Genomic DNA, 72,089 nt, shown 5'->3' on the forward strand with positions numbered 1-72,089 from the left:
ATTTTTTAAATAAAACTAAAAACATGATCTAAGAGGTATTTTTATTAAAAATGATATAACTATTATTAAGGCCATTAGGAAGTCCAAACAAAACTAAAAATAAAATAATACCAACAAAAAACTTTCATAATAAGTACCTACACATATGACTAAGTGCCTTAATAGTAGATACACCATATGTTAATTACCACATTTATACTATTTTAGAAAAATATCAAAGAAAAATATTTATAAATATCGGCACGCGTGTCGTTTAAATATTCTTTTGATGTTTTGATATTCAGCCAAGTTCAGCCGTTGAAGATGAGGGTGACTAAGTGTCATCACTCACAGCCACGTGCCATGAAACAATATTTTTCTGCAGTCAGCATTTTTAACTGAACTGAATAAGGGGCACAAGTGCAAAGGGGCATAAGGGCAAAGTTCCTATGTGCGATAAGTTTTCCAGCGTTAATTCCCCAATTTGCTTAGAACCGAATTGGGGCACAAAATTATCTTAGACAATATTGAAACATTCTATTTAGGTATTCTATTGGTCTATTCATGTATTGAAATAAAGTTAGATGAATGTCAAATGCAATTGAACGTTTATGATATTGTCAATTGTAAGTATTTAAAGTTTCCAAAATTACAATTGTTCGATTGTTGCTTGCAAAAGCTTGCATGGAAAGTGCTTAAGTACGCTTCAGCCTGTAACATCCCACAGCTGGGCATAGACATTGTTCACCACGTTTTTTTATATCACTAGGTCGGCAAACAAGCGTACGACTCACCTGATGGTAAGCGATTACCGTAGCTTATAGCAACCTGCAACACCAAAGCATCGCAAGCACGTTGTCGACCCAATCCTATCCTATACTTTTTTTTTACTTGGGGAAAATCCATCATGAATGCCTTGGATATACCTTGGACCCCACATGTCTGAGGGGTGGCCTCGCTCACGACAAGGCCACCCCTCAGACATGTGGGGTCTTGTCGTCCGGCCGGCCGAAGTCCCCCGACTATCGGCCGGTGACCCGAAATCCTATCCTATACTACCCCAGTCAGGCTGCTCCATATTTTGAGCAGGGGATTCCTGCTGTGCCCTACCTAAGTTAAATGTAGGAGAAAGATCAGAGCTTAATCTACTACACTGCTCCAATGAGGGTTAGTGGATATATTCCCTACTATGAGTAAGGATCGCTATCAGATGTACATAGTACCGACCGGGTACGACGGCTTAACGTGCTCTCCGAGGCACGGTGTGGAGGCCCACAACGACTGCACAAACATCCAGACCATGGCAAACATCTGTATGGCCAATACAAATGTTTGCCATGTGCTTAAGTACATACGATATATATTACGTGGCCAGATTCGTACATTCAGAATTTTCAGAATCAATTATGCAGATACAAACGCTTGTCCGATCTATGTTAAGTATTTTTACATATTTCCGTTTACCTATTCAGATCAGAATCAAATTAGGACAAGTCTTGCCAAAATTAATTGTATTCTAAAATATACCAAAACAAGATACTTAACCTCAAACCCGTAGTGTAAATATGTACTAGTATTTTAGCTCTCGTACTACAAAACATAACATTTTCATTCTAATGTTAACCGTTCTAAAACTTTCCATTTTGTTTTAGCGATTCAAACTATACTAATATTTAATCTATACAAAGACCCTAAACGTTACTGAGATGTATGAAAATAAACAGTTTAAAATTAATTTGGAGTACTGTCTAAATATCCAAAAATAAGATTTAAAAATAACGGAAAAATTAATATGTTTTGTTTGGTATATTTAAGATTCTTGTATAAAGAATGCTTCAAAACATTGAGTACATCAGATGGTAAAGATGTAGTTTAAAATTAGCAAACTCGTTTGAAGATATAAACATTATGGAAATTATTGTTGAAGTAAAGCCGCTAGCGTAGCTGAATGGTAATTGGCTGCTCGTATACGTCTAATCCACTGATCCACTTTGGTTGCTAGTCTAAGTAATGTTAGTATCAGATCAGAGCTTAATCCACCACGCTGCTCCTATGCGAGTTGGCGGATATATTTCCGACTATTAGTAACGATCGCTATCAGGTGTAGGTACATGATAACAACCGGGACCGAGGGCTTAAAGTGCTCTCCGAGGCAGGGTGGGGAGACAAACAAGGACTGCACATTCCCTCTTAGTTCCTTTACTCTTTATTTATAAAACCAACAAATTATTTGTGGCTATCTCAAGCCATCAGATAGTTTGCTTCACCTTTAAAAATAATTAAATTTTAATTTGTAAAATAAAGATACGAAGGTGCTTTTGTAGCTTATTTGAATAAAGCTATTTTTGATTTTGATTTTGAACACAGTACAAGCTATCGATACCTTGAAAAAATATTTGGCCAGAAATCGAACAATACCGGGAAGAGTGAATAATATTTAGATGAACCTAAGCAATAAAGGTGCACTAACACCGAAGCGGCTCGAATAAAAATAAATTAAACGCGAATGAATGCATTCGTACGAGTCGAAAATAACAAGTCTGCGTCTGTCAGCGATTGTAGTGAATTTACACTAAATCGAACGATAGAAAATAAACGTTCGAATTCTTACAGCCGAACAAACAAACACGGCGAGCATCAATCTGCCAGGGTTGCCCACGCGCATGCGTAACCGTTCAACTGTTTCTAATTTAAACCGCTTGTTTACTTTTTAAGATAATATATGTAGTTCGGTCGAACTAATTCTGGCTTTACGAGCTTAAAATAATTCACGTACGCCGCGTGCGCGTTACTGACGCGCAGGAACGCCTTTCGTCCTTTGACCATATTTGGTAGTCGCACATCATCATCATCATCATCATATCAGCCTATCACAGTCTACTGCTGTAGTCACACATGCAGCTCTATTAATTGATTTAATTTAGATAACTCTTTTGAAGTTACGATTATTTATTTATTTATTAGTTCATACATACAAGTTTACAGAGTTGTGCTCCAGGCACAACTAAGTCATACAAAAAAATGTATAAAATTTGTCAAAAAAAAAAATAATTATAGGTAAAATGAAATATACAATGTTATCGAAATTTAATACTTAAAATATAGAATTATTAGAATAATAATAAGAGGTACAAATTGGAATAAAATTTGTAAATTTAATGTATATATGTATATAAAATAATAAAGACATACGTAGGCTCATAATTATCTCTGCCGCTTTTATTTTTTTACTTTTATTTAATTATCAAACATTTGGGAGTTTTGGGTTCCAGTATTGCATGAAGGTAGCAATACAAAGACTAAAACTTCATTTTAATATTGACTTGAATTCGCCTGTAAAGGTAAGCTGTAAAACAAGGAAGACAAAACTAATTTTTTAGACAAATCGTTATAAATGCAAATAATAACGTAGGTACTTATATAATCTATACAAATAAATAAAATTGGAGTGTCTGTTTTTAATATTAAAATAACCGCTTTTTACTAAGTGCATATGGATGTATACACGGTACATTTTTTTTTTATGTCACTTGGTCGGCAAACAAGCGTACGGCTTACCTGATGGTAAGCGATTACCGTAGCTTATAGACGCCTGCAACACCAGAAGCATCGCAAGCGCGTTGCCGACTCAATCCCCAATCCCCCCAGGAGTTCTGGTCACCTTACTCACCAACAGGAACACAATACTGCTTGAAAACAGTATTATTTTGCTGTGATCTTCTGTAAGGTCGAGGTACTACCCCAGTCGGGCTGCTCCATATTTTGAGCAGGAAATTCCTGCTGTGCCCTACCTCAGTTAACTGTGCCCTACCTCAGTTAAATACATACATACGTACATATACCAAAATAATATTTTTTTACCATTTTTGCCTCTCTGTCTGGCTGTTTGTTCCGGCTAATCTCTGAGCAGATAGCCGATGTAATAAGGAGAACTTAGGCTACTTTTATTTTAAAAATTTATTTATTTTAAAACTCTATGAACTGAACTGAATAATAACTTTTTTGTTAAATTCCACGCGGACGAAGTCGCTGGCACAGCTAGTCTAATTTGCAATAAAATTGTTCATTGTTGATTAATGAAATAAAATTAAACTACACATATTATGACGAAAATTTTGTTAAACAAAAAAAGCGAGTTACCTACCTACAATATACTTTTATGCGTAAAATAATAACACAATTATTTATATTGACTTTTACAAATGAATTTACGAAGCATGACGAAACGGTAATGACGTTGTCATCGTCACCGTGTCTAAAGATAACACGGATGAACTAACGAGTCACGAATTCCGCTCACAGCTATAAACCGGCATTGACTCGTGTATTGTAAACACGACAGATTCACGAGCACGTGAGAAACTCCATTGAAGGCGGGATCGGACACGTTCAAATTTATATACATATGATACCGTTAAACTGAATCATATCAGGACATACTTGTATTTATACAACTATGTCGGCAAGCAAACGTACGGCTCATTTGATGGTAAGTGGTTGCCGTAGTTTATAGACGTCTGCAACACCAGAAATATTGCAAGCACGTTGCCAACCTTATATTCCTGACCCTCAGGAGCTCTGGTCACCTTACTCACCACAGGAACAAAACACTGCATGAATTCAAAGCAAGCGGTGAGCTTTTGTAAGGTCAAGGTACTTTTCCAGTGGGTTTGCTCCAGATTTTGAGCGGGATATTTCCTGCTGTGCTCTTTCTCAGTTTTCACGCTTTTTTAGACTTTGACTGTCCTTCTTTTCAAAGAAAAATAGCCCTAAGCGTAGTCAAAAGTTTAAAATTACGCCCATTTCTAGACCCATCTTCTACATGAGAAAGAGGCATAGGCCCCAATGCCTAGCAGTGGAGATGCTATAGGCTGAATCGAGCCCAGTATGGTCAGTATCATTTAACCTAAATAACCAATCTCTAAAAGTAAAAGAACATTGATAGATAATTATCAACTCCTGACTCGTAGTTTTATAACAGCAGTAAAATACAATCACGATCACGATTCAGCCTGTAACATCCCATTGCTGGGCATAGGCCTCTCCCTCCATGTAGGAGAAGGATTGGAGCCTAATCTACCACGCTGCTCCACTGCGGATTGGCAGGTATCTTCCCTACTATGAGTAACGGTCTTGGTTGTTATAATAAATATCTGATAGCGATCGACGGCTTAAGGTGCTCTCTGAGGCACGATGGAGAGACCTATAAAATTAGACAACTAAACCAGAAAGAAATATTTGTACAAATACAAACATCCATCCCGAGCGGGAATCGAACCCGCAAACCGCCGGTGTTTTAAGCGACTATACGCACCACTACGCCAGAGCGGTTGTTACAGTTAGTAAAAAACAACGTAAACAAAACATTTTCAATTTTCTTCAGTCTATCTAATATTACCGGCTGAACTAATTTACCAGGACAGTTTATTGATTGGGAGCGTTCAATGAATTCGCGGCACTGACCGCGTGGGTAGTAAAATAAAAATATTCCTTAAAAATATTTTGAAGAAAACTTTTGTTATTGTTTACTCTAACTATTTTTTTAACTTCAGTTTACAATAATAATCAAGTTTAAAAATATAAAAACTTTTTGAAGCTAACGAAACAAGTCTTGCTTACTTTTAATTTGAGTCGCCCGAATAATAAGTGACATCGGCTGTTTCAAATGATAATAGGGGAAGTCCCGTAAAATCAAAAATCTTCACTGACCGTGTAAGATTAAAAACTTTATGGGAAAAAACCACAATAATTGTTGAAACGTGATTTATTTTGACAAAACATTAATATCATTATATATTTACACTTAGAAAATAAGGAACTGTAATGGACAGTAGCCAAATTATAAGTTTACGCAAACGTATTTCGAGCTTTACACTTCCCAGTTTTACATTAAGGGCCCGTTGCACTCTTTGCTGATAAGTTTATCTCGCACATAATTTACAGTGTTTTAACAGTAGGATATTAAACCGCCTCTTAAGGACTACTTCGTTTTGTCTAATAAGCTAAAATTTTTAGATACACTGGTTATGAATAGAAATATTCCACAGATGACATGAGTTAAATTTTATTTAATATATATCGTTATACGTCAATAGCGTTATCAACAAGTAATGAAACAGGCCTGTAATGTAAGTGTTGTTGATTTCCATATTTATTAAATTTATTCAGACTAAACTAATTTTAATTTAATTGGCAAAGACCTATGAGACAAAAATGGTCCCTTACATATTTAAAGAAAAAATATGCAATATATATTGATTTTCAGTCCAAATATTAGAACATTTTTTTAATAATTTAAAAATAACAATAAAAAAATATGAAATGTTGAGGCTGTCATAAATTATGTTTAGATGTAACTGTTGGGTCTTATTTCATGCAACCGAAAGATACTTATATATAGCCTATTATATATATACTGTATCCCGCGGTTTGACGCGCGGTAATTTAATGAAAAATTAGACTAAAGGGCCGGTTTCGCCAGTTGTGGATAATGCTATTTGACGGATGACAGTATCTAACAGACAAAAGTTTTTAATATATTATTCTTTTTTACCATCGAATTCTACTATACTTATGAGTATTTCTATTGTGGCAATCGCAAAACTAAAAGATATATTTTTATAAATTCAAACAGGACAAGCAGGTCCTAATGTCCTCTTCAAGTCTATTCGTAACTTATGTGCAGGTTAAACTATATTCACCACCTGTGAAACCGGCCCATAATAGCTTACAGTATTATGGAAAGTTCCAAACGGAAACTTCTATAAATATTGAGACTGGTTTTTAGGCCTATAGGCTGAAATTTGTTTCATACTTTGCAAAACATGTGTATCCATCAAGCATATGGCGAGAATGACATTTTACTATCAAAACAAAAATAATAATTTATGTAAATCTTTCGTGAATGGTGTGCAATAGAGTATATTCTATTCTATCAAAGCACGGTACTGGTATCGAAATAGAAATTAGTAACTTAAAGAGTTTTTAATTTTAGTATTATGCGAATTATTTGTTCATACAAAACGAGTCTTATAATTTTCTAGCTATCAAGTAATACATTATATATTACAAGTTTTTTAATACTACAGAAAAAAATGCTTAAATAAAAATAATATTTTAAAAATTATTCTAATTGATTATGCAGCATTACTATATACATACAAATCTACAAATATATAACTGTCAACGGTGGTTGTTCGTGTTTATATGTATATATTTATATATATGTACATTATTTACATGTTTTTTTCTGGTCAAAAGATTAAAGCTAGGTCCTATATGGGGTCGTCCATAGAATACGTTCGCATAAAAGGGGGTAAGGAGGGTCTTTACTTAGTAAGAGATATGACAAGGTGATTTTTTATATATAACTTCAAAATAAAAATGATCAATATGTATGCCACGTCAATATGTATTCTACGTCACTGAAAGTGTCACTCAGCGTGACCACTTTGGAGGGATCTAAAGTGGTAAAATTTCGCGTGACGTATTTTCAGGACGATCCCTATTCAGAAAACGGTTCGTAAGCAAAACGAATCGTTTTCTGAACATAGCAATCAAGCATAGCACCTCTTACTAGTCTTTAGTGATACCACAATATCTTTAGGTCTTGTTCTTGTATTAAACATAAAAATAATTAGTCAATTTGAAAACAACACGTCCTAAGTAGAACGGTTTAAACGAATTATTTTTTACCCGACTTCGAAAAGGGGAAGGTTCCCGTTTCGTCAGTATTTTTATATGTTACCTCAAATTTTTACCGGTTATGCAGACTGGTGATTCTTTTTTTTAATCAAAAGGTGCTTGTCGTGAGGTGTCATTTAAATTTAACCGAGATCTGACAAGTCCTCTTTGAGTTATCACTGCTTTGATGTAAATCGAAGTTAATTATTTATAATATAGGAAGTTCGAACGTGTCGTTTTTGAAATTGAACAGCTCGTAAACAAAACGGATATTTTTAATCCGTATGATTTATTTTTGTGTTATTGAGGAAATTCTAAACAATTTTTAAAATCGACCATTTCAGCGGGGATCGAACCTCCGTTATCCGTGCATCTCCGTTAGATCGAAATTTTTGATATGATGATTTTATATTCGGTCTAGGCGTTCGATCTAGCGGTTACATCGTTCCATAGCTTAATTGGCTAAAGCACCGACACGGTAAGTCGGAGATGCAGGTTCGATCCCCGCTGGAACGGTCGATATTTGATATGATATAAAAAATTGTTCGGATATTTTTAAATAATAACCCTTCCTTGGCAGTCGGGTAAAAATAGTGATTTTAACGATATTTTTACCAAATTATAAATAAATATAATATCAAGGTTAAAACTAATTATTTTTTTATTACGTTCGTATCGTGATAATGCAACTAATTATACATATACACTGGTCTATTATTAAAAAAAAGTCTTTATGGTTTACCCTAAGTTAAACATACTTATAGATTATTTACAAATAATAACAGTTATAAACTCGATATTTATATAATTATAAGAAAGTCTTGCACATTTCCAAAGTATTAATAAGTATTTGGCCTCAACAATAAGTAACGCTATCACAGTTACAGGTACAGACGCGTCGAGTGTCATTAAGAGCGCTGTGTGTGTATATAGACATGTTTGTGTGTGTGTACAGGCGAGTACACAATGTCTTATGTATTAAACATACAAATATGTCGGAATGAGGTAGATCTCTCTCGCTCATCGTCTCAGAGTACTTGGTCTACTGTGGGCTTCAGTGGTCAATGTTGACACAAGTAAACACAATTTATGATACCACCAATTTATCATGAAACAGGATTTACTTAACAGAAATATAATGCAGCACGATAGTAGATTTTGATGGTAAGCGATTACCGTAGCTTATAGACGCCTGCAACACCAGAAGCATCGCAAGCGCGTTGCCGACACAATCCCCAATCCCCCCAGGAGCTCTGGTCACCTTACTCACCAACAGGAACACAATACTGCTTGAAAACAGTATTATTTAGCTGTGATCTCCTGTAAGGTCGAGGTACTACCCCAGTCGGGCTACTCCATATTTTGAGCAGGAAATTCCTGCTGTGCCCTAACTCAGTTAAAATTAATTTGTTTGTACAAATTAATTATTAAGAGTCTAGGTTAAGCTACTAGCAGGCTACAACAAGTGCATCGTGCCAAGCCAGAGCCAAGACTGCCTTAGCCGAGGTAGCACCGTTCGTTTTATACTCGTTCGAATAACTCGAGTAACATAAGTGAGGGTAGGTGACTATCGAACGATGTGCTAGGTGGCGTGATCGGTGCATCTGTTGTTTATAAATTCCTTACTAATTGCGTACAAAAGTAAGCAATAAGAATTGGCCAGTTTTTTTTATAGAGCATATCTACAGCTGTTTAACCCACCACTTTGACCGTATTTCATAATAAGAGAAAGGTATAAAGTTTATTTGATTTATACAATAAAGTATATATTTTGACTGTTTGGTCTAATAGCTAATATGATTTCAAGAAAAAAAAAATAGCTTTACAATAAAAATGCAAAAATAAATTTAGCTATGTAATATAATACATGTGAAATAATCTAGCATAAAAAAAAAAATCTGCCAGATTTTACGTCATCAAATATAATATTTGTTCTCATAAATTTCAAAAAATACGAAATTTCTGAAATTAAATATACAATTCGTTTTTATTCACTGCAATAATAACAGAACGAAAATAGAACACACACAGCAAAGCTGCTCATATACAAGGAGACACACACACAGCGCCTTGGTGACTCAGTATCCACAGACACCACCAAAGCACTTATCAGTGATTCGAAATAAAACTAACAATTCACTAAATGGTCCTATTCCACTGGCCGGTAGCCAGTTTTTTTCCAATACATTTTTCATATAGCTGATATATTGTAAAACGCTGATAACCGTTCAAAGAAACCGTTTTCTAAGCCATCCCCTTGTATTTCTACCCTCGGTTCCCTCAAAACTTCTCGTTCTAAGTTCCTAATATCGCTGAGAGATACAACGTTGGTCACTATAGGTCCACTGTACTCTTTTCCTTTATCTATTTGAGTGAAAACTTGCATCTTACCATCTGTATTTTCTCTGCTATAGTTCCTGTCTTCAGTTTCACCGATCTGTGGTATTTTTATTGATCTTAAATTTTCCAATTCCCTTTCATCGGTTCTGTCAAATTTATGAGATATGTTCGAAAATTCCTTCTCATTGGTATAAACTTCTTTAAATTTATACGGATCCTGTCGTGTGTCGAAGATTTCCTCATCGAACTGTTCATCAATTTTGTTCTGTACTGTGACGTTTGGGGCTTTCTTTGGCGATTTTTTGGATTGTTTTGCCGGTTTTTTGTCCAATAAACTTTTTAGCATCGGTAGCCTATTTTCTGACTTTATCTGCTCGCTGCTAGGTGATTCAGGTTCCTTTTTCTCTTCATTTGTTTTAGTGATTGTCTGTTTCTTTTCTTTTGTATCTTTTGTCTTTTTCTGGTCGTCGGCTTTGACGCGTACTTTTTCATGGATGTGCATGTGACGTTGTAAATCGTATGAAACGCGAAAACCTTTATCGCACTGAGGACATTTGTATGGTTTGCTCCCTGAAATATTAATATTTATTTATTAACAATGTGATTGCATGTCAAGGAGACCATCAGATTATGGGCAAGAGGATAGCCAAATGGCCTAATAGATTGAAACTGAGGGCCACAAATAAGCTTTTTAAATTTGAAGAGATCCTGATAATACAAGATAAAGAACATGTGTTTCTAATGATTAATTTCCAAACATTTTTCTAACCAGAAGAGTCCAATTGTGGGACATTTATAGACTATTACAAGCCCAGATTTTTAAACCTAGTAACCACCAATTATGGGAATTTACCTGAGAGATATGAATAAAATGTAACTATTGTTTGCAATTTTATAATAATACTAACATTTACTGATTATATATTTACACGGGTTCTTTACTTGTGGCGAGGAATTAACGAAAATAGTAAACTGAGATTTTCACAGACTACAGCACAGTTTATAATAGAAACTAAAGATCATACCACTATATTTAGAAAAATTATTTATCCTAAGTAGGAATAAATCTAGTACGAGGAAAACCTGTATTAAAAGTCTGGAAACGTACAACTCAGACAAACATTCCCAGACAATGATAACCTGTATTAGCTTATGATTATGAATTATTAGCACAAAAACTAAAATAATTATAGATAATATAGTATCGTACCGGTGTGTGTCCGCATATGAATAAGTCTGTAGGAAGACGCTCGGAATGCCTTGTTACAGTACTCGCATTTATAATTCTTTTCGCCAGTATGTATCCGTCTGTGTACGCTGAGGGAGTAACGTCTCGCGAACTCCTTACCACAGAAGTCGCATTTGAACTGTTTCTGGAATAGAAAATAAATGATTTTCAAAGTTTTGTGATTGAGAATCTATCTAAGAATCTTGAAGTCTTGGTTTTTTTCATACAAAAAATACAAGATTACCCATCCATGTGTCATAAAATAAACTTAATTTTACTCGTACAATAAAATAACAAATATATAAGTTTTATCATTTGTACTAAAACCGCAGATCTATTCGTTGAAATTAAACAATTTGCAATTATCATGCAATAGCCGCACGATCTATCGCCCCATGTCAAGTACCAAAGATATCGATTTCTCATTGACTGCCAATTATTGAATGAACTTCAAAATAATAAAAACTAAATTTATTGGACTTAACTAGTATTAAAAGTTTCATCCATAACATTAACAGAACTTGACTTGTGTATTGGTTAGAGCAATAATGGCACAATTCTTGCTATTTCTTACCTTGTCAGAGTGCAATGAAGCTTTATGATATTTGAGGTCGCTCCACTGACGAAACTGTCTTCCGCATTCGTCGCATTTACAAGGTCTGTAGTCGCTGTGGACCCGTTTGTGTATCTATACAAATGAAATATAACAATCTTTAGATAATTCGTCTACATTTATATTAGCCGTTTTGGTGTAGTGGTCCATGTAATTTCCTACACCGCCGGAGGTCGTGTGGGTTCGTTACTCGCTCGGGGCAGATATGTGTATTTGTACAAATATTTGTTTCATGTTTGAGTGTCTGTCGTTGTGGGTCTCTCCGTCGTGTTTCGTGGGGCAAGTAAAGCTTGCGGTCCCGGTTGTTATCATATAAGAGAGATTCAAATCAAAATTCACATAATTGCGAATATATGTAGATACACATAGATGGCACATTTTAAACTATGTAGCTACGTTGCCGAGTGGCTTGCAATTAAATTTTTTTTGGGATTCTACTCCTGAAGAATCGATATTCATATAAAAACCTCGGTATGAAAAAATATGAGGAAAATCTACTGAACGAATTACCTCGTTACGTTACTCGTAACGCCATCTATCGGAACCCAATAACGTTATTTGATTCGTTTATTTACTATTTGATATGGTATTTATATTTTTCTTAGACTAGTAAGCCTTTTTTGTGCCTATTTACGGCCGAACCCAATATTCAATCTAAAGATAGAGATAGGTAGTTATCATCGACTGCTAATAACTAACTATCTATCCTTTCTAGTTGTCCCAATAATTCGCATAGGGGACTACTATCTCCAGTTAGCTGTAGATAGACCGGCTACCTGAGCTCTCCCTTACATTCCAGTATACGCAGCGTCACAGACGGCCTCAGTTATGTTACACAGATGTTTTGTAGTATTTAAATTTGTCATACAAATTTTATTCATATTAAAGTAATCTTGTTTTATAAAAATATGGACAAATTAATTTTTACACAGACTTTTTAATTTATAATAAATGATATTATTTTAATATGGAATGCACGGTAAATCTAGTAACGGAACGTTTTAAACACGACACGAAAAGACGCTACGAGGCCATTACGCTTTATTGAATCGTCGTTTCGTTTGAATTTGTATAATTTTTTTACAAATCATAATTCAAATTATACAAATCATTGCAAATTATACAATGATTCCCCAAATTGTTTGTTTTATTCACAAGATGAGTAAAGTAAGTATTATTCCAGAAGAAACTTATTATTTTTATTCAATTAATTGTTGCAAAAGAGCAATATCACTTGAACTGCTACTTGAACTTGAGTCTGCCATTATTTTTCACTCGAAATCAATTTTATTTTAAACAAAGAAAATACTTTTGCAATTAATAAATCTTAGCTATCCCCCGAAAACTATAGATCGGATATTGTTGTTACTAAAGATAACCAACGTTACTGACAGATAGAACTATTATTATTGGGACGCTTAAACTGTCATTTTCATACGAACTGTTATCTCTGGTAAGCTATCGTCCCTCTCGTCGATAGACAGCTTTGAAGGATAAGATTGCCTATCGTCGACAAGTTTATTGGGTCAGTAAAATGAATGATAGATAGATATTTCTGTCTCTAGTAGGACATAACCAGAGATAGACTGAATATTGGGTTCGGCCGATAGACAGTCGATCTGAAGGAGTAAACTCCAGTCGTGCGTTGAAGCTGTCACACACTTGCTTTAAGTCATATGAGAGATATACATATTGGTATCGATTACAATATCAATAATCGCTGTCGGGTCGCTGGCCGTTACATTGGCGGTTCGATCCTCGCTCACGACAGACATTTGTATTGGCCATATAGATGTCAGTCGTGACCTAGCGGTTTGTGCTTGTGTATTGTGTGTTTCTGGACCACACAGGAAAAGATCCTACTCGGGGTCGTTAAGTGTGAAGGGTTTGTTTGTTTGTTTGTTAATAATACTGTGCAGTCACCTTAAGCGCGTGTACGGTGTAGAAACTCTTCCCGCACTCGCGACACGCTTGCTGCTTATCTCCGTGCATTAGAGTATGATACGCCAGGCTATTCTTATGGGCGAATTCGCGCCCACACTGGGCACACGGGAACGTTTTACCACCCTTCTTTTTTTCCTTGCCCACAGTCACAATCTCTGGCTGTGTTTCGCCCCCTTTGGGAGTATCGCTTTGGGTCTCTGAGACCCGCTCGGAGAAGTTGTCGGGGCGATTTTCCGTTTCGAATATCGGTTGGAGGTCGTCTGTGTGAAATAACATAATTTATTAGGTTTTGGTCAAGGACGGGGCAAATAACTTTTGACCGGAGTACAGTACTGGGTTTAAATTACTAGCTTAGTGCAAAAGTCTTGAGAAAATTTTTATTTTTATCAAATGATCAAGTAATGTTCTATAGTAATGGAGGTTAAAACGTTAAATTGGGATTATCTCGAGTGTCCGCGTCGTGGGTATCTTTTGGGTTGTGAAAAGTTTAAATGTTAATAAGAAATAAAGGTATATATGATGTATTCAGAGATCAGGAAAGCGTGTACAAGTTTTCAAAAATGTAAAAAATCAAAGAAATAGGTAGGTACTCAAGCGCGTCAGATATAAAAAAGAAATGTTAAGTGAACCCTTGAGTAGATTTGGACGTGACCAAAAGACCGATTGTCATAACCGATTTTTAAAAATTCAAAAAAAAAGTTGTGTCAAACTTAACGTCAAAAAAAAAAAAAAATTTTTTTTTTCTTTCATTTTCAAAAAGCTTAATATGTTTTCTAGCATTTCTTCTCTTTCATACTAATTACAATAAAGATCTTTTTTCCACATATGGGTCAGTACGGCAAGAACGTCAAGAAGCGTCTGTAAAGCATAATGATCTGAAACGCTTTAGTTTTTATAACAATCGATTTCTTATCAGCACATTATTTCGATTCACAAGGTGCAAGGCCCCGTTATTTTATTCTGACGCACTCGAGTAACTCCCGAAATTCTCATTAGGGCTCCCCAACCAAAATAACCGGTTAAAGTTAATCTTACCCTTGTCCGGACACCGCTGCACAACCGTGGGCGCGGACGCGAGCGACACGGGCTCCGTCGCCTGAATACCAACGCTGTTAAGCGTCGGCGTGACCTCCTGGCTAGAGGGCGGGGTCGCGTGCGACTCGTGAGGCGACATATGCGACACGTGCGACTCGTGAGGTGACACGTGCGCCTCGTGAGGTGACACGTGCGACTCATGAGGCGACACGTGCGGTGACACGTGCGGCGACACGTGCGGCACGTGCCCCGGCGGCGCGCAGGCGGGGCAGTAGCCGGCGCCGCCGCACGCGCACAGCGGGGGGGCGGGGCCTGCGCCGGCGCCGCTGCGCAGGTACCTGTGGGTATGATAACATTAACTTATAGTCGCCCACTGGGGGAAATTCGACCGTAATTCATTTCAACTATATATATATATATACTAGCTGACCTGGCGAACTTCGTATCACCTTATTTTTTTCTGAAATATAATAATAACTTAATATATCAAAATAAAATATAGCCTATCTTTTAAGTTGGATCAAACTGCACACGGTGTGCAAATTTGACTAAAATCGGTTAAGTAGTTTAGGAGTCCATTGAGGACAAACATTGTGACACGAGATTTATATATATTAAGATATATATATGTATTTTTTTTTCCTTTTTTTTATGTCACTAGGTCGACAAACAAGCGTACGGCTCACCTGATGGTAAGCGATTACCGTAGCTTATAGACACCTGCAACACCAGAAGCATCGCAAGCGCGTTGCCGACCCAATCCCCAATCCCCCCAGGAGCTCTGGTCCCCTTACTCACCAACAGGAACACAATACTGCTTGAAAACAGTATTATTTTGCTGTGATCTTCTGTAAGGTCGAGGTACTACCCCAGTCGAGCTGCTTCATATTATGAGCAGGAATTCCCTGCTGTGCCCTACCTCAGTTAAATATAATATGTTTGAACAATAAACAAAAGTGTAAATATCTCCTCTGCCCCTAGGTTGCCTGGAAGAAATCGCTTTTCAGCGATAAGGTCACCCTTTGTATCTGATGATACTCTGTTTAAGTCCATAATATGTATTATTTCTGGTTAGGTGTACGATAAAGCGTATTGTTATGTTGTTATGTTATGTGTTGTATCAAATACATGGGAGTGTGTGCAATGATTTTTTTTATTGATTTAATGTATTTTTTATGCATTATTAAAAATAAAATTAGTATTCTGCACTCCTCTATATAAACTATAAGTGTGCGAAATTTCATACTCCTTTATTTGTGTAAAAGGGGTCCAAAAAAATGATACATATAAAGAACTGTATGTGCTTTATATAACAACTTATTCGGTCACGGTTTTTATTTGGTCGCGAGAGCTTGATTGCTGTAAAGTATCTGAAACGTCGGGCATTTAAAAACTTAATAAACCGCGATAAAATCTGAAGAAGTTGTTTCATTATAATGAGTGAAATTCACGTAAACAATAGAAACCAATGTATGTGCTGTTATAGATTTGAAAGGGACCTCATGGTAGCTGTTATCTATGAGGATGTTGTACGTATGGGCCCATGTGGCCACATGTTCTGAGGATGTTAATCTCTAATAACTCTAGGTTTTATGTTGAGAATAGTTTCCCGCGTTCAGCGTTGCAGTTTCGATTTTCGCTTGGATTGGTTATTTGTGTTTATACTAAAATTTATTTCCAGTTTCGTTATTCCTAGTGGGTCTCCCCACCGCGCCTCGGAGAGCACGTTAAGCCGTCGGTCTCAGTTGTTATAGCGATCGTTACTCATAGTCAAGCTATGACCCCCCTCCAAGACGGGGCAAGAGTTGTCTATGTATGCATGCAGTGTCCAGTTTGGTCGTTATTGCTCGTGGGTCTCCCCGCGGCGCCTCGGAGAGCACGTTAAGCCGTCGGTCCCGGTTGTTATAGCGATCGTTACTCATAGTCAAGCTATGACCCCCCTCCAAGACGGGGCAAGCGTTGTCTATGTATGCATGCAGTGTCCAGTTTGGTCGTTATTGCTCGTGGGTCTCCCCACCGCGCCTCGGAGAGCACGTTAAGCCGTCGGTCCCGGTTGTTACAGCGATCGTTACTCATAGTCAAGCTATGACCCCCCTCCAAGACGGGGCAAGCGTTGTCTATGTATGCATGCAGTGTCCAGTTTGGTCGTTATTGCTCGTGGGTCTCCCCACCGCGCCTCGGAGAGCACGTTAAGCCGTCGGTCCCGGTTGTTACAGCGATCGTTACTCATAGTCAAGCTATGACCCCCCTCCAAGACGGGGCAAGCGTTGTCTATGTATGCATGCAGTGTCCAGTTTGGTCGTTATTGCTCGTGGGTCTCCCCACGACGCCTCGGAGAGCACGTTAAGCCGTCGGTCCCAGTTGTTACAGCGATCGTTTCTCATAGTCAAGCTATGACCCCCCTCCAAGACGGGGCAAGAGTAGTCTATGTATGCATGCAGTGTCCAGTTTGGTCGTTATTGCTCGTGGGTCTCCCCGCGGCGCCTCGGAGAGCACGTTAAGCCGTCGGTCCCGGTTGTTATAGCGATCGTTACTCATAGTCAAGCTATGACCCCCCTCCAAGACGGGTCAAGAGTTGTCTATGTATGCATGCAGTGTCCAGTTTGGTCGTTATTGCTCGTGGGTCTCCCCACCGCACCTCGGAGAGCACGTTAAGCCGTCGGTCCCGGTTGTTATAGCGATCGTTTCTCATGGTTAAGCTATGACCCCCCTCCGAGACGGGGCAAGGGTTGTTTATGTACGTATGAAGGCGAGCCCACCAGTGGCGCACGTGGTCCTGGTGCACGTGGCCGTTGTCCACGGTGAGGTGCGGCAGCAGCGTCTGCTCGTAGGGCTCGGCGCCGTCCTCCACGGCCACGTGGATGCCCTCCATCAGGTCCTCGGGCTCGCTGAACTCGCTCATGTCCTCCAGCTGAAGCCAACAAAACGACTGTATTATAGACCACACGACTGAAGTAAAACTTCGTTACTTGCTCCTACAGTAATATACGAAACGGAAGTTTGAAAGTAGCACCCGTGACAGAGAAAATGAGGAGTAATAGGTTAGTGGTGGTATGGGCATGTAATGAGGAGGGATGAACGCTATGTTGGTAAAAGAATGTTAGGGATGAATGTCGAAGGACGAAGAGCGATCGGGAGACCGAAAAAGCGATGGATGGATTGTGTGAGTGAGGATATGAGAAAGAAAAGAGTAAGCACTGAAGTGACGAATAATAGAGAGGAATGGAAGAGAAAAACATGTTGTGCCGACCCTACATAAGTGGGATAAGGGCAGGAAGATGATGATGACACTAATATACGAAACGTAACTCTCTCTCTTTCTATCTTCACTAAATTATATATCTCTCTCAACTTCCGTTCGTTTCGTCCGATCGCACTTTTCGTAACGCTCTCATATCATACACCAGCTTACTGCCCAAGTCGCGTAAAGAAGTTTTACTTCGATTATTATTAATCGCTTGCACCCGCCAATCCACAATACAGCAAAGTGGTGGATTAAGCTCGACCCTTCTCCTACTTGAAGAAAGAGGTCAGTGGAATGTTAGAGACTAAATCGCAGTCACTTTAATTTCTGCTACTACATCTAATGTCTCTAAGCTGAATATTAGGTAACAAATTTATTATTCATTACTGACGAAATTAGTGAAGAAATCGAAAACCTTGAATCTGATACGGCGGAAGCGCGAGTTACTCATTGCTCAAGAAGCTTAGCCTGAACAGAAGGTAATTCCTAATAGTGTGCGTAAATGTATACATAGACTTTCCGACTTAAGTACGACAGATACTTATAGAGCAGAATAGGGGATCAAAAGTTTTACAGAGATTACTAAGGAGAAGTCTTCTTGCCTATAATTTTGAAGGAGCTAGTAAAGCTTACCTTTGTAAACATTTTTGAATATCATATCAAAAACTGACCGCTCCAGCGGCATTCGAACCCGCGTCTCCGACTGACCGTGTCGGCGCTCTAGCCAATTAAGCTATGGAACGATGTACCCGCCAGAGCGAAATTCTTGATATGATGATTTTTATTTTCGGTTTAAGCGAACCGTGGCGCCGTCTATAGTGAGTTCTTTACAGAGACCCGTAACTATTCAAAGTTTCATATTACAATACCTTTACCTTTGTATTAGAATGGGCTTCCTTAATATGCGCTTCGCATAGCTTCTGTTTCTTGAACGACTTGTTGCACTTGGTACAAAAATACTCCAACTTATCCAACGAATCGTACAGATCGCTTTTGTCAACATCTGATACTTCTTTATCCATACTCGCCACTGAATATTGGAGCTTATTACTCGTGTAGTTGAGTGTTTTATCGCTTGTAGTGTATAGTATGTGCTTGTCTATGGACTGGTACATTGTCTTTGGTACACTTCCTTCGAGGGATAGTTCGACTATCGAGTCAGGTAATGTTGGTACGTTGTCGACGATACATGTGTTTGTCATCTGTAGGTTAAAAAATAATTTATTTTAGTATAACATTATTAATTGCAAGCTTATAAAGGAAATAAAAGTTTTGGACCAAGTTTAAGTAGGCAGTTGATAATGTATTACGTTGGCACAAAAATTTTAAATTCATTCTAATAGTTGCTTTGCATTGTTAGTTTTTGAGGACTATAATATGATGGCGTTGCATTACGAGAACTAAGTTTAATATTTAATCAATAGATGGCGCTGAACTTAATTTCGTATAAATAATAACATCTATATTGCGAACTACATCGACAAATAATCGTTGAATCAAATCAGTGATCTAGTGAATTCAATAAATGTTGATTTTACAATTGCACATACTATTCTATTATTAATTTCATGTTTTTTTTTACAATATACAATTTTACTATCGAATGTTATAATTTTATTTTCAATAAATATTTTTAGGCATTGTTTGATCCACGGTCTTATACACAGGTCGCGCTACTGTGGTGGGGGGTATGTCGGCTTAATGATTTACGGCTGACAGAGGCATGACGATCGATGGGTGCGGTGTGCAACGAAGACAAAATAGCATTCTGTCTCTTTTTCTATCACATATAACTCATATATGTTTTAAAATATAACCAATTACAATGAAACGTCACTCCATATAATCAATTACAATGAAGCGTCACCGAAGGCATGCATAGTGCGCACAGCACCACGTAACCGTACACATCGATAGCAGTAACGTACAGCGGCACTGACGGGAAAGAAAAGTTATGACACTATCATACTAAGCTCTTTTCATTGAAATTGGGCTCCGTTGTAAGACCTGTATATAAGACCGTAGTTTGCTCGATATAAATTATGGTTATATGGTAAATAGCGTCATAAGTAGTGTGCACTGTTCTCACCTTATCAATTCCAAGGTCAGGGACGGGGTTCTCGATAATTATAGTAGCGTGTGGCTCATAATGTTGTTTGAGATGCTGGTAGAACTTAAGTTGCTCTTCGCCATAGAACTCTCCACACAGCTGACATATGAACATTGCTCGCATCTGTAATACAAAATGTCTCTCATAATAATATTGTCTTCGGTGCGACAAAGCCAGCCCTGCGGTCACCAACCCGCCTGCCCAGCGTGGTGACTATGGGCAAAACACATGAGTTCACGCCATTTTTCGCGTAAACTTGTGGAGGCCTATGTCCAGCAGTGGACTGTGATAGGCTGTAATGATAATGATGATGATGAATAATATTGTAGTTCACTCCTTGAGAAACGATAAAGACGAGGGAGTGAAGACGAGTGGAATAGTATCGCTGAGCATTGAGCCTGAAAGTGATTTTTTACTGGGCAATATTTAAACCAGCTGAGCTGGCGGACTTCGTATCGCTTTATTTTTTGCCTTAAATACAATAATTACATATAACAAAATAAAATATAGCCTGTCAATATGTACGATTTTACTTTTGTGCTATCCACACATTAGAAATTCTAAACATTTTTGAATATCATATCAAAAATTGAACCGAAAATTTAAACCGAATATAAAAATCATCATATCAAAAATTTTGATCTAGCGGGGACATCGTTCCATAGCTTAATTGGCTAGAGCGCCGACACGGTCAGTCGGAGACGCGGGTTCGAACCCCGCTGGAGCAGTCAATTTTTAATATGATATTCAAAAATGTATAGCCTGTCAAGTTGAATCAAACTGCACAAGGTGTGCAAAATTGATTAAAATCGGTTAAGTAGTTTGAGAGTCCGTCGCAGACAAACAAAGTGACGCGTAATTTATATATCACTGTAGTTGTTCTAAGTACTGCAACCGCCAACACAGTTGACACACACATTATTATTTAAGGATTTCAGTCACAACGATTTGAGAAACTTTCGACAGGATTATATTGTTTATTAACTTATTGATATAACATATAAACATTATATAAAGTTTACAGATCAACCACAAAATTTTGATAATGTTTTGGCATTTTATAATGTAGTTGACGATCAAACAGAGATAAAACAATCTATTTCAAGTAAGTCCACCTGAGTCATCGTCATCGTCATCATCATCATCATCATCATCATCATTTTAGCCTAATACAGTCCACTGCTGGACATAGGCCTCCAAATGTTCGCGCCAAAAATTACCATCTGAATATTAAGATGTATTTTGTCAAATCTCTCTCCATAGAGAGCATTGGAATGGCTTGTCAGGAAAATATTTACCAGACGTCAGTTGCCTTTCTCAGACAAGGGAACGCTTCAGTCTGTAATATTCCACTGCTGAGTATAGGCCTCTATCCCTATGTAGAAGGATCAGAGAATAATCCACCACGCTGCTCCAATGCGAGTTGGCGAATAAGACAAGACATACGGAATGACAAGGGAAACCTATGCCAAAATTTTGGGCTTGGGAAGACTCACCTCGTGGGCAAAGTTATCAGGCAGGATCTCCTCTTGTGGAGGCTCGCTGCAATTTATTACCACTATATCCTGCACAAAAAATATTTACAGCGTTGTAAATACATATTATTAATAATGGTAGAATAATAACAGTTTAGAGAAAAAATAAAATACAAAATTTATTACATTGACTAAATATTACTACTATATTTACGAAAAGATTGGATTCATTTTGGACTCCAAAATGATCCCAAAATGAGCCAAGTGTAGAACTAGAATTAAAAAAACGAAAACGAAACGAATCGAATATATAAAACTCCTCCAAAACGGCTTGATCGATTCTTATGAAGTTTCTTGTGGATATACACATTAAGGTCTGCGAATTGGTTGTAAACTATTTTTTAAACCCCAAAGTTATAAGGGTTGCCCACCTCAATATTTTTTTTAATTTTTTTGGCATTTTTTTTTATTTTTAACCGACTTCAAAAAAGGAGGAGGCTTTCAATTCGATTGCATTGACTGTGTGTCATGTGATTCCATTTAAGTTTTATTGCCATCTAACAAGTCATTTTCGAGTTATGTTTAATAATGCGTATTTACTTAACTATTTTTTCGTTGATTTACGTTGATGTATTTATTTGACTATTTTTTTCGTCTACTTACGTTGTATTACTTGACGATGTAATTGAAGCCGATTTTTTCGTTTGCGATCAAACACAATTATTGTTTTATTATGATTTGGCATTGAAAAATCCATACAACCCTAAATTTACACCCCCTACCACCGAATCCTATTTTTAATACCCTTTAGCGGCAATTATTTAAAATGCTTGCTCTTCTGTAAACTTTAAACCAAATCCATCAATATTCAATAATTAGGAGTTTGAGTTAATAATTGTAACCGAGCAATTCATGTACACAAAATTCTTATATAGAACATTTTAAGTTGATTTTTATTCAATTCTTTCTATACTTAATGCAAAGCTTGAGTGATGCATGAAAAAAAAAATTCACCTGTTGAGGGGAGCTAGTCTCATTTGATCGTTTCAATTTCCTAGATATCCTCTTCTTATGAGGCAGACTCTTCTTGCTCTGTTTGTTAGCTGGGGACGTTCCGATGTCCAGAACTGGGTCTTGTTCTAACATATCACCGTCATCCTGGAACGGGATAGAAACTATGTTTGAGATTATCTAAGGAATAGAAAACGATTTTAATATCCAGCTTAAATCGATCAATTTTGATGTGCTTAATTTGTTTTTGTAAATCTACTCCGTGCATTGTTTAGAGGAATGTAAATCTGTTAAGAAGAATCAGGGTGCAGTGTAGAGGATGAAAGTGCCAAAATTATGGAACTAAGTTATGCTTAAAAGCTGTTGCAGCAAAGGACCAAGTTTGAGAGTACAATCTTGTGAGATTTTAGATATAATCGCTTTTACGCGCTGTTTAGTGTTTTATACAGAAAACATAATTCAAGAGCTAGTGAAAAAATCAATGTACGTTATTGTTTTAGATCATATTTTTATACAAACACCATAGTCGTTGATATATGTTATCTATTTTGTTTTCTTCTGATTACCATAATTATTTACAAGTAAATAATTTTTTTTTTTTTTTTTGGGAAAGATGTTGTAGTATATGTCTGGCGTGTTTTATAAAATAAAGTCAGTTGTCAATAACGAGTCGTTTGATTTTATAACATGAATTTTTTGGAAGAATGGCCATACGAATTGGAAATTTGGTGATATTCTCGGAGTTATGTGTAAAAACTTGAGAATTAATCTCGCACAATATGAGGAAGTTTTTTTGGAATCAAGGTTTCATGATGTCAAGATTGCTTGAGAAGATTTATACCTCAAATGGACAATTCATTGTATAGTAAATTATTCTTTCATTCTTAACAAAATGTATTATTGCCAAGCAATAGTTATGCGACAAGGTAAATAAATTTAACTGAATATAAATTACCTTCAAGGCGTTTTTATTTTTATTAAACCAGTCCGTGTCTGGACACCGTTTCATGTCCTGTAGCGGAGGCAGTGTTTGTAGGTGCGGTACTTGCACTACTATTGCATCTGATTGCGGATCCTGCAACAATTATTAATTAATATATTAATCGTAATATCCTTTTTTGGTGAAAATACCTATACTTTGAAATTTAGAATTTTATTACTTTTTTAATTTTTTTACTATCAAGCTTTTTGAAGTAATATTTATTTGCCACGCTTGACTTGTGGAGTAAGCTGGTGAATGAGTGATGAGAGCCTTTCGGGCGAGGCGAACGGAAGTTGGGGGGAGGGGGGGGGGTTATATAAGTTAGTAAGAGAGAGAGTTACGTTTCGTATATTACTGTAGGAGAAATTAAAGAAGTTTTACTTCAGTCGTGTGGTCTAAAGCACATTCGCTTTTACTAAGCGGAAATTTAATTTTCCCATATCAATCTCAGTTACCCGTAAGATACATATTAGATAACTATCTGACAAATAATCCGATATATAAAATTTAAGGGCTCTCTAAATTGAGGGAAAATATAATATTACCCTTTACTTCTAAAGCCGGTTGGTATTCGTTAAAAATAAATAAATAATGACATTACATATTTATGTAATTATTACACCTCAATATAGTGAGTTCTTTACAGAAACCCGTAACTATTCATAGTTTCATATTACAATGAAAATATTTGACAGGAGACGACACCATGCTATTTTTAATTTGTACGATTTTATTTTTGTTGTTACCCACACATTAGGAAATATCAAACCTCAATATATGTCAAACGTTTGTCCGTCATATCGGAAGTACAAATTTTAGAAACATAAACATTTTATTTTTAGGGTTTTGATTCTAAACATATTATGTATATAGAAATGTCGTATGGTAAAATAGGAGATTTGTTCGTATTACTGAAATTACCTTAAATTATTGTATTTGGCACGACTGTTCCATGAAGCATGATCAAAAGATGAACCATAAACGTGGTACAAAGAGGTCATGACTTGTTGTAATATAATGATTATACAATACTTTAGCCCCTCTATGTAAATATTATCAATACCTACGAGAGCGAAGCCGCAAGCAACTTTTAGTTAGTATATATATATATATATATATAATAATAAAAAATTACCAAAGGCGGTCCATTGAACAGTCTCAGAGGCGTGTCTAGGATAACCGATGGATCCACATCACTCCTTACCGGAGGCATCTGAAATTTAATATACAAAATATTATGTTTGCTACGCTTCAGCCTGTGAGATCCCACGGTTGGGCATAGGCCCCTTTCTCCACGTAGGAGAAGGATTAGAGCTTAATTCACAAACCAATAATATAATATTAAGTACTTAATATACTAACCTACTATTATGCGTAACGATATGTTTTTAAAAAGCTTGTAAAACTAAGAAAAAGGAAAACAACAAAACCTAATTTAATTTTAGGAACCTAATGAACTGTATTATTTTTAAATTTAATACCTTGTGATGAGCAGGATGGGTCTGATGATGAGATGAGGCGCGGGAGTGTTGAGTCAGATGAGCCACTAAGGCTGCCAGTCTACCTTCAGGGTCCAGAAGTTCTTCCACCCACGGACCCTCGCCGACCTGCTCGCCCACTGAAACCTGCCTGGGAAAACTATTTGTTTTTACATTTATAAAAACAAATAAATTTAAACATTAGTAACGCAAATGAGAACATTATTTTTAAACACTATATTTGAAATTACACGAGGAAAATAACAGTATTGTAAAATAGAAATAAAGCATGAAGGCGCTCTTGTTACTAATAGTGATCTCTTACACACATGATTACACATGTGTTGTGTAGCGAGTTGTATGTTTGACACATACACATGTTTATTTTATACATACTACGCCGTACATATGAACGGGCATGTAAAATACATAACCTCACCAAATGTTCATACAATCCACACATTATAACCCATTCTCAATTCGACTGTTTTCTTTTGTATATGTTACCCCATAACTTTTTAGTGGGTGGACCGATTTCGATGATTCATTTTAGAAGCGAAAGGTGGTGATTGTCATGTGGTCCCATTTTTAAATTAATTTAATCGAGATAAAGGCACTTTTCGAGTTGTATCTAATCACTTGTATATATTTGACTAATTTATTTGTCGACCTGAATTGTATTATTCCGCATATATTTTTATTGGGCGTACGCATTTTGATGATAATTGTTCTAATCGAAAGCCATTGTTTGTATTGTGGTCCCTTTTAAATGTGATTGAGATCTGATGACTAATTTAAGTATTTTGCGCTTATGATGGTAAGTGGTTAACATAGCCTATAGACACTTGCAACACCAGAAGCATCGCTAGTGCTTTATCGGCCCTATCCAGCCCTCCCGGAAACTCTGGCCACCTTACACACCACAAGAGCACAACACTACCTGAGGGTCGTATCCTTTATCTGTGATCTTGGGTAAGTACGAGGTACTTCCACAGATAGGCTGCTCCTGATTTTGAGCTGGATATATCCCATTGTGTCCAACCTCAATGAAATTTAATCATTATTTGTACTAATGTTAACAACATTAACTACCTATAACAAATATAAATTTCGCTCGAGCGGGTGCATCGTTCCATAGCTTAATTGGCTAGAGCGCCGACTCGGTCAGTCGGAGACGCGGGTTTGAACCCCGCTGGAACGGTCAATTTTTGATATGATATTCAAAAATGTTTAGAATTCCTAATGTGTGGGTAACACAAAAATAAAATCGTACATATTAAATATAAATGAGTTTTAAATAGCTATATCTTTCATAAATATCATCCTTTATTTTCATAAACAAGAAAATTCATTTATTTTATTTTAATTTTCAATTGTCTATTCACTGATTACAATGCTTGTAATTGTAACAAATACATTTAATTAACATAAAATTAGCTATTGAAACAAATGACTAGATATCTTTCTTGAACCAGTAAATATGCATTTGAGTCTTTTGATACAAATAATTTTTATCTAGTACGAGTCTTTAGAACTGACCTCAAAAAAATCAATTAAAAATGTATTTATCAAAGTAGGTTTTAAAAGTCGAAATTGTCATTTTACAAATTAAAAATAAATAAATATAATCGCTGATATAGTCTTAAATAAATTAATTGTGGTTAATCAAAAAAAAAAAAAAAAAAAAAATCAATAAGAAAAAGAAAATTTATACAAGTAACCATCAAAAGCATTTAATTTTCTTAATCAAGTATGTTTCTAGACTTCTAGAGCACTTTTGAATTGTCATTTTACAAAGTACACAAAAGAAAAATCATAAAATTATTAATTTATAAATGTTTATTAATATAGACTAGTGGTCGCCCAGTGCTCGAAATTCGACAATAATTAATTAGGATCTCTTGTCAGAGACTATCTTTCTATAATAATAAAAAAAAACAAAAGAGTATATATGCATGTGTGTCAAATACATGGTAGTGTGTGTAATGTTTTTTTTTAAATTGATTTAATGTATTTTTATACATAATTTAAAAAACAAATATTAGCATTCTGCACTCCTCTATATAAACTATAAGTGTGCGAAATTTCATACTCCTGTGTCCGCGCAATTTTCGTGAAAAGGGGTAGTGTTTTTGCTACACATAGAAAATTATACTGAAATTTCATACCTGGACATCTGAGATGGAAAGTTCTGCGGATGCATGACTGTTAGGACTCGGTTACCCCCATCGTCCTGTACGTTGAGAGCCAAGGAATTGGCATCTACGTGTACCGACTGAAATATAATTAACAGACACTGTTTATATAGGATGTTCGACTCTTAACTGCGTTGCTTCAAATAGGGGGTTGTAGGTGTAATAGATCAAGTTCCACTTGGAAATAAATCTTAGCCTTTTTTAAATTTTACTTTGTCTTAATATATCCACTACTGTGGCAACGTACTTCTACATAAGCGTCTGTCACTATTTTTCTTAGGTCTAAAAAATGTTGATAATGTGAAATATGAATACTAAATGCCGCATACAACTAAAGAATATGTAAATTAATTGTCATAGAATGTTTTTCATTGTAAATTATAGCCATGTTTACGTACTCAAGACAGGTATCAAAGTCGAGTCTATCAAAGTAGCTCTTCTATTTAAACAAAGTCTAAGTTAAAAATGGACTAGAACCTTTTTACGTGGAATGTGACTGATAACATCTACAGAACTCTCCATTTGATGGAACGCAGTTAGGAACGTGAATACACAAACCAATGCAGTTTGTAGAAGGCCATAAATAATATATGAATAATGTCTCTATACAATAGGCACATATCAATTAACAACAGAAATAAATAAATTTACAGTTTATGTTGATGTTTTAAAAAGATGTCATTTGACCTGTCATTTATAGCAGTAATAGCCTGTTTCTGTAGTTGTGGATAATGCTGTTTGATGGATGACAGTATCCGACAGTTAAAAATTTTTGATTATTCTTTTTTACTATATTTATGAGATATTTATGTTTGCATATATTAATCTTAGAGTTGCAGTTTATTAATTGAAGAGAAACAGGTCCTTTTGGCCTATTTTACCTTCCACTGTCAAAGTCTATTTGTATCGTCATCCATCAAATAGAACATACAAATGTAAAAAAAAAAAAAAAATAGCATTTCTATGAAAAAAGTGCATTGTTTAGTTCTTCCTTCTTCATTATGATAATATAATATATAATAGTACCAGTGCTCACAGTACCATGTTTACTGTAAAGTATTTGAAACGTCGGACACGTAAAAAAACTAATAAACCATGATAAAATTAAAAAAAAAATTGTTTCATTATATTGAGTGAAATTCGTGTAAGCATTACAAAACAATATGTAATAGAATTTATGAAGTAGTGAGACTAATCATAATTTAAATTATTAATATGACTTGCTTTCATTAAAAAATCATCTTTTTAACATTAAAAAAACTAAGGAAGTATTACAGAAGTTATACGCATTAAGTATATCTCTTAATAAAATATGAAAACTTTTTGTTGATAGAATAGAGTAATTAATTACGAAGTAATAAATTGAATATATTTATATATAGATCCATGTGGATAACTTGAAAATGAAAGCTCAGTCATTTTATAACACATATTTAAAAATCATTTGTTAATATTAAAGTGATTTATTATGTTCTTGTCGAAAACTAAATTTTGTATGTAAATAGATAAGCATTAAGTAATTATTATCATTGTAATAATATCTAAATTGCAAAAATATTTTACAAAATTTCTACAAAAATTACATAAATAATATTTAAATAAAAAATGCGCAGTGCTTCTTTATTGAAACTAATAAATGTTAACTATCCCTCTTAACGGTAAGCTAATTCCGTGTCCTGTTTTAATCAAAGGCAATTAATGGCTTTTTTTGTAATGAAAATAGTTCAAAATACATTTTTACCTCCGGGTTCTGATGCGAATTGATGTAATGCGTGACGTCTTCGTCCATTTTATCCTCTAAAAGATGCGGTTCCACGTTTCTCATGTTGAAATATTATATCACGAAATTGTTTATAAGTTACATTTCAGTAATTCACAACTTGGTTAGGTTCATTCAACACTGACAGCTGTTGCTTACAATCAAGGTCACAAAATGTATCTGTTGTTATTGCTTTAACTTCATTTTTATCGCTTAATCCTTTAAATAGTAAACTACGCTCATTAAGGCATATGAAAGTACTCTAGTAATTAATAAAGTTACTACATTATAATAGTAAAGCTTGTGATTTTAACACAAAGCAGCAATAAAAATGCTGATATATTTAGGCAACACTACGGCACATTTTTGTTGCAATGTTGCTATAAAAATAAATTATAAATTATGTCATAAAAATTAATTTTTAAAAGAAAAGCACTTTAAATTGCATCATTTTAGTATATTTAAATACAAAAACAAATTATTAAAAAAATATATATATAAAAGTTTTTTGCTTATGTAATAACATAACAGCTGATACAATTTGACGTCTCATATCATTGTGAGATTGTGACTAGCTAGCTACATATATACTAATCTGTGATTGTGACTTTGTAGTTTGTGACATTATTGAATATAAAATGCGCTGTGTACCATAGATAAGTATAATATGGTTTACACTGTGTACTTGTATAATTACAGTTCCTCTTAAACATATTATTTCTCCTTGTGCGTGAGATGTGCGTGTTATCATTGCATTCTATACACTAAGACAAATTTTTAAGGATAAAAAAAAAATGCTACGAAAATCTCTAAATTTAGTACCAAGACGTCACGAGGTAAATAATAACAATTATTTTTATATAACTTATTTTTATTAAACTCATTTGTGTATTTCATCATCTATCAAATTTTTGAACTTATTGCTTCATATCCATAATCTTTAAAGATCGTAGCTGTCTGAAAGGTTAAGGTAATTTAAATTATTAACTATTGTGTTAATATCATACTCTTAAATTATATAAACATTTTAAAAATATGCTTAAGCTTAATGTTATTTTTATGCATTAAATGTGTTATTGTTCTGATTAGTAAAACTGTTCAAATTTATTAAAATAAATCTATTATTCTGTCTTAATTCCTATCCTTAATTTTTCCTTATTCAAAATCAACTGTCTTACTGGCTTAACCAAAGTCCAACCCAACCCAAGTATCGTAACTGCGAATTTTCTCGCTGACTCTTTTCTGCAGAATCTACATTCCGAATCGGTGGTATCTTCACTTTTAACTTAAATTAATTAATTAAAACCAATACAATTTCAATTTGTAGAATGACGATTCAAAAGTGTATTTGAAGACTACTCGAATAAATTAATTTTCAATTTAGATTTTTTAAAATTAATTGGTTAATATTTTTTACTATTTAATGAATTTCAGATCCAACAATGTGCATATTCCAGCAAACTGGATGCCATAAGAGAGAAACTAAGAGAAGGACCGGGTTTAAGTGAGTTTATATCTGAGGATAGACCTAAAAACTGGGACGATTATGAGGGGAAATTGAAAAGGGAGAAAGGAGAGTCAGAGAGATTGCGACTACCGCCTTGGTTGAAGACTTCTATACCTACTGGTTTGTGATTGATTATATTAATTGCTACTAAGCTAGCCAGCTAAGATGTTGCTAGCTAGCAAATTTCTAGACAGGCATCACGGTTGTTGGTTTTTTTTTTGTTTAGCATTTGCGAGTTCAAAAAAAAAATACGTGATATCTCAATGTAACTTCCCCCCTCCCCCTTGGAACTCCTTGTGCTATTTCGTGATGCTTTTACAAACCCACCCCACACCCTTCGTACCCCACGTGATAAATAGACGACCCCTAAGCTAATTTTAACACCTAACATGACAAATTCGCCAATTCTTCAGGAGAGTAAAAAGTTTTAATATAGTAACCACAAAAAGTTAGTTCAAATTGTATGAGTCTGTAATATACTCAAAAGAAAAATATAATTTTTTAACTGTCTGTCTGTTATATCAGGTGCGAAATTCAGTGCATTGAAAGAACAATTAAGAAGTCTAAAATTAAGTACAGTCTGTGAGGAAGCAAGGTGTCCTAACATTGGAGAGTGTTGGAGTGGTGGCAAACATGGAACCTCTACGGCGACTATTATGGTAATTTTTTTCATAAATATATTCTAGATCTTTTTAATAATAAAGTTACTCTTGATGGTGTTATTAATTTTTAATATTAAGCTTTAGAATTCAATGAAAATATTAATTGTTTTTGAAGTAAGACTTCTTTACACACGCTTGACTTGGGGAGTAAGCTGGTGGATGTGTGACGAAAGGGCTACGAAAAGTGGGATCGCTTCAGCCTGTAATATCCCACTACTGGGCATAGGCCTCTTTCCCCATGTAAGAGAAGGATCATAGCTTAATCCACCACGCTGCTCCAATGCGGGTTGGCGGATATATTCCCTACTATGAGTAACGATCGCTATCATGTGTACATGATAACAACCGGGACCGACGGCTTAACATGCTCTCCGAGGCACGGTGGGGAGACCCACAAGGACTGCACAAACACCCAGACCACGGCAAACACCTGTATGGCCAATACAAATGTTTATCATGTGCGGGGATCAAACCCGCAACCGCCAGCGCAACAGATACAATCCATGGCTGTAACCGTTGCGCCAACGCGGCGTCTCGATCAACGAAATCACGAACACGAAATCACGAATCACGGATTAACTAAAAGTGGGATCGGGCGAGGAGAATGGAGTAAGAAAGAGAGGTGCGAGCGCACATTTTCTTTCTCTCTTTCTCTCATAGCCAGTTACGTTTCGTATATCTAAGACACAGTGCAGGTGTAGAAGTTTTACTTCAGTCCTGTGGTCTAAAGCACACTCGTTTTTTTTTAAGGATTGTGATTAAAACCTGTTTCTATTAACTAAAAACTTCAGGAAATATTTTAGCCATTGATTTTCCTATATTAATAAATTTATTTAATATTTTAGCTAATGGGTGACACATGCACTCGGGGCTGTATGTTCTGTTCTGTGAAGACATCCCGAGCTCCCCCTCCTTTAGACCCAGACGAACCAAGGAACACTGCGAAGGCAATACATGAGTGGGGACTTGGCTATATTGTGCTTACTTCTGTTGATAGAGACGGTGTGTTTATTTACGGTTTTTATTGTTACTTTTATCTAATATATAAAATTCTCGTGGCACAGTTTTCGTTGCCATACTCCTCCGAAAAGGCTTGACCGATTTTGATGAAATTTTTTGTGCTTATCCGGTATCTATGAGAATCGGCCAACATCTATTTTTCATCCCCCTAAATGTTAGGGGTAGTCCACCCCTAAATTTTTATTTTTTAGACAAAATTTTTAATTTCTATTTTTTTATGATACAACATTAAAAAATACATACAACCCTAAATTTTCAACCCTCTACCATCAACCCCTATTTTTAATAGCGTTTAGCGGCAAGACAACGATTGCCGGGTCAGCTAGTATTGTATATATGTAGAGAATGAGTGTTTCTTTGTGCGTGACAATCTCTGAGTATAAAACTATTGACTAAAAAATCATTTATTTTAAAAAAATCTTTAGTAGCTATTAAATTGTTACAGACTGATTGAAATCTGTTCAGACCAGTAGATTTTTTACTATATCTTTTATATGGTGATTTTAACCGATTCCCAAAAAAAGGAAGAGGTTCTCAATTCAATTGTATTTTTTTTATGTATGTTACTTCAGAACTTTTGACTGGGTGGACCGCTATTAACTATTTATTACGTGTCCCTACGTTGTGTTACTTGTCGAAGTGATTGAAGTTGGTTTTTTTTTTAAGTTTGCAAACACATAAAATTATTTTTTGTTTTACAGATTTGCCGGACGGTGGATCGTCCCATTTTGCTGAAACCGTCAGAGAAATTAAAAAACAGTAAGTTTAGTTGGGTTTCATTCACACGAAAGTTCATAAACTTTGAAATTGTATTTTTTATCTGTTACGTTTGTAGGTTTTTTTTTAACAATTGTTAGCAGTAAATGCAAAACCTTACACTGTGGATTAATGATTGGATTGTGGGATGATTTCCCTATCTACATTAATATCTTATAAAATATTTATGTTTGTGGATATTTGTAATTTATGGTCCGGGTGTCTGTTCTTATGGGTTTCCCAACAATGCCTTGGAGAGCGTGTTAAGCTATCAGTCCCAATTGTTACCATAGACACCTGATGCTAATGACTGAGTTAAATCGATTATTTTTTTTTTTCAGAAATCAGGAGATTTTAGTTGAATGCCTTGTACCTGACTTTCGCGGTAACAGAAATAGTATTGCGAACATAGCAAACTGCGGCCTTGACGTTTTCGCTCACAACATTGAGACAGTGGAGCGACTTACGCCGTTTGTGAGGGATAAGCGAGCCGGGTATGGATTATAAATAAATCAATATTTTGTTTTATTCACTCAGCGAAGAAACAATAAGCTAGGACTTATATCTGAATTTTTGAAGTAAAACTTCTTTACGCTTCGGAGTAAGCTGGTGACGATAGCGTTACAAAAAGTGTGATCTGGTGAGGCGAACGTAGCAAGAGAGAGAGAGGTGCGAGCGCGCATTTTCTGCGCGCTGTTATACCCGGGTTATGTAAGAGGAATTGCTGAGTCCTGTGACGCTACCGCGTCAGCAATATTGTCATATGATCATTGTTAGAACCTTTGGTAGTCAGTCTAATCCCATATCCCGAAGGCATCGGCTGCCTAAAGATTAAATAATATTCCAACTCTAAATCCTATTCTAGTTCTAGTGAATAAATATAGTTAATGTGAATAAATATAATAAACTCTTAATAAATATTAATAAATAGTTTTTTTTTAAAACTAAAATACTATATCCGTTATAACATTTGGTGGCAGCGTGAAAGGATTTCAAAAGAGATCCCCGGTACGCCTTCCAGTGTGAAAGTGAAATAAAACGTGAAAACAAAATTAATTAGTGATAACTATTTTACTATTTGTGTTATTATACTATTTCTGTGAGAAAAGTTTAACTCTTGCATGTGAAGTGAAAACAAAATATATATAATAAAATAAAATAAAAACTTTATTGTGAACACAAAACCGCAATTATTAAATAAACATTCATAAAAGTGAATTATCATCATAGTTTGGTCGAACGAGATTGAGCTTGCATCCAAGGCTCCACACTGCAACTGCGAAAACCGATATGCTTCTTATCAGGACCACCGTGGTGTTCTGCGCAACGTGAGTCTGGCTTACGATATACCTACACAATCTATTTATAGAATCGAGGTGGGCTTTTTGTAATAGTTTTATACAATAAATTTGTCATTTTAAATTCTAAAACAGTTTGTTACTATTACGTTTTTCCTTTTTTTTTTTCAATATCTTGTGCGTATATTTTCACTGTTTCTTGTTTTACTATATCGAATTAAGTATTTATTACGTATATTATTAAAAGAACCATGGCAGAACCTAAAGTACCAAAAGCTGCTAGAGTCGAAACATTACACGTACCGACCCACGTTGATTTGCCCTCCGAATCTGAGGATGAAAGACCTATAAATACCGTAGAACAAAGAAAACAGAGAGGAAAAAAGACGAATTCAACTCCCGAGCTGGAACTTAATATTCTTTTAAAATTCATTAAACCATATGACGGTTCTAGGGAAACCCTCAACTCATTCCTGATAAATTGTAACAATGCATATGACCTTGCAACAGAAGTCCAAAAACCAATAGTATTTAAATATATTCTATGTCAGCTCAGTGGCAAGGCCGAAGTTGCCTGTTCCATTAAAGAGTTTATTTCTTGGGAACAACTAAAAGACTTTTTAAAAAATCAATTCAGTGTGAGGAAACATTACTCGCATCTTTTAATGGAATTGCAAGAATGTAAACAAGGGTTGCAGGAATCTGTATCCCAATTCTCTTTGAGAATAGAAACGTGCCTGTCCCAACTTTTGACCGAAATTTCGCTGAGCACGTCCAAAGTCAAAGAGATAGCGGGCCGAACGGCGGCCATGGAAGAGTTAGCTCTCCACCACTTCTTAATAGGCTTACACCCCAGAATCTCTAATATTACCAGATGTAGATCTCCTAAAACATTAAATGAAGCGACAAACATAGCTATTTCCGAAGAACGTATGCAACAAACACTGTATAAATCTACTCCGCGATTAATGACTGAATTAAGTAAACCTATGCGTAGCAGCTTTAGCCCTAAATCTGTACAAAATTCTCAAAAGCCCCAGCAATTTGCTCAGAATCAACCAAATTTACCAAAACGCGACTACCCCAGTACTAGAAACCAAATTATTTGTAGGTATTGTAAGAATATTGGACATTCCATCGAAAATTGTAGGAAAAGAGAGTATAACAATAGAATGTATAATCAACCCTCGTCATCTAGAGCTCAACAACGTGTTAACTTTACCCACGAATGTGTAGAACAACTTCGCGATGAGACAAATGGCGATGATGAAAAAAACTATCGAATGTCTCACGATGGTGTCGTGTGAGACACCCCAAAAAGAAAATCGACACTAAATTAGTTAATGCTAACTTCACTAAATCCACTGAATCCACTGAATCCACCGAATCCACTGAATCCACTGAATCCACTGAATCCACCGAATCCACTGAATCCACTGAATCCACTGAATCTTTTAAAAACACTGTATCTAATAAAGCGACTGTATCTTTTAAACCTACTATATCTAAAAGAAACACCGTGTCTCCTAAATCCACTGTATCCTGTAAATCCAATGTGAGTAACAAAACCACTGCGTCTTCCGGAAGTCTGTCCACAGAATCTACTGAAACCGTGCTTCCTATTAAAAAAGAATTAGATATATTCGAAATTACTTCTGATCCAACAAAAATATTACTTCCACATATTCAAGTACATACTTCTTTATCTAATAAGCCTCTATCTCTGTTAATAGATTCCGGATCCTCAATAAGTCTAATTAAATTTTCTTGCATTCAGAATCTTCCAAAACTTACTCATGAAACCATTAACCTTAAAGGAATAGATCCCGCAGAAGAATGTACCCAAACAATGGGTCACTTTAATCTTAAATTGTATTTAAATAAATCACTACGCAAACACGTATCCTACAAGTTTCACGTAGTGAAAGATATTAACTTGCCATACGATGGAATAATCGGATCAGATATGTTAGACAGTTTCAAATGCGCTATAGATTACAATAAAGACAATCTAAGAATAGACAACGAAGATGTTAAACTACAATTTCGCGAACCAACCTATATTATTCCTCCTAGAACAGAAATGATAATTGAATGCTCAGTTAAAAACCCCGAAATCAGAGAAGGTTTCATTTTGGATCAGAATATATGTGACAATATATTGATAGCAAACTGCCTAGTTAAAGTTAAAGACAATAATAGAATTAATATATCTGTTATTAATATATCCGACTCTTTAATTACACTAAATTCTAATCTCGATCTTCCAATCTCTAGTAAACCAAAACTTCTCGGTGTCTCAAAGCCTGCTATTTATCCAGTTAATTTCAGTAACAGTAATATTAACACATATAACAGAACCCAGTCTGTTCTAGATCAATTAAGAACTTCTCACCTTAACGAAGAAGAAACTAGCGCTCTTTATGATTTATGTTCCGAATATTCTGATATATTTCACTTACCTGGAGAAATATTAACATGCACTACTGCAATTAATCACGAAATAAAAACTAACTCTGATGTTCCTGTACATACCAAATCATATCGCTTCCCCGAAGTACACAAAGAAGAAGTAAGGAGACAAACCGAGATGATGTTAGAACAAGGCATAATAGAACCTTCTAACTCTCCTTGGTCGTCACCTATTTGGGTAGTCCCAAAGAAACAAGACGCTTCTGGGGAGCAAAAGTGGCGAGTAGTGATAGACTATAGAAAGCTTAATGACGTCACGATAGGTGACACTTACCCTATACCCCAAATAAATGAGATCCTAGATCAACTCGGAAATAGTAAATACTTTTCTACATTAGATCTCGCCTCTGGGTTTCACCAGATTCCCATGAATCCAGCTGACGCAGCCAAAACTGCGTTTAATATTCCCAATGGACATTATCAGTTTACTCGAATGCCTTTTGGGCTAAAAAATGCACCAGCCACTTTCCAGCGGCTAATGAATACTGCACTTTCGGGGCTTCAAGGCATTAGATGTTTTGTGTATTTAGATGATATTGTCATTTACTCTCATAATCTACAATCTCAAATAGAAAACCTAAGATTAGTATTTCAGAAGTTACGCAAATTTAATCTCAAACTCCAACCAGATAAGTGCGAGTTTTTGAGAAGAGAAGTAGGATATCTGGGCCACATTATTACAGAAGAGGGAGTAAAACCCAACCCAGAAAAAATCAAAGCAGTAACAAAATTTCCCATACCAGAATCTCCTAAGGACATCAAATCTTTCTTAGGATTAGTCTCGTACTATCGCCGTTTCATTCCAGATTTTTCTAAAATTGCAAAACCTTTAACTACCCTATTACGTAAAGATACTCCCTTTAAATGGGAGAACCAACAACAACTTGCTTTTGATTCCTTGAAACATAAATTAACCACTGCTCCTATACTCTGTTATCCAGATTTTACTAAACCTTTTGTTTTAACATGTGATGCCTCTAACTATTCCATCGCAGCTGTCTTATCTCAGGGTCCAATTGGCAAGGACAAACCAATTGCTTTTGCCTCGCGCACTTTAAATAAGAGCGAATCTAATTACAGCACGACGGAGAAAGAATTATTGGCCATCATCTTTGGTTGCAAAACCTTCCGTCCATATATATATGGAAGAAAGTTTCAAATTATCACAGACCATCGTCCTTTAAAATGGTTATTCAATCACAAAGATCCAAGCAGTAAGCTCCAGAGATGGAGACTCAAACTTGAAGAGTTTGATTATGATATTATTTATCGTAAAGGAAAACTTAATTCTGTAGCCGATGCACTATCACGATATCCTGTAAATCCAGTTTATCCTGAAGATATCTCAAATCCCAATAATTCCTCTGATTCAAATGATTGTCTCATAGATCTTGAAGGAATAAATCTTAGTCCACAAAGTGGAGATTTAAACCTTGATTTCGATAGTCTTGATATTCCATCTCCTGAATTATCTTCCCAATTAGATCCACTACTTCTTCCCTCTGCTAATGATCCTCCAACACAAAGCGTAGATATACACGAAAAGTCTGTTTCTTTGCCTACTGATTATCCTTCAGTTCCTAATCAAAATATTTTACATCCTAATCTTAAAACTACTAATATCCCAGTCGAACAAGAGCATACCGACCTTAATGACATAAATATTGACTTAGAGTTGTTAAATCCTTCTACTTCTCCTAATGCTAACCCTTCTGAAGAAACTGAAAGTATAAAAATATCAAACGCAGATTATTCGAAATTCCTGAAAGAAAGTGCTAGTAAAAATATACAATATGACACTAAAATAATTGAACATAATGAATCGTTACTCAAATCTCAATGCAAAATAATTTTAGTCCCAACATCTATCGACTTAGACGAGTCAAATCCTTACGTTCAAGATATCTTAAATAGTATTGAAAATTCAAATGAAATCATGTATTGCGAGAAACAGCTTTACTCCTTTAATAAATTACAATATAAAAATAAAGATATTTACCTGATTTATACGAAAGTTCACCATTTTAACGAAAGCTCTTATCCAGAGATTTTCCAAACTCTGAAACTAGTAAAAAATCACATATTAGAAGAGAATGGTAATAACATAAATGAAATTGGAATATCTGATTTTAAAAACCCATTTGAAAGTAATTCATTTATAAAAATTTATAACATCCTTACTTATTTATTTCATAATATTAATATGACCATTCACATATACCATGATAATATAATTTATCCAACTCCTAGTGAAATAAAAAAGATTTTACGAGAAAATCATGACTTACCAATCGCTGGTCATCTAGGCTCCGTCAGAATGCTTAAAAGAATACAAGAAAGATATTATTGGAAAGGTATGAGACAAGATGTTGAGAATTATGTTAAAAGCTGTTCTTTATGTCAAGAGAATAAAGCTCTGAGAAAGGTTAATAGAGCTCCAATGCAAATAACTACTACCTCCAATGGCCCCTTCCAAAGAATAGCCCTTGATATCGTTGGTCCTCTACCAGAGTCAGGAACGGCAAAACTTAAGTACATAATGACTCTGCAAGATGATCTCACGAAATACTCTGTAGCGTATCCTCTTCGTAGTGTTTCTGCTGAAGAAACGTGTGACTGTCTTCTACACTTCATTTCATTGTTTGGTATTCCAAAAACTATTTTGACAGACCAGGGAACAAATTTTACTGCCGACCTTTTCAAAAAGACATGTTCATTCTTAAAAATAAAGCAGTTGTGGTCAACACCCTATCATCCACAGACACAAGGAGCATTAGAAAGGTCACATTCTACTCTTAAGGAATATCTAAAATCTTATATTAATGAAAACCAGGACAATTGGCCTCGTTATGTTTTTACAGCCATGCTAGCCTACAATACCGCTGTACATTGCACAACGCATTATACACCGTATGAATTGCTTTTTGGGCACAAAGCCTTCATTCCAGATTCAATTTATGATAAAGAACCATATATTACTTATCCGGACTACGTTAAAATGCTCCAACACCGACTTAAGTTTTCTCGTGAAAAAGCTTTCGAATATATTCAAAGATCTAAAGAATCCTCTAAAACTTATTATGATAATAAATCTAGAAAGATTCAGTATAAAGTAGGCGATTATGTTTATCTCAAGAATCATCTGCGACTTCGAAAAGCCTTGTCACCTATTTGGAAAGGTCCATTTAAAGTTGTTAAAGTCCATGGAAACAATACTCTTTCTCTGTTGATAAATAGACGCCACGTCAAACATCATTTTGACGAATTAAAATTAGCAGAAAATATTGAAACTTCTTCTAATTCTCCTTTGTAATTTTATTTTATTATGTTATACTTATAACTTTATACAATCATTTATTATTTTATTAGATTAGATTATAAGATTATTATTTCCATTTCATTCCAGTTATATCATTTGCTGGTACCCACACGCGTCAGCAACACCAAGCTTCGTCCACCCGATCTCTTCCAGTCCCGGCATCTATTTTGATTATGTAGGCAAATTGAAAATTAATAATGGCCATCTCAGCGTATTGATGCCAATTAACATATCAAACATCAAACTGCACATAGAAAACATTTTGTCCGTTTTAGTTACCGTTAGACATCTCTGTCAACAAACAGATGCTCTTGATAACTCGGAATGCTACAATATGCTTAATCCTCTAACCACACGGTACCATGATATCAATAAGCAATATTCCTCTATTTCTCACTTATTGGACGACAAAATAAAACGTGGCGCATGGATTGGTGGTATGGGTACAATTTTCAAGCAGATTTTTGGTACTTTAGATCAAAATGACGCTGTAAAATATGACAATGCAATAAATACAATACAAAATAATAATAAAGAATTAACTTCATTAGTTAAACAGAATATTCTTGTCACATCGTCGGTAATCTCTTCTTATAATTATTCTCTTCATAAACTTAAAACTAATGAAGATAGTTTATTCAATGCCATTGACAAGCTCTCTTTATCAATGAAAAATGTGTCTGCTAATTTAAATAAATTAATTTTAACCTCAGAAATAAATTCTATTTTAAGTAATTTAGAAACTTCAATCCTTAACTTATCGTTTCAATTAGAAGATTTAATTAATGCTATTCTCTTTTGTAATATGAATACTCTGCATCCGTCTATCATAACACCGAGACAATTATTTCAAGAGCTTGTCGATAACTATAGGCATTTGCCTAACAATATGAAAATAGCGGTAAGTTTAGATTTAAGTTCAATATACTCTATTATAAATATGTCTAAGTTAATTTGTTACTATCTTAATTTTAAGGTTGTATTTGTATTACAAATTCCGCTAGTTGCCCCTCAGGAATTCTATCTATATCATAATATTCCATTGCCCGTGCCTCACGACTCAAATAAGCCAGACTCTTTCACCATGATAATACCGGAGAATAAGTACACAGCGATTACTAAAGATAAACTTCAATACACCAGTATTGACTCTCTTGAAGGATGTAAAAACTACAATTTCCAGAGTTTCATATGTAATATTATGAACGTCTTCTCAGTAAACGCCAACCCGTCATGTGAAAGTGAGATACTCTCCAAAGTGATTACAAAACTACCAGTGCAGTGTAAAACAAAATTTCTAAATGGTAATTTGGATATTTGGAAACCACTAACAAATAATCGATGGTTATTCGTGCAATCTCTACCTACCAAACTGTCTATAGACTGTGTTAACTCCGAGTTGGTGGAAGAAAATATTAAGAGTGTCGGTATAGTTACGCTAACTAAATATTGTACAGCTTATTGTAAGAATACGAAATTGTATGCAAATAATAATGTTTTAAATATTAGTTCACCATTGATGAGTTTCTCTAATTTTAATTTAATCAATGACACATGTTGTAATTTAAATAAATATAAAGAAACCTTTGATAATGTGCCTCCTATTAACTTGCAAAATATAGATTCAGAAAATTTTAACTTTAACTATAACAAAATAGTGAATTCAATTATTAATGATTTGAATAAATTAAAAAATGAACCGCATATTATTAAATATGGGGCCCATTATTCCATTGTCACTGTATTAATTATTTTAGCTATAGTATGTTTTGTTATTTTCAAATTGTATACTAAATTGTATAAATCTGGCAGCAGCCCTACTATCTCTAACTCTCCTCTTCCTACAATATCTAATCCTCCAATTGAAGAAAACGAAGAAGACAGACATACTGACAACACCGTTTCTAATTCAATTCCCTTTGCTAAGCTAAGAACACATCTTTAAACCATTTCATTAATAATTTTACATAAGTATTAACAATAAACTTCTTTAAAATATGAAGTTTATTTCTTTTAAGGGGGGAGATGTTATACCCGGGTTATGTAAGAGGAATTGCTGAGTCCTGTGACGCTACCGCGTCAGCAATATTGTCATATGATCATTGTTAGAACCTTTGGTAGTCAGTCTAATCCCATATCCCGAAGGCATCGGCTGCCTAAAGATTAAATAATATTCCAACTCTAAATCCTATTCTAGTTCTAGTGAATAAATATAGTTAATGTGAATAAATATAATAAACTCTTAATAAATATTAATAAATAGTTTTTTTTTAAAACTAAAATACTATATCCGTTATAACAGCGCGTTTCGTATATCAAAGACCCAGTGCATGCCTATTGTGCAGTAGTTTTACTTCAGTCGTGTGGTCTAAAGCACACTCGTTTTTTTTATTTTTATTATATTACTGGATTGCCAAAAGCAATAAATAACAATAATAGATAATAGTTCCAGTTACTCCTTATTGCAATATCGGTTGTGGGTTTATTCTTGTCCTTGACAAATATCTGTTAGACAATGTCTATTGTGATCCGATAGTTTTGTGTAGCAAGACTGAGTTGAACTATCTATACTTATGTTCCGTTTGAACCCTTGAACTAAACGACCCTCTGTTAGACCACAGACAAAATTCTAAATCAATCAATTCAAAATAATTTAAATAATTTACAGATACAGACAGACACTCAAAGTGTTGGAGACGGCGAAGGATATCAACCCAGATCTGATTACTAAATCCTCTATTATGTTGGGTCTCGGGGAAACTGACCAGCAAGTACAGCAGACGATGAAAGGTAATGATCATTTTGCGCTTGTAGGAGAAGGATCAGAGCTTAATCCACCACACTGCTCTAATGCGGGTTGGCGGATATATTCCTTACTATGAGTAATAATCGCTATCAGGTGTACATGATAACAACCGAGACCGAGAGCTTAACGTGCTCCGAGACTCGGTGGGGCCACGACAAACACCTGTATGGCCAACACAAATGTTTGTCATGTGCGGGGATCGAACCGGCAACCGCCAGCGCAACAGCCACAAACCAATGCTGTGACCGTTGCGTCAACGCGTCGTCAAAAAAATAGCTAAATACCTAATTTATTACAAACTTACAAATATAAATACATTCACATATACACATATATATATACATACATATTCTCTAAAATTATTTTTTTAAACGGACTTGTGAAATAAAGCGTTACTTTAATTTACGTTTGAAGGACTTTTTTGGACGTATATGAATTTAACAAAAGCACTTGTAACATATTGACGGAAAGGAGTGTTCATTAATACAATTTATTTATAAGTAAGCTGTGCGTACAATGTCGCCCACACATACATTTTAATTTAGAATGTCTTCTGTCATCTGTGTGTACTTTGCTTTAAAATAAATTTCAATCTGACAATTTTTTTTTTTTTACAGGATACGAAATATAATTATTAATTATCATTAATTAGATGCTATAAAATGTTGTTATACACAAAGCTATTACGATTTTTAAATCACACATAAGTGTATTAACAGACTTTTTTTATGAGACAACTCGTTGTAATTTTTTATTTACTTATTTATTTATTTATTTTATTTTATTTCTTATATCTAATATTACAGGGATAACCCAATTCATTAGACATAGTCAAGGAGACAAAAAGCAAAAGGAATAAAAAAATTAAACTACAATTAAAAAAGAATTAGCTGACTTGAGCATAACACTAAAAACAAAACAATGTAACATTAATAAATATAAAACATTAAATTCATTTCTTATAACATATTATGTACAAAGTAACTTATTTTTTTGTGTTTTTAGATCTGAGATCAGTCGGTGTGGACTGTGTCACCCTAGGCCAGTACATGCAACCCACTAAACGTCACTTGAAGGTCCACGAATATGTGACCCCGGCAAAGTTCAAACAGTGGGAAGATGTCGGTAATTCTCTGGGCTTTCTGTACACAGCCAGTGGACCCCTGGTACGGTCATCGTACAGGGCTGGAGAATTCTTTATAACAAGCCTCCTGAAAGATCGGAAGGCGAAGAGCTTGTGACCGGAATAATGAACGAATGATATTGGGGCCATCCATACGATCCGTCACACGAATTTCACAATAAAAATTATTTTTCGATAAAATCAACATCAATATATTTTTTTAAGTAACTCGTTAGTCGGTATATATTGTCACAGAATTTTGGACCTCTCCCCAACTCTTGTCACACAATGTCATACTTCGTCAACCCCCTGCCCCGCGAAAGTTGTGACGTATTTTATGGATGACCTTGAACGAAAAAAAAAAGTTAAAATATACGTTGTTTATTGTTGTATTGTTTTATTTATTTTACTAAATATGTTTGAATAATTTGGGAAGATTGTGAATTATTGAATGAATGAGTGAAGTGCAAAATAAAGAAAAAAAAACACCAAAGCATAGTTATTGTATTGTCACTCCTAATAGTACCTCCTACACTTAACTGTATTTCCACGAAATCGTAATACATCTTTGTATAAAAATAAAACTTTTAAAACATAGTCGTATTTATTTTCTTTACACATTGTAGAAATGTGTATGATTGAATGAAAGAATGAAGTATGTAGAATAAAAACTAAAAATATATTTTGAAGCATTTAGAAATTTTAGCGAGAATTTAGAAATTTTAGCGAATGAGATATTTAACAGATGAAGTACCTGATGATAAAATCTTCAATATTTTCACCGACTTTTTATTAAAGAATGATAGAATCAAATACAATGTTTTCGTATCAAAATATATATATAATCTCAGTATATAATAAATACAATGTCAAATAAAAATTGTAAAGAAGAATTCAAAATAAAAATTCTTGACATTTATCAGGAAATATTTTTATAAAAAATATAAAAATGAGGTATGATTATTATTCTGATATAAAAAGATTATATATGTGTGGATAGGCTACATAATAATTATTTATTAGACACGATTGACACACGATTAGACTTGGAAAACCTGTCAGGTGTGAGGTGTTAGACTATTTTTTTATGATTACCTAAGTTCCAAGATTTTGTCATTTTGCATTTACAAGTCTTAAAAGTAAGTTTTTTTGTAAGTTTATTTGACCAGACCACGACAAAAATTGTAATGGATTTGATTTCATCAACAGGGATGCGTCTTCAAAATATGGTTCGATATTTATTTTCTTGTCAGTTTCAAATTAACTCTGAACCCTTGATATGTGGATTAGTATCCTAATTTTCTTTTGAAGTCAAAATGTTACGTTTTTTGTTAAAATTTGAAGAACAAAATGTGAAAATTTAAACCTGAAAAATCTCCAGATGTTAGGTACACAGTAAAGTGTAGGAAATAGCGTAAAAACCTCGTGTGATGATTATATAATTTAAGACCGCTATGTAAATACACATATACCTATACAATTCGACATAATTTTGTTTTCATATTTGCTTAACATCTATATTGGTTATAAATAGCTTCTAAGGATATTTGTAGAATTTTATTTTTGTGTTACCCACACATTACTTAAACCGAATATAAAAATCGTCATATCAAAAATTTCGATGTAATGGGTACATCGTTCCATAGCTTAATTGGCTAGAGCACCGATACGGTCAGTCGGAGATGCAGGTTCGATACCCGCTGCAACGGTCGATTTTTGATATGATATTAAAAAATGTTTAGAATTTCTAAGGATATGTTAAATTTTGTATAAGTAGGTATATATTTGTGTATAGTCTATCAATGTAAGCCTTTTTCTAGAATCAATAAGAATATATTTTAGATACTCTGTTATTTTTGTATCCTTGAATAATAACCTACCCCACCCCAGCCTGCAAAATAATAATAAATAAATCTTAATATATATAAATCTCGTGTCACAATGTTTGTCCTCAATGGACTTCTAAACTACTTAACCGATTTTAGTCAAATTTGCACACCGTGTGCAGTTTGATCCAACTTAAAAGATAGGCTATATTTTATTTTGATATATTATGTTATTATTATATTTCAGAAAAAAATAAGGTGATACGAAGTTCGCCAGGTCAGCTAGTAAATATATAATATATTTTTAAATTAAAAAAAATACTAATCGATAGATTTTCAGCATATCAATTCAACTACGTTGTCCTTTAAAATTGCTCACCTTAAATTATTTAATTAAAAATCAATAGAGTCGCTGAAAAAAAAAATATATATCAAAACTTTCAAACTCTATCTACACTTGACACCTTTCTAAGCAGTAAACAAAAGTAAAGGTTCTATCATCTTAAAATGGATATAACGAAAAGTAGATTAAAAAAATAATGATAATTAAATTAATTATTAGGCATTATAGGATTATACCTACTATATTTCATTATCTTCCTTACTATAAGTCTAACACTATTCTGCTTACTTTTGCTAGAACGCGCACGACTGCACTTTAGGGGGAACGAAAAAGCCAATCCATCGCGCCTCGAATACTGAAGATACAATTAATTTATCTCGTGACTTGTTTAAACATTTTAGCTAATAAAATATACCTATACTTATCAACTACGTCTGATACTACTCAGAAGTTTAGTCGAAAACAGTAAATGACTAAAATTGTATTATAAACTATATTTGGTAGGGAACAGCAGGAATTTCCTGGGGTAGTACCTCGACCTTACAGAAGATCACAGCAAAATAGTACTGTTCAAGCAGTATTGTGTTCCTGTTGGTGAGTAAGGTGACCAGAGCTCCTGGGGGGATTGGGGATTGGGTCGGCAACGCGCTTGCGATGCTTCTGGTGTTGCAGGTGTCTATGAGCTACGGTAATCGCTTACCATCAGGTGAGCCGTACGCTTGTTTGCCGACCTAGTGACATAAAAAAAAAACATCCCGCCTTCGATCCCTTAACGATGGAACTTTCAAAAATCTTCACATATGGAGTGGTGAAATTCCATATGTCCAAATTTAATAGTGAAAATTCAAACATCTGTCCGATCTCGATCTGCCAGTCAGTCGCAAATTTTATTATATATTTTGAAATTAGTCAAATAGTATATTAGACTGTTACTATTTATTTTTTTGGTATTTATAAAAGGGAAACACAACGATCCTTTAAATACGGGTGTAATAATTAGCTTTCATAAACGGTTTCTATTGCTGACCGTACTTTATCTTAATGTGCAAGCACGTACGGTCAGCAAACGGCGTGTGTTAGTTTCTCGTGCGGGCTTTTTGCGCGTCCGTGCGTGATCTACGCGACTTGCTTGATCAAGATTTTATATAGAATGATCTAGAAGCTTTTTGTATTTTTTATTTATTTATTCTGCTTCTAAAACCTTACTGCTTGCCATTGGCCTCTTTTTCCGTGTATGAGAAAGGCGAGAGCTTACTTCACCACGCTGCACTTTGCTTCAGCTAGTGTTGTTTTTGCAAAGGGAATATATCAGTTTGAATAACATGATCGTTTCCCATTTGATTTGGTATATATATGAGGAAAAAAAGTAGTAATAACTGACAGTTCTTTGTTATTTTCCTTTCTTAAGGATGATATTTTTTTTTTATATAACTAGGTCGGCAAACAAGAGTACGACTCATGATAAGTGATATTACCGTAGCTTATAGACGTCTGCAATACCCAAGCATTGCAAGCGCGTTGTCGGCCCCATCCCCGATTCCCCCCAGGAGCTCTTACTTACACAGCAGGAACACAACACTGCTTGAAAGCAGTATTATTTAGCTGTGATCTTCTTGTAAGGTAGAGGTATTATTCCCAAGTCTGGTTACTCCATATTTGAGCAGAAAATTTCCTGCTGTGCTCTATCTCACTTTAATTCTAATTAATCCTATTTTTTTATTTATTTATACTTTATTGCACAATACATTAAAGAATTGGCGAATTAAGAAAGGTGGCTTAATGCTAAAAACATTCTCTAGCTAAACAACCTTAGCTAAACTTATATCCTAATATTTATATGAAATCTATTCATAAAAATGTATGCAAATATTGCAAAGTACTACGATAGTAAAGATAGCTATTTACCTACTTAATTAAAAAAAAACAGGTAAATGATATTGTTTTTTTTATAAGAATAGGCTAGTTCATTATATTTGAAAAAATATTAAGTATTTTTTTATAATAAGTCTATATATCTTAGTATTTATATCTTTATTCATTAAATCAGATTACAATATAAGTTACACTAAGGCTTCCCATCATCATTCATCAGAGATACTTGTTGTGGGAATGACTCAAAAGCTCTCAAGTCTTTAACTAATATTTCATACAAACAGTAACAATATGACAAATGAAACAATAACAATTTTTTTTTAGTAAGTAAATTGCGCTTTATAAGTATTTACACATATTTAAATAATCAATTATTTTGATACACAGGAATTATAATATATCGGAATCTTCTCACATTCAATGACATTTATTTCTACAGCAAATAACTTGTTCACTTCGTGATTCTTAGTGTTAAACTGTTCTAGATAAAATCGAAGCAAGGAAAAAATACTCTCTGTTACAAGCAAGTCTTTATATAAGTTGAGTGAAATCAGCGACATATCATTTATCACAAAAATCCAAAAGCTAACATAACATTGTCTTAGAAGCATTCAACAAGTTGACATACAATGTGATATGGATTATCAATATATTGTTCACCCCTTCAAAATCTTCGTGACGGCACATTCGCGTACATTTGAATTTTACGAGGGTAGTTGTAAATTCAGATACGACAACGTTTCGCTTCCGAGCGCACTTTATTCATAGACGCAAAATACTAAATGATGTATTGAAAATCATAAAATGTCTTATGATCAAGAAATATTGTCTGGAATTACTGTTAGAGCAAATATTAACTGATACGGCTGAATACTCAAAAAATATGTGTCTATCAGCTAAGCATAGTTCTAGTAGTTTCTCTTATTCGTCTTCTATACATCTATAAGATCTCAAAATTTTATATTGCTTTTTCCGTTTCATTTTCATTTAATAGGTACATCCTATTAAATGAAAATATATACATATACAATAAATAAATATATAGATATATCATACATGAAGATTGCGGAAAACCGGGATGTCTGGCGCGAACTTGGGGAGGGCCTATGTCCAGCAGTGGACTGCAATAGGCTGAGCTGACTGACTGACTGACATCCAAACATTTCTTGATTTCTTTTAAAAAATTATATTTGAATAACCCCAACATTCCTCAAAATTGTAAGCATTTGCACGATTTCATTGTGAATTTGTTAATTATTATGATCTTTACACTCACTTTACTGAGGATTTATAATTGCATTTCCATCTTAGATTTTTTCCGGTATTCCATTCGTCGGGGGCGAAGCTGAAATCTATTTTAAAATATAATACGCTTTTATTTTTGGTAAATTCCGCGAGTGGCTCTAGGGAGAGAAAGCTAATTTCAATTTCATTTAGTTCTGGCGCGATTCCATGCACCGGGCAAAGATTGGAAATGATGAATTCAGACAGAACTGAATGTGAGGTACCATGGAGAATGATATTTATCTATGATATAAAAGTTAGATCTGTATTAATATAATAAAACTAAAAAGACATCGTAGACCATAATATACATAATTATGCATATAGTACGATTAGATGGAAAAATGGCTTTGAATGGCTGGCTTTGAAATACACAGGCCGAAGACGGGCAGCAGCGTCTTCGGTGCGACAAAGCCAGTACTGCGGACACCAACCCGCCTGCCCAGCGTGGTGACTATGGGCAAAACACATGAGTTCACGTTATTTTTGGCGTAAACTTGTGGAGGCCTATGTCCAGCACTGGACTGTATAGGCTGTAATGAAGTAATGAAGATGGAAAAATATTTAACTTAACAATGTCGATAAACAACGAAAGCAAATATAGGTAAAGTTGGGAGTGATGTTTACTACTATTTATATTATATTCTAGGTTTTAGGAAAGACGAAAGACACACATAATATGAATTATAAAGGCACTAAATTATAATAATAATGAATAATAAAGCAATTTTTATTTTAGAAGCCCATAAATATGGCGAAAAGTTTACGTAATTTAATTTGCATGCTAAACTGTAATATCATAATTTATTATAAGAATTCCTAAATATGTTTCAACCAAGACTGCCTTACAGTATTTCAATTATAATTTTTATAGTCTTAATTTATAAAGCATACGAGTATTTAGATACAAAATCTATAATATATATAAAAGCGAAAGGTCACTCACTCATCACGAAATCTCCGAAACTATAACACCTACAAACTTGAAATTTGGCAGGTAGGCTCCTTATAGGACGTAGACATCCGCTAAGAACGGATTTTACGAAACTCGACCCCTAAAGGGGTAAAACGGGGGTTGCAAGTTTGTATGAAAATCCTATGTTTTTGAAGTAAAAGGCTTGAAATTTAAAATGTATGCTCTATAGATGATGAGAAGGTGTTCAAATAATGTATCTTTAGAAATCAACTCCCTTTTGGGGTTAAAACGGGGGATGGTAGGTTTACTCCCTCATCGCGAAATCTCCGAAACTATAACACCTATAAACTTGAAATTTGGCAGATAGGCTTTTTATAGGGCATAGACATTCGCTAAGAATGGATTTTACGAAATTCGACCCCTAAGGGGGTAAAACGGGGGTTGGAAGTTTGTATGAAAGTCCTATGTTTTTGAAGTAAGAGACTTGAAATTTAAAATGTATGCATTATAGATAGTGAGAAGGTGTCCAAATAATGTATCTTTAGAAATCAATTCCTTTTTGGGGTTAAAACGGGGTATGGTATGTTGACTCACTCATCATTAAATCTCCGAAACTATAATACCTAAAAACTTGAAATTTGGCAGATAGGCTCCTTATAGGTCGTAAACATCCGCTAAGAATGAGTTTTACGAAATTCGACCGCTAAGGGGCTAAAACGGGGGTTGGAAGTTTGTATGAAAGTCCTATGTTTTTGAAGTAAGAGACTTGAAATTTAAAATGTATGCATTATAGATAGTGAGAAGGTGTCCAAATAATGTATCTTTAGAAATCAATTCCTTTTTGGGGTTAAAACGGGGTATGGTAGGTTGACTCACTCATCACGAAATCTCCGAAACTATAACAGCTAGAAACTTGAAATTTGGTAAGTAGGTTCCTTTTAGGGTGTAAACATCCGCTGAGAACGAGTTTTACGAAATTCGACCCCTAAGGGGCTAAAACGGGGGTTGGAAGTTTGTATGAAAGTCCTATGTTTTTGAAGTAAGAGACTTGAAATTTAAAATGTATGCATTATAGATAGTGAGAAGGTGTCCAAATAATGTATCTTTAGAAATCAATTCCTTTTTGGGGTTAAAACGGGGGATGGTAAGTTGACTCACTCATCACGAAATCTCCGAAACTATAACAGCTATAAACTTGAAATTTGGCAGGTAGATTCCTTTTAGCGCTTAGACATCTGCTAAGAATGGATTTTATGAAACTCGACCCCTAAGGGGATAAAAACGGGGGTCGGAAGTTTGTATGAAAGTCCTATGTTTTTGAAGTAAGAGACTTGAAATTTAAAATGCATGCTCTATAGATGATGAAAAGGTGTCCAAATAATGTATCTTTAGAAATCAACTCCCTTTTGGGGTTAAAACGGGGTATTGTAGGTTTACTAACTCTTCACGAAATCTCCGAAACTATAACACCTACAAACTTGAAATTTGACAGATAGGCTCCTTATAGGGCGTAAACATTTGCTAAGAACGGGTTTTATGAAATTCGACCCCTAAAGGGGTAAAACGGGGGTTGAAAGTTTGTATGAAAGTCCTGTGTTTTTGAAGTAAGAGGCTTGAAATTTAAAATGTTCGCTCTTTAGATGGTGAGAAGGTGTCCAAATAATGTATCTTTAGAAAGCAACTCCCTTTTTGGGGTTAAAATGGGGGATGGTAGGTTGACTCACTCATCACGAAATCTCCGAAACTATAACAGCTACAAAGCTGGAATTTTGCAGGTAGGTTCCTTATAGGGCGTAGACATCCGTTAAGAACTGATTTTACGAAACTCGACGCCTAAGGAGATATAACGGGGTGTGGAAGTTTGTATGAAACTCCTATGTTTTTGAAGTAAGAGACTTGAAATTTAAAATGTATGCTCTATAGATGTTGCAAAGGTGTTCAAATAATGTATCTTTAGAAATCAACTCCCTTTTGGGGTTAAAACGGGTGATGGTAGGTTGACTCACTCATCACGAAATTTTTTTTTTTTTTTTTTTTTTTTTTTTATGACAAATAGGCAGGCATTTGACCACTATCTCACCTGATGTTAAGTGACGATGCGGTCGAAGGTGGAGCATGCCTGCCTAATAACAGCCTATTCACTCTGGCCTTGAAGGCACCCAGATTGTATCGTTCGGGAAACACAGACGCGGGCAACGAGTTCCATTCCTTAGCTGTGCGCATCAGAAAAGTAGAGCCAAAGCGTTTTGTGCGCGTAGGTGGCATATCGACGACATAAGGATTACATTATTTATTATCGACGACATAAATTTCCGAAACTATAGTAGCTATAAACTTGAAATTTCGCAAGTAGGTTTCTTATAGGCCGTAAACATTTGCTGAGAACGGATTCTACGAAACTCGACCCTTAAGGGGATAAAACGGGGGTTGGAAATTTGTATGAAAGTCCTATGCTTTTAAGATAAGATACTTGAAATAGTATGTAGTATGTAAGGATCATGACAAGTTGAAAGAAGTGGTCTCTGCCTACCCCTACGGGAAAGAGGCGTGATTATATGTATGTATGATGAAGTGGTGTCTAAATAATGCATCTTAATTACATACATCTTCTTAATTACATATAAAAGAGAAAGGTCACTGACTCACGCATCACGAGAACACAAAAACCGCTGGTTGGTCCATCCATCCAAGATGGAAAAAGATGAAATTTGGCAGGGAGGTATATTATAGTTACTAGACATCCGCTAAGAATGGATTTTGCGATATTCCACCGCTAAGGGGGTTTAATTGGGGTTGATAGTTTATATGAAAAATATACAGCAGCTATAAGTTCGCTTGATAGGTTATTTAAGCAGCCTTAAAATAAAACTAAAAATGTGGTGTATAGAGAGGTTTTATAAAAATAACTATTAAATTATACTAAATTGTGCCTTTGAAAAAGTTACTCAGAGTGATAAGCATTTCAAGTGACTGAAATAAAAAAATAATTTGCGTTAAACATCTTAATAGTAATGCATATCTTCATAAACACGCGGACGTAGTCGCGGGCAACAGTTAGTGTATTATAAAACAAAGTCCCCATAATTGTTTTGCAGGCAAACGCAGAAAAACCGACTTGAATTATATCGACAAGGTACAACGTAGGTAGACGAAAAAATAGTCAAACAAATACGCATTATCAAAGATTACTCCAAATGTTGTAATCAGATCTCGATGAAATTTAAATGTGACCACATGATAAACACCGGCTTCGATTAAATTAAAAATCATAAAAATCGGTACACCCAGTAAAAAGTTATGCGGATTTTCGAGAGTTTCCCTCGATTTATCTGGGATCCCATCATCAGATCCTGGTTTCCTTATCATGGTACCAAATTAGGGATATCTCCTTTCCAACAAAAAAAGAATTATCAAAATCGGTTCATAAACGACGGAGTTGTCCCCAAAACGTATGTATAAAAAAACATATATACGGTCGAATTGAGTAACCTCCCCCTTTTTTGAAGTCGGTTAAAAAGCGTATGTGATCGATTCTTTCAAAATTTACTGGACGGATTTTCATGCGATTTCACAAATGGAGAGGGCTTCAAGAGGAAGGTTTACGGAATGGCTAAGCCGATTTTGATGAGAGTTTCACTGGAAGTTTGCCGAGAAAACTTTGTGACACACTGATTTCAATGCGGGCGAAGCCGCGGGCACAGCTAGTTAGAGATAAAAATAAAATTTAATGCACCTTTTTCAAATTTGTTCATCTTTATATTATTAATTGTTTTAATTATATATTTAATTTGTGTTAATTTTTTCATCTTTATATTTTTTTAATGGATCACAAGATAAATTTTACAAAAATTCAAATAAAGGCATTTGGTCTGCGTTTGGCGGCAGTTCTTCGCCTATCTACTCTATGACTAGTGAGTACCTCCAGTTCTACTCTCGGGAGCGTTTGGGTTCTGTAGGCAGGCAGATTACACCCTGTCTGAGCTGCACTACGCAATTCCATTCGAAAGGATTCCGCATTTTTATCGCTCTCTCTCGATGCCTTCACTATAAAATTGGCTTTAAATCGACCAGAGGATTTGTGTCACAATCATTTCATTATTCTTCTTCGTCTGCATTAAGTTGTTCTTAATGTATTAAAATTCTTTATTTTAAGAAATTTCTATATGCTTAGCTCTTTAATTAGTTCTAGAAAAAATTATAAGGCACTTTTAGCTGTAACTTTATAGTGGAAAGGCACGTGAAAGTACATTGGTCGGTGCTCCTGGGGGAATTGGGGATTGGGTCGGCAACGCGCTTGCGATGCTTCTCGTGTTGCAGGTGTCTATAAGCTACGGTAATCGCTTACCATCAGGTGAGCCGTACGCTTGGTTGCCGACCTAGTGACATAAAAAAAAGATTTAAATTCGACCACGCACTGCTTTCGAGTATAGTCGATACAATAGTTGAGGCAAATATTTCTAAATTAGTCCGTTATTTATCATGTAATATGAATTAATTGTACTTTTAGATTTAATCAATCTGTTAATTGATTGTATTTATTATTTCATTTAAGTTGAAGATAAAAATAAATTACGTATATTTCGAGGATAATTTAATACGTAATAAGTTTTAATAAATATGAGTTTAAAATTTCAAATGAAAAACACAAATCTTAAATTATAATCAAACTTTTTCATCTAAAGTTTTCTTGTTGTAAAATCATCCTCCGGTTTTTCGAATCGTCTCATTATTTACTTCTTAAATCCGATTACGGTGCAAGCGCAAATAATTTAAAGCAGAATATTCATTTTCATAATTGAAAGTATTGTAAATATCTGTTTACTTTCTCTACATTTATTGTAATAATTATTTACTTGGTAGGGCACAGCAGGAATTTCCTGCTCAAAATATGGAGTAGCCCGACTGGGGTAGTACCTCGACCTTCCAGAAGATCACAGCTAAATAATACTGTTTTTAAGCACTATTGTGTTCCTGCTGGTTAGTAAGGTGACCAGAGCTCCTGAGGGGGGGGGGGGATTAGGTCGGCAACGCGCTTGCGATGCTTCTGATGTTGCAGGCGTCTATAAGCTACGGTAATCTTTTACCATTAGGTGAGCCGTACGCTTGTTTGCCGACCTAGTGATATATAAAAAAAAAAAAACTTGGATATAAACATTTCAACAAATTAAAAACATTTTTTTGGCTAATTTTAAAGGTAAATTTATGTAGCATTATCTACACGAACTTAACTTTAAAATTACAAATACTAAATGAGGCCAATATTAACACACAATGCTAAATCACTTTAATCTAGCTTAGCTTATTTAGTCGCATTAGCTGTGTGACAGCAATGACTCACTATTTTTTTTAATCAAATAGGCTATTAGACTATTTTTAGAGTAATTTATGAATTTGCAACAAACAAACAAAGAAGATTGAAGTGTGACATGTCTAATAACGGTATGAATGAACGATTGACAAAACCTTTGATTTACTTTAGTTTCAAATAACATTGTGTAGATCGTTTTAATGGCTAAGCATTTGTAAAAGTTCCTTTAGAGTCTTTCCCACCTCGTTAGAAGTTGATTAGAGAGCGACAACAACGCGGCTCGGAGCCAAACTTGTGATTATCCGCTTATAGGAGCGAAACTTTTTAACGTAACGCCTGGAATTAGTTATATCGGGCGAAAACGCCGTGAAACGAGCGCGAACCAAATTGAGAATCTGCGGGAACTGTCGAGATTGCTATTGTGAATTATGGCGTTGTTAGATTCTTAAATTGCATTTGTTTTTTTTTTGTCGACTTGTTATTGTACTCCCAAGCAATATATTGTGACTTTTTAACTTTTTAACTATTGGACATCTTTGTGTCTCAAATTTCTTGTGCGAATTTTGTAATATTTTTCATCTGTGATTGACGAATTTTTAGCGTTTGAAAACAGTTACATTAGATCAGGTAGAGTCGTCTGAATAATTTTTAACTCTAAAAAATCTTTAAATAAACCTATCTTAGTAGCATAAGCATGTGATATATAATATGTAAATAAAAGTTATTCAAGTATCTAGCAACGGCTCCATGCGAGGCAATCACCAGTACATTAGTGTCGCAGTGGCCAGTATGCAAACCCTATCGAACTCGCGCTGTCTCAAGTGATTCCATAATGCTCGAATATTTGTTTAGTGATGGGTTGCATGCGTCTGTGTATCATGAAATGCGTTACTATACTTTATTGAAAGTTTCAAAAGAGTAGGTACTGACAGTTCTTTTTAGCAATTTTTATATTTTGAAGTATGATAGCTCTACAGTGAAGATACAAAAGTGCTTTTAAAAACTAAGTACATTAAAAAAAGGGAAATTCGAAATTCGAGTATATCTGTGAAGATAATTTTTTATTCCAAAATCTAAGCAAAAAGTGAATATCATAAAGCCTAATGTAACTTGTCAATAACTTTGCTATGTACTAAAGATTTTTAATAATCTTACTGTTTTAAGTAATATTAATATTTACGTATATTATGTCGTATTTTGTTGTTTTTAATTTTTTTTAATAATTAATCTATAGTAATATTACAAAGCTGAAGAGTTTGTTTGTTTGTTTGCTTGAAAGTGCTAATCTCAGGAGCTATTGTTGCGATTTGAAAAATTATTTCAGTTTTAGACAGCTCACTTATCGAGGAACGATATAGACCAGGGGTGAGCAACCTTTTTTACTAGAGGGTCGCAAAATTTTGAAAAATTTATATTCGTGCTAAATGTACAGGATAATGGAAAATAATAAGACTTGATGGTACAAGTATTGAATTTTGGTGTTCTTTATATAATAAAATTGATAGTTTTGAAAATTTGAAAACCTCTGGCTGGGCGCAGAAAATCTCTATTCGGGTCGCATGCGGCCCGTGGCCCGCGAGTTGCTCACCCCTGCTATAGACTATATAATATTTTAGTACCTCTTGTTTCTTAAATTTACGTGGATGATACCGCGGGGCGTATCTAGACGTATTATAATTTTTTAATATTTTAAAAATTATAGCACCTGTTAGCAGAATATAGCTGTAAATTTTCCAAGGACAGTAAGCCTTGTTTGAATATTTGAGCAGACTCGCCGCTGAAACGCGAGCCCGCCTTGAGTACTTTAATAGCTTAGTAGAGTCATCTGGGGTTATTTCAAGTTATGAGTTCCGATTTAACTATATCAGTTAAGTTGAACGAGATTTCACCTTAGAAATGAATCTTACATCGAATCTATGGGAGGCCAACGAGACATAAAATAACTGTAATTGCGAAATAAATTCTTGTTTTTAAACCAAGGATCGCGGATTATTCGATAAATATTTATTTCATTTATTTGTTGTAAAAGATAAATATAACTAAGCTTAACCCAATTTTTTTTGTCGTTCGCAGCTCAGATAGACCTTTTTTGTACTGACGTATCTTACAAATATTGTTACATCTCAGAATAACAGTTGAAGTGATTGATATATTGTTATATATACCGATCATTTCAACTGTTATTATTGAAGAAGGTCATTTGAATCCATTAAGCTATTTCTTCTTCTTTATGTTTCTTCTTTAGTCAACTTTCTGTTCTTCTCAGTCTTCATTCTTCTTCCTCTCAAACTAATCTTCTGTAATGCTAATTATTAGTTTTGTAGCTTAGTTTTTAGTTCAATTCCGTCAAATTCGCGCATAAGTTTGAAGCTTCGTATTAATAGAGGGCTGTTACTTTTATAGCCTGAATGATTACGATATGATTGTTAGCTCATTATTATTATCGAACCAAATTTCGATAACAGTGATGAGTTAACAATTTTTTTGTCAAACAATTGAAGTACTTCTGTATTTTGGTTTAAGTGGCCCTTATTTATAACTTAAGGCTCTTATTTTTCATAGTATTTAATATATGATATTATTTTGCAACTTTAGATGGTTTGTTGCCATATATAGTAATAGTTACTAAGTTTGCGGTGCGGTAGTCTACTTACCTCGTTTAGGTTTTATATACAACTAGGTCGGCAAACAAGCGTACGGCTGATAGTAAGCATTTTCAGTAGCTGCAACACTAGAAGCATTGCAAGTGCATTGCGAAACCTACCCCTAATCCCCCCAGGAGCTGGTCACCTTACTTACCCACAGGAACACAGCACTGCTTAAGAGCAGTTTTATTTTGCTGTGGTCTTCCGTAAGATCGACGTACTTTTCCAGTAGATTGAGGCATAATCGTGAATCTTAATTCTTAAAACACACATCAAATGTATTTTATTTTGTAATTAATTCGTATAAATCCTCATCCCATTAAGTTAATCAAGATCTAATAGTAGATAAGGAGGAAACTCTTGATCTCCGATACCAAACGAAGACTGATAATCCCCGGTTAATAGCCGAGGGACGTACAGATTCGTTTACGAGGTAATGAGATATCGGCAACCGGAAAATTCAACTATCATTAATTTTTATTAATTGTAGAACTAATTTTCTATTTATCTTTACTATACAATCTTCTTTTGATGTTTCTTTAGTTAGTAGAAGTTTAAGAAAATTATAGTTTGCATGTGCTATTGTGGTGTTATAGATGAATTAAATAAAATAAAAACTTGGATTGTTGACATTTGTATATATAATCTTTACTAATATTATAAAGGTCGTAACACGGTCGTAAGAGACACCATGGACAGAGACCGGTGGAGGCACATCATCCGCTCCAGATGCAACCCTGATGCTGACCACGATCCTCAGACATGAGGGACCGACAAGAGAGAGAGAATATTATAAAGAGGAAAGATTTGATTGTTTGTTTGTTTGCATTGAATAATGTCGAAAAATTCTTCTACTGTTGGGAAGCTACCTTATTCCCGGGTGACATAGGCTATACCTATTATACTTTCAAAAAAATTAGAAATTCTTACTAAAACTTCAATAATGTAACCAAAGGTGTAAAATAAATAGCCAAAATATTTATATCAAAAATTATAAAATAAAATTAAAATTAAAATAAAAGTTCAATAAAATAATAATATTCAATCTTTCTTTTTTTAATAACCTGTCGCAAATAGAAGGGTTTATGTGTGTGAGTGTGATATAATTTTTAATTTTGGAATTTTCGTTTAATACCCGTGCGAAGCCGGAACGCGCTGCTAATGTTAAATATAATAATAGTTTTTAAATTATCAAAAGAAAAAAAATGTATAGGTACGCAATACTGCATTATTACTGTTTTTATTGTTAAAAAATTGGTCACTAAAATTTCGTCAAAAACAAAATCACATTAGTGTCTAAAACTCAGACAAATAATCGTCAAACTTCAATATAAGATGGAAATTCAGAGAAAAGGAGTAAAAAGTTTTCTTTAACAGTTATATTATTACAGTCGCCGTTATCGAAAACAAAAGTTTATATCACTAACGTGTTTACTACTTCCAAATAAAAATAAATAGAGACGTTTTTATTTTTCAATCACATACATTTAGAATGGTAGTCTTGACCACGAGAGGTGGCTCTGTAATATCGGACCGAAGTTGCCCGGCGTGGATGACGCTCGGCGGCGCGGTGTCGCGTGAAATTGCCCGAGCCCGAGGCTCACTCATAAAATATATGCGACAGTTAATAATATATGGGACAATACTGCACGTTTGATTTTTCTATAGGCTCTAAATTATTATACGTGATGGGGGTTTTGACTTTGCAATCTTTGTTACTCTATAATAACATTACAACGATGTTGTTCTGGAAAAAAATTTCATGCCTATTTTTAATCTATCAATTAAGAGCACAGTTTTTTAGGTCATAAAGACTGTTTATTATTAAATATTAAGATTTGACTTATCAAAGCTGAGCAATAAAAATAGTGTCCAATTTTTCGACAAAAGAGAAATGTTAGGGTTAAGTTAATGTTGCTTGGGTAGATTTTCTTCTGGCAAATACATGTTTTCCCTTCTTTTATTATTCTTCACAAATCATGTTCCTCTTTATCAAATATTTAACTGGTTACGTTAGGGTACCTACTGTCCCTCGGGTTTGCACCTAGCCGAAATCGCGCTCATCAACTAGTACATAAATAATTGACGCTTCAACATAAAGACAGTTTATAATGATCAGAACTTTCCGAATTCCCAACGAAAAGCAGACAATTTATAAAAAGGGTTCCCATCAAAGTTAAAGGAAGATTTAGCGGCGATCGCCTCATTCCGTTCGAAAGTTGCTTCGTTTGCATTTTTATTACTTTTAAATTTTATCATCGGTCGCTGATTGAGAATTATCTGCTTTCGTTCATTTATATTTAACATAATTAATTTTGTACGGACTTTTATTTAAGTTAAATAAGTATTTAAAGTAATGATCAGTTAATAAGTATTTATTAAATTTAATTACCATTTACCCAGAACAGTATTGTGCACTTTGATGTAATTACTTGATATTTAATTTTAAAATAAATAAATAAAATAAATAAAACCTTTATTGACGATGCTTGGCGCAGCGGCAAAGTAAAACTTTAAGTAGTGTATTTTTAATTAGGATATCAAAATCATCTCGTCGTTTCTGATAGCAAACCAGGTTAATTTGTTGCCCAAAGAAATAGATTGCCAGAAGCAAAGGTTGACACAGCGTGTATTTCGCCTACCATTCACTACTAACAAGATTTATAGCATAACTATATAATTTAAACCAAGTATGCATTATAAATAAATAAATAAATATCTTACCTATAAAACAAACATAGTCGTCTGTTCCTAGTCAGCAGCTTAATGCTTGTATTATAGGTAACAAGCCGACTGCTATAGCTAAGTAATTTTTTTTTGCCAAAGAATTAGAAAGCAGGGCCACTACAAACTGCCCAAAAGGGCTAGTCATTATAACTATGTATCGTAAGTATAGAATATTTTTTTGTGACGTTAGGAGTTGCTATAGTTGTAATTTAATTAATAATTTTGCCAGAATTCTTGTCATCTTTCCACATGAATACAATTTTTATCATAATAAAATTATTATCTTTAAATTTTATACTATATTTGTGGCTTGAATATCAGAATTGACTAATAAATCCCAATGTTTTGGTTAATAATTATTTAAAGGACAGAAATTGTCGTATTTTTCGTATCTGTAGCAATAAAAATCAATTGCTGAAATGTATGTACGAACATAACTTACAATCGACTGTAATAAATAGGGTATTTTTTTTCAAAATGTTGATTTCACCCATATCCAAACAGCCACATTAAGTCCTAATTGAAAACGACGTAGAAAAAAAAAATAAAAAAATGACAAAACATATTTATTTAGTATAGAGAGTCCAGAACACATTGCCACAACTTTCCCCTCATACAAAACCCTCGGGACCGATTAATTACAACACACAAACATAAATATTACAAAATCTCAACTCGCTACAAACAAGTCAGATATTCGTACAATCGGCCCACGTTTTATGACGCACTATACTCGTCATTTGCATATTATGCCTTTATTACTCTCCTAGAATTCATATGGTAATGTCACGCGATATTTTTGGCCCACGGGGGCTGTGGACCGCGGCCCAGAAGGTTTTGTGTGCCTACATGTTCTAATTTGAATATCGTCTTTTATGGCTTCAAATTTGATTTTTACTAACGTGAGTTGTGCCAATTTTATTCATTTGTATTATCTGTTGTCTATATATTAATACGTGAAGCAAAAACTTTGTTCCCCCTTTTACGAAAATTGCGTGGACGAAGGATTATGAAATTTCGTACACTTACCTATACCTAGTTTATATAGACAAGGAGTGCAGAATGCTAATATATATTTTTAAACTATGCATAAAAATATATTAAATCAATAAAAAAACACACACACACTTTTTGACACACACACGCATATTATACTCTTTTGTCGATTGTCAGTCTGTAGTCAAATTTAAAAATAAAAAAGTTCTTTATTTTCATAGTTTTTTGTTTTCTTTAATTAGATTTTTTAATTGTGGTTGAATTTTAACCTCTGGGCGACCACTAGTATATATTTAATTGTATAACTTAAATTTCTAGTTTTTAAGTTATGTTTATATCTGTGTTTTATTTATAATATTTTATTTATGTAAAGATAAAGAAGGTGGAAAAACGAAGACTCTTTTCTAATATTGATGTAGGGATTGGCTTTACTATAATATTATTTATAACCAAAGCAATAATTAAAAGAAGAAGTAGCTCAAAGAAAAGGAAGCTACCACAGATTTTTCCATTGCAAATATATGGTAAGCTACTTTCAAGAATTTATATACAGTAAATTTCATTATTATTTTTACCTTTATTTTTAAATTAAGTTATAAATCTGTTATATTAAAATGTATATAAAAAACTGATTCGCATTTCAACGTAGCCGTTCACATAATTTCAGAAGCTACTAACAATTAGGGGATTTAAATTTAAATAATGAAAATGTCGCATTGTTGGCGATTTAAACTGCCTGGGTTGGGTCGGTCGGCCAGTTGAACTATAAGCTTTATATCAAAACATATCGCTTATGAATAGTGTATAATTGGAAATCATATTTAGTTATAATTGTTCGAATAGTTCTATAAATTAAAACTAGATGGCGCTGCCCCACGTTTAAACATGCTGACGTTTGGTTGCGTAAATTATATATAGTTTTAGAATATTTTTAATAAAGTTCCATCCCGACGACGTTCTGAGCCGAGGTGCGATCTCGCTAGGAGACACCCTTAGGACGAACGTCACCCCCGTGCCCGCCGAAAAGGGCCCACATCTTCCTTCGCGGCCGGTTGCCTAAGTGCCCGGCCCCTCTCACCGGTGACGCTGTAAAGGCCAGTAGGGCCAACAGCAACTGACATTTCGAAAAAAAAAAAAATTAATAAAGTGCTACGCGTGCTCCGGCTATATGGTAGTTTAACTGACCTGGCTTTATCGAATGAGAAACAAATAGTATAAATTGAGTTTTGAAAGGTGAATTGTTAATTCGTTCTCAAAGGAACTACATCGCAAACTAAGCTCAAATCCTAATAAAAAAAACTCTAGAAGAGATCTTCATCCAGAAGTAGAATAGTCACAGGCTGCTACTACATCCCTTTATCTTTATTGAAGTGAGGCATAGCAGGGTGGATATTTGTATTTGTACAAATTTGTCTTTCCGATTTTGATGTGTGTGTCCTTATGGGTCTCCAAAACGTGCCTCGGAGATCACGTTAAGCTGTCGGTCTAAGTTGTTATCTATATATTGCTATCCCAGCAGTGAGATATTATAGGCTGAATCGTATCGTATAGCAGGAAATATCTAACTCAAAATCTGGAGCAGTCCGACTGAAAAAGTACCTCAACCTTACAGAAGATCGCAGCTAAATAGCAAGGCTCTCAACTGTCGTTCTATTGTCACTTTAACTTATACGGAACTAATCTCCTCGATATTTCGAAGACGCCGTCTTCACGATAATTTGATAACTATTACCTAAGGAACCCTTATCATATTCTCAGCTACGCGTTATGATTGGTGGACGACAAGTACTAAATAGGCAGAGTTACGTGTTACTGGATGCGCGTAAAACCATTACACGGCTCCGCGCGCCCGGTTCCATGGGAAACTTCCTCGTTTGCCACGTGGAGTCTCTTTGAATTATTTAATTGGTGATGAATATTCTGATTCCGTACCTTTCAGCTCGGCTTGTTATTTAATTCTGGTTTAAATTGAAAAAAGGTTAATACTCTATCTGTACATAAAGAAGCGTGGGCGCAACGGTCACAGCACTGGTTTGTGGTTGTTGCGCTGGCAGTTGCGGGTTCGATCCCTGCACATGACAAACATTTTTATTGGTCATACAGATATGTAAATTACATAATAGTTGTTTTGCCATTTTACATATATCAATATGCATATAGACCAAATCTTTTAGATTTTCTCGCCAAACCAAACCAATATTGTTAAAGTCATACATATTAGAGAACAAAGCTTTACAATGAATTTCTATCTATTTTAAAACATGTAAAACTTATATAATATTTTTCAAGGAAAACTTTTGAAATATATTACAATTTAAAACATTATTTAGCCTAATGCCTTCCTGTGTATCACACTACTATCACACTGGACTATCACACAATTATATACTCGTATATGATACCAGCTGACCCCGCAACAATTGTTTTGCTATGTATGTTATTAAACGTCTTAACCCTTCCCCCCTTGTAACTTAGGGGTATGAAAAATATGTGTTAGTTGAGTCTTAGACCTACCCGATATGCACACAAAATTTCATAAAAATCGGTCCGGCCGTTTCGTAGGAGTATTGTACCTAACACTGTGACCCGAGAATTTTATATATACGGTAACACAAAATTAATTTTTCAATTCGATAGTAGACGAACTACTATAACACGTTACGCTCACTGTCCCGTTACGCGCATTGTACGCTTGCGTCGCATCTATCTCTCTTCCACTCGATTGGCCTAAGCGTCCGAGGAGATGTTTTGTTATGACGTCACGTTAAACTATCGTCCGTAAGCCAACTTTGCAGACAACCAATTTTTTTTAATACTCCTGTTAACTTAAATTTTAGAAACAATCTTTCCGTTAGTATAATTTGGAGATATTAATATTAATTACAGTGAAATCAATTGGTATCGTGGCAAGTAGGACCAAATGAAGTAATTTGTCTGTAAATTAGCTTGAATTCATCAAAATGTCAGAAATATACATTATGTCACTTTATAACTTTCCGTATACATTATGATTTAATTCGGGAATATTATTAGATGTTATATAGATATATACCATTATTAAATTATTTAAAATGTTTCCATTATGCTAGTATATTTTGAACACACTTTTTACCAGTTTCATTTACGAATAAAATATTTGTAAAAAGACTGTAGATCATTCATCATCATCATCATAACTTCAGCCTATCGCAGTCCACTGCTGGACATAGGCCTCCACAAAATCGCGCTAAAAATGGCATGAACTCGTGTGTGTTGCCCACAGTCACCACTCTGGGTAGACGGGTTAGTGACCGCAGGGCTGGCTTTGCTTTGGCTGGTGCGGCCACCGAAGACGTTGCTGCTTTCTTCGAGCTGTGTATTTCAAAGCCAGCAGCTGCACGGTTATCCCGTCGTCGGTTGGCTTTATAAGTTCCAAGGTGGTAGTGGAACTGTGTTATCCATTAGTCACCTCTTACGACACCCACGAGAAGAGAGGGGGTGGCTATATTCTTAATGCCGTAACCACACAGCGAATTACTCATACATAAACAAATTCATATTATAGTGTTATTAGGCCGTTGGGTGTGAAGGGTTTAAAATTATATGAATTATAGACACAGAGCAGTCAACATTTACGTCAATCAATTTTATAATCAAAACCGAATGTTTCAAAGTAGCAACAGTCGAGTAACCGTTAAATAAAATCAATATCAAATACACAAAAAACGGAAATATAACAATAACGCGACCGAACCGATAATAATGTTACATTAAAAACCGAAAACGATAACGGTCGACTGTTATTGTGTAATAATAGAAATACCGTATGACATTCGCCTGCAATTTATATAAATGTTTTCAGTTACCGTTAAATGAACCGTAGTTTGATCGTACCGTATTTATTGCGAGCTTTTAATCTCCATACGTGGAATTAAAAGCTTCGGCTGCAAATTGTACAGCTTAACGTGAAGGCTATCGCAGCGGCGGTCCGATTCACCTTCGTGTTTTGTTTTTGATTACAACGTTTACGATTTCGATTGGTTGTTATATTGATTTTAATTTTGATGAGTTGAATTGTGATTTTAATGGAATACCTGTGTGCGATGGTTGCAGCTGACGTGATTGCGTTTTAAATTTTTATGATGATTACTTTGTGAAAATGAAGAATTATCTCGAAATTTGTGTCTGACTAGCTGTGCCCGCGACTTTGTCTGCGCGGAATTTAACAAAAAAGTTATTGTGCAGTTGGCAGAGTTATAAAAGAAATTAATTTCTGAAATAAAAGTAGCCTAAGTTACTCCTTATTACATCAGCTATCTGCCAGCGAAATAGTTATTTTTGGTGTGAGCACTTGCCCATGTGTATCATTCCAAATTTCTTTAAAGTTCTCGTAACGAATTCATAAAAACATGATAACGATCGATTCTCTTCTAGGTGATATTATCCGTCAATTTTCTAATACGGTACAGAGGTGGAGGCCAAAACTTTTGAAGAGGCCTGTCTATACGGACTCTTTCAGTTTAGTTCATATAATTTTATACAAATATTAAAATGTTTTGGCTGGTAAATCTTGTTGGGAGAGTTATGTAGAAGGTAATGCAAACCAAAGCCCTGCCCTGCTATACATCGTGCAGTTGCTACTGTTCGAGTGTTTCCGTTCGTATCACACTGGGAATCGAGAATATTCTTGAACTAATTTTAATTCTATTTAATTTTTTGTAAGACTAACTCTCTTGTTTTACCTGAGGTGGTAGGTAAGCCGTAAGTTTAGTCTGTAGATGCTTGCAACAAAAAAGCATAATATGATCACTGTCAACCCTACTCCACACATCTTATTCCCCAAGAGTTTCAGCTACTGTACACAGGAACACTGCTCTATTATTTGGCTGTGAATTTCTCTAAGGTTGAGTTACTTTTTCAATCTGTAAGAGTCTGCCTAACTATGGAGTCTGTAGATTTTAAGCAAGGTATTTTATAAAATAAAATGTGTTTGCTAAAAATACTTCGGTCAATATTTGGAGCTGCCTGCACTAGATTTTGAGAAAGATATGGAGAAAGATATTCTGTGCTCTACCTCAAAAGCTATATACATTGGTATATATATAATACAAAAAAGAAATATAGAACCAAGTGATATTCAAAGATATTTCAAGCGTCATCTCAGCATCCCAGTACAACCGAAGTGATCTCGAGCACCGGAACCGTTACTGCAAACGAGAGTCGCGTAATTGGTCGGAAAGCTCTGCGATACGGTGCGTCGGTGCAGGCTCTATTAATGTTAACTATTCGGAAAATATGTATTTCTGCGTGTTTGCAAATTTTTTATTAGCTAATTGTATAAATAGACTGTTCTTTTCGTAGTTCTGGATACAGTTATGACAATTAAAGTTAATGAAATAGCTTTTTCGGATTTGGTCACGCAACCATGGTCACGGGTTGCTGTAAAATATCAGAAACGTCAGGCATCTAAAAAACTTAATAAGCCGCGATAAAATCCGAAAAAGTTGTTTCATTGTAATGAGTGAAACTCGCGTGAATATTAGAAAACAATTAAAGTTAACATTGTCTGAAAGGACGTAAGATAGAATACTGGATTAGGTGTTCACTTCTAACATGGTATAAAAATGTGTGTTAGAAGTGACGCCGCGTTGGCGCAACGGTCGCAGCCATGGATTGTACCTGTTGCGCTGGCGGTTGCGGGTTCGATCCCCGCACATGACAAACATTTGTATTGGTCATACAGGTGTTTGCCGTGGTCTCGGTGTTTGTGCAGCCCTTGTGGGTCTCCCCACCGTGCCTCGGAGAGCACGTTAAGCCGTTGGTCCTGGTTGTTATCATGTACACCTGATAGCGATCGTTACTCATAGTAGGGAATATATACGCCAACCCGCATTGGAGCAGCGTGGTGGATTAAGCTCTGATCCTTCTCCTACACGGGGAAAGAGGCCTGTGCCCATTAGTGGGATATTACAGGCTGAAGCGTGTGTAAGAATAAAATTTATAATTTGAATGAAGTGAAAAAAGTAAGCAGTGACAAAATCTGAAAGTAATCATTTAAATTTATAAGAAAACTAAAAACCCACATCAGGATCATCACACTCTGAGATATTTGTATACATTAATGACGAAAGAATTACTAACTCTTTAATATAAATGGGAAACGTGAATCTCTCATTCAATATGAACCTTACATTTTTCATCACCAAAACAAAGTATGAATACAATTCTGTTTTAGTATTAATTCAGTGATAATAACCTCGTACAATTCCGAGACAAGGAAGACGGAAACATTTTCCATTTCGAAACAATTGTATCGGATCAACGAATAACATTGAGAGTAATCTTTATACAACGGCACGCGTACAAGTCAGAATTCTTTCGCGTTAAAAAGGAAGCTCGGATAAAATTAAGTCAACAAGTTCCAGCGAAAAATTATTCATAGGCGAGATCCTGGGAGGTGTGAAGTGAGACAGAAGATGGGGGTAGTTTGGACGTGTGAAAGGGACAAAGATATGGGTAACTGCCTTCATGAATTGGAAATGCAATTTCGTAGGGTGTATGTGGGCAATTGTTTCTTCAGAGTTACCGATTTCGGTGATAGACGCAAGACGTAAACTCTCACCGTGGACACTTAACTGTTTTTTATATGAGTCGACTTACCCTTCGTATTAAAGGACACTACGTTTTACCGAATGTTTAATAAAATGGGGACATCTATTTCGTTTTATCTTATGTACGGACGATTTGGTAAATGGCAAATTTTTTCGTGTGATCTTATTATACAAATAAAAAAGGAATATTGCCTTCCATTTCTTTTACTTAGTCTTTAGAAGATCGAAATTCTGATAAAAATAAAAAAAAAAAATAATAATATAATATAAAAAAAAAGACTGACCGTGTCGGAGACGCGGGTTCGAATCCCGCTGGAGCGGTCAATTTTTGATATGATATTCAAAAATGTTTAGAATTCCTAATGTGAGGGTAACACAAAAATAAAATCGTACAGATCGAAATTCGAGTTAGGTATCTAAACGTATTCAATTGTTTAAATTAGTTTCGTACTTGTAATCACGATTTTTTCTGAGATAGAAAATAAATTTTTACTGGTTACAATTTTATTATCAATTTTTACTGCATAGCACTGGGTACATTAACTAAGTTTGTAATGTAGTAAAATGTAGCATTTTTGAAATTGTTAGCTGCTTTTGCTATGACTTCTTTGACGCTATGTGTGTGTTATTATGAGAAGGCAGCTTATGGCGAAATAAATGTATTAATTTCTTTTCATTTTCATATCGATATTGAGATCAAAAATATATTTTTTTCGTTTTTGTAGGACAGTATTTTGACCACAGATTACTTAATATATTCAAATAACACATTTTTACAATTATTAGATTAAGTTAGCATACCAAAATATTTTAACCTAAAATTGCAGTACGTTTGGAGTGACCTTAATACCTCGGTAGAGAGAACAAAATAAAAAAGATATTAAATGTGTGATCATATACGAAGTAGCGAGTAGAGCTTGTGTAGTACACACGCACGTATGTATACGAAAGGTATATTTTTAATAAATGTCGCTACATAATATGTGGGAGCAACTGTAATCTAATTTCATGGCCAATGTTAGACAATTACATTCGCAAATGTTACATAAGGCTTAGTTTATATGTTTCAAAATTTGTATATATTCTATTTTATTTTATTTTGAAATTTTTTTATGTATATCTTTACGTCATCTTTACGACGACGAGTAAAAAAAACACTATAGGAAAATAAAAAAACTAAACAAGCATACACAAATATTAGAACTAAAAATACAACGTTGCATCGATATTGTGGATATGGTAATGCAAAACGGAGTTTTTCCAAAAGCTTAATAATGAATATAATTTTTTTTTAAATTTAAAACTCATATCTAATATTGAGAAGTCCGCCTATGTATTTAATAATAAAAATATTTTTATAAAGCACACCAATTTTATGTTGTTGATAAAGATAAAATATGTTGCTGATGGGTTAGTTACCAAGTACTTTCTCCGGGAATACTAATATAGAAAAAGTAAAATTAACGTTTCTGTGAGTTGTATGTGAGTATGTGTGTGATTAATGTCTCATTTGAGTGAAATTGCCAATTTTGTAACAAAACATCCCAAGACGGCAGTATGTAATCCGAAGCTAAACTCAGAATATTTGCGACCCATCGTCGCATCGTAAAAAACGTGTTTTACCGAGTTATTATACGGCGTCAGAGACTCCCACCGAATCGAAATTGGCGTGAATTTTACGAGAACTATTTAGCTGGAGGTGTTCCCTCCTGGAACCGTTCCGTTTTAACATACAATTTCTTTTGTTAGAACATTTTGCATAAAATAAACTGCAGTCTTCAGAACTTTGATAATCTCGTGCTCAACTTCGAAGATTAAATTTGCGAACGTAAACAGAAATGAAGTGGCAAATATTGCAGTACTCTTTGTATGAAAAGTTTTTTGTTGGTATCTTCAATTCGAAAACTTTTATTAAATTGTTATCTGATTACATACAATCGTGTTTTAATTTTCCTGTTTATATTATGTACGGCTGTGTTGTGTGTTGTGCTTATAAAGTCTCAGAGCTTATTAACGAGTTAATCTTCTATCAAAACATATGCTTTATTTATATCTGTTACTACTTTCCTACGGGAGTATGTAAACTAATATTTATTTTATAAACTTATGTAAATTACATAATGTGTAGTTTGAAAATGCTAGATTTTTAAAGGACATATCCAAGAGTTTATAATGGTTCAGTAATAAATAGAGATTTTTCAGGACCAACTGCTGAGTTTCTAGCTGATTTTTCTTAATATAATGTATAATTTAAATTTAAGGTAAATTTACAAAATCTTTATTCAATTAAATAAAGAAAATTAATTTTTAACTACAGGTAGTGGTTGTGATTGCTGCGCCATCGTCACCGATATTACTTATTCAGCACTATTCCTAATTTATTATATATATTTTTATTCTGTTCACAAAAAAAAATGTTTATTGGCCATTCACACAAACAGATTACAAATGACAAAAGTGAACTGATACATTAATAACACATAATGATACAATAAAAAAGGTCAAGGAATACATAGATTACTATCTAAAAATATAAAAGAGGCTAGCTAAGTTACTGCCTTAGCACTGTTTTTGAGAGCAAAATTTACTGCCAAAAACGCTGTCAATCCGGTAAACATGTCACGGTAACATTATGGTATAATACAAACAAAAAATTAAATGATTTACTATTTTATATTTACAACAGACACTGCTATCATTCATCATTACAGCCTATCACAGTCCACTGCTGGACATAGGCCTCCACAAGTTTACGCTAAAAATAACGTGAACTCATGTGTTTTGCCCATAGTCACCACGCTGGGCAGGCGGGTTGGTGACCGCAGTACTGGCTTTGTCGCACCGAAGACGCTGTTGCCCGTTTTCGGCCTGTGTATTTCAAAGCCAGCAGTTAGATGGTTAGCCCGCCACCGGTCGGCTTTGTAAGTTCCAAGGTGCTCTTACGACACCCACGGGAAGAGAGGGGGTGGCTATATTCTTTAGTACCGTAGCCACACAGTACAGTGCTATACTTTTCACTAAATACATACATTATATAAATATATTTATACAGCTGTTTATTTTACATTGTTATTTTCTAACGTCAGGTAAGATAGAGGAAGTCGATCCAACGCGTACTTCCATGTGCACACAAACGGGATTCGAACCAGCGATTAGATCAATTCATCCCGTCTCTAGAGAGCTGTTGGTGATAGATAAAGTGCCGTTGAGTAGCCTCCGAGAAGATCAAGTATACAACGCCGACCAAGATGCTGTATAAACTCATTTTATAGCTCAGCTACAAATAATAAGAATATCATTAGCTAGTGAAAAATAAGAAATATCTGAAAAAATATTACTAACAATTATTTCTAGCGTAGTTGTTGTCTAGGTAGTCGATTTATTAACGGCTTTTTTATTCACTTCTAAATTTAAAACAATCAATTTATACCATCTATTAAATAGTATATAGATAGATAGATAGATACTCTTTATTGTACACAACAACAATCAACACAATAACATATCACAAATAAAAATAAAATAAAAATAAAACAGTGTACA

At 34.7% G+C, this 72,089-nt stretch overlaps 2 protein-coding genes across 2 annotated transcripts; one reads left to right on the forward strand and one right to left on the reverse strand.

Annotated features, from left to right (window-relative positions):
• Positions 1-9,621: 9,621 nt before the first annotated feature.
• Positions 9,622-29,142, reverse strand: LOC123670085. The gene is made up of 16 exons (XM_045603594.1): positions 29,059-29,142; positions 27,297-27,397; positions 25,126-25,282; positions 24,780-24,857; positions 23,618-23,737; positions 22,666-22,809; positions 21,659-21,741; positions 20,626-20,634; positions 20,156-20,315; positions 18,942-19,268; positions 17,564-17,733; positions 14,823-15,160; positions 13,767-14,047; positions 11,805-11,918; positions 11,213-11,375; positions 9,622-10,572 (listed from the first exon to the last, which is right to left on the reverse strand). The coding sequence occupies exons 1-16, from the start codon at positions 29,140-29,142 to the stop codon at positions 9,854-9,856; spliced, it is 3,048 nt and encodes a 1,015-aa protein (XP_045459550.1). The 3' UTR covers positions 9,622-9,853.
• Positions 29,143-29,755: 613 nt separating this feature from the next.
• On the forward strand, positions 29,756-44,636 carry LOC123670003 (lipoyl synthase, mitochondrial). Its single transcript, XM_045603501.1, has 8 exons — positions 29,756-29,912; positions 30,511-30,703; positions 31,109-31,242; positions 32,091-32,247; positions 32,967-33,024; positions 33,363-33,515; positions 42,779-42,900; positions 43,922-44,636. Exons 1-8 carry the CDS (start codon positions 29,871-29,873, stop codon positions 44,155-44,157), a joined length of 1,095 nt encoding a protein of 364 aa, XP_045459457.1. The 5' UTR covers positions 29,756-29,870; the 3' UTR covers positions 44,158-44,636.
• Positions 44,637-72,089: the final 27,453 nt, after the last annotated feature.

This window comes from Melitaea cinxia, chromosome 4, assembly GCF_905220565.1.
Source record: "Melitaea cinxia chromosome 4, ilMelCinx1.1, whole genome shotgun sequence".
Classification (NCBI taxonomy): Eukaryota; Metazoa; Arthropoda; class Insecta; order Lepidoptera; family Nymphalidae; genus Melitaea; species Melitaea cinxia.

Excerpts from the sequence above, each read along its gene's own strand:
- LOC123670085 (XM_045603594.1), bottom strand. The coding sequence starts at position 29,142 with ATGAGAAACGTGGAACCGCATCTTTTAGAGGATAAAATGGACGAAGAC. Across the intron at positions 14,048-14,822 it reads GCAGCGGTGTCCGGACAAGG|ACGACCTCCAACCGATATTC; the intron begins GTAAGATTAACT and ends TATTTCACACAG. Across the intron at positions 11,376-11,804 it reads CTTCATTGCACTCTGACAAG|AAACAGTTCAAATGCGACTT; the intron begins GTAAGAAATAGC and ends TTTCTATTCCAG.
- LOC123670003 (XM_045603501.1), top strand. The coding sequence starts at position 29,871 with ATGCTACGAAAATCTCTAAATTTAGTACCAAGACGTCACGAG. Across the intron at positions 30,704-31,108 it reads GAAGACTTCTATACCTACTG|GTGCGAAATTCAGTGCATTG; the intron begins GTTTGTGATTGA and ends CTGTTATATCAG. Across the intron at positions 33,025-33,362 it reads GTCAGAGAAATTAAAAAACA|AAATCAGGAGATTTTAGTTG; the intron begins GTAAGTTTAGTT and ends TTTTTTTTTCAG.